Source organism: Cornus florida, unplaced genomic scaffold (genome assembly GCF_030987335.1).
Source record: "Cornus florida cultivar Cherokee Brave unplaced genomic scaffold, ASM3098733v1 CherokeeBrave_3.0.0_Hap2_Chr02, whole genome shotgun sequence".
NCBI lineage: Eukaryota > Viridiplantae > Streptophyta > Magnoliopsida > Cornales > Cornaceae > Cornus > Cornus florida.
Window position 1 is genome coordinate 36,850,371 of NW_026775572.1, and position 64,405 is coordinate 36,914,775.

At 33.7% G+C, this 64,405-nt stretch overlaps 2 protein-coding genes across 7 annotated transcripts; both read left to right on the plus strand.

The window, feature by feature from the left end:
- Positions 1–299: 299 nt before the first annotated feature.
- Positions 300–10,812, plus strand: LOC132294699 (uncharacterized). 6 transcript variants are annotated; one of them, XM_059792650.1, is made up of 8 exons: positions 300–773; positions 2,842–2,967; positions 4,119–4,215; positions 5,438–5,511; positions 5,611–5,714; positions 5,863–5,928; positions 9,073–9,391; positions 10,474–10,812. In XM_059792650.1, the coding sequence occupies exons 3-7, from the start codon at positions 4,154–4,156 to the stop codon at positions 9,340–9,342; spliced, it is 576 nt and encodes a 191-aa protein (XP_059648633.1). In that variant the 5' UTR covers positions 300–773; positions 2,842–2,967; positions 4,119–4,153; the 3' UTR covers positions 9,343–9,391; positions 10,474–10,812. The 6 variants fall into 6 exon arrangements, 2 of the variants coding, with proteins under 2 accessions (XP_059648633.1, XP_059648634.1); XM_059792651.1 differs by having other exon boundaries at positions 10,479–10,812; XR_009478165.1 differs by having other exon boundaries at positions 301–773; positions 9,073–9,395.
- A 6,574-nt stretch (positions 10,813–17,386) lies between these two features.
- On the plus strand, positions 17,387–36,644 carry LOC132294700 (phosphoenolpyruvate carboxylase 4). The gene is made up of 20 exons (XM_059792652.1): positions 17,387–17,771; positions 18,691–18,854; positions 19,392–19,506; positions 19,612–19,689; positions 19,802–19,870; positions 19,961–20,039; positions 20,116–20,192; positions 20,298–20,393; positions 23,032–23,173; positions 25,487–25,618; positions 27,063–27,136; positions 27,294–27,578; positions 28,538–28,663; positions 28,788–28,889; positions 28,971–29,117; positions 32,669–32,767; positions 32,888–32,976; positions 34,717–34,843; positions 34,928–35,134; positions 35,637–36,644. The coding sequence occupies exons 1-20, from the start codon at positions 17,616–17,618 to the stop codon at positions 36,459–36,461; spliced, it is 3,189 nt and encodes a 1,062-aa protein (XP_059648635.1). The 5' UTR covers positions 17,387–17,615; the 3' UTR covers positions 36,462–36,644.
- Positions 36,645–64,405: the final 27,761 nt, after the last annotated feature.

Genomic DNA, 64,405 nt, shown 5'->3' on the forward strand with positions numbered 1-64,405 from the left:
TAATCGAATATTACATAAACATTTTCATTAATTTAATAACAAAGAAGATTTTCGTGTTTGAAAAAATCTTTTATGTAAAACAATGTCTGAGTTTAAGACGAGACTATATACTTAAAAAAAATTGTTAAAAATTAGAATGACATATTGAAAATTAAAGCTTTGTTTGGAATAATTTTTTTTTTGTTTTTGTAAATTGAAAATAGAATTGGAAAATAAATTGAATTATAATTAAAATAAAATTTGAAGGGAATTTGAGATGATATATATATATTTCTTGGGTATATTTTGTCAATAAGCTGTTTGTAGTAGTTGTAAAAGGATGATTTTGATAAATTTAATGGTTAGTTAACAAATCCTTCAAATTCCTTAATCCAAATCCTTTTGAAATCCAATTCCCATCAAATCTGTGATTCCAAACACTGCGTAAAAGCACTCCACTTCTTCAATAAGATGAAACCCTAATCTGATGCCGTCGCTCCCTATCTCTCTTACAACCATCTAGAACGATTACACCTCATGTTCCTCACCCCTTATGCCCCGCACACAGCCAACTCGGGTATTGATAGCAAGCGAGCAGAGTGGCTTCATTGACGACGATCTGGTGGGAGACGGCGGCAATCTCGGTGGAAACAAGATCCATCTGGGCTTTGTCACTTTGCCGATCAGGTTGTTGTTGTTGGTGACCGACTGATTTACAAATTGTGATACAAGTGCAATCTCTAATTTCGTGATTTGTATTTTGGCCTATCATCTTGCCCATTCTCTTTGAAAAGGTGTGTTTTTCAGAGTTCTTGATTAGAAATTTTCCGCCAAGATTTCAATATTTTAATTTTTGTTCCAATTGCTCCAGTTTAAGTATTTCAGTTATTTGGGAAATTTAATTATTTTATTTGTTTGAAAAAGACTCCAGCTTGAAACATTGAATAGCATTGGAAAATTCTAGGAACAAATTTAAACCATGTTAGCTCATTCAGCTCTGTAATGGGGATAAGACTGGTTCCCTTATATTGAAATTCTGTAGTTTGTTTCAATTTGTTGCAATGAAAAAGCTCAGAACCTGAAAGGAACCGAACTGAACCGTTTAAAGTCCGGATATGTTCGGTTCAGTTCCATCGGTTCTGTTCCAATTTTCAAGGAACCATTGAGAACGGTTCAGTTCCAAATTTCTCACTGATCATTAGCATGGGTTTCACTAGGATTCTTCTTCCTTAAGCCCTCGTCCTCTTCAATGTCTAAACTTGCCTGCATATCTTGAAGTGAACTGATTGAGAAGCTGGTGAAGTGCTGTTGTGGCCCCTCAAAGTTAATATTATTAGGGTTTTATTAACATTCCCCATCAAGGCAGGGGACAGGTTGAAAAACATAGAAGAGGCATTAACTGTTCACCTTGTAGTTGGTCCTGACATTTCAAGAGGTGAAAATATGAATCCATTGGGAAATTCTCCATCTGGAATACGAAAAAGAGACTAACAGGGTCTGCTGGAGGGGATACCTAGACCAGAAAAAACAAAAATTAGCACTAGATGCCTGCTGTAAGTAATTATTGGAGCATAACTGTATGGATGATCCGGTTTCAGTTGTGCCAGAGATTTTCTCTGAACTGAATTGAGCAGAGTATGCACTTTGAGTGAATAAATCAGATGTTGTGGCTTCAGGTGGAGATACCCAAAAATGAGATAGAGGTCTCTGTGCCATGGAGTTGGCTTTCTTGAATATTCTACAAATTGCCCATGAATCCTGTGGGGCAAATGAGGAAATAATGAGTTTTTATTGACGATATGGTGTTAGATAAGTCAAAAAAAAAAAAAAAAAAAACCAATAAGCTTACATTTACAGAAAAGCTTTTATCTAAAAGCTTCTTGGGTAGTGCTGAATCAGAGATAGAAGGTAGTCGAAACTCATGCATCACCTAGTCAGTTTTGATCCCTTTGCCAGCTCTGCCCCTGTAGAACACTAGGGATTTCTTCAAACCGATGCAAAATGTTTTAGAAAATACACCTAATAATTAATGGTATCAGGATGCTATTCTCAAAACCTGCAAAAATGATGTAAATAGTTGCCTTTTATTAGCTTTTCATTTAAATTTATTTTATCAAAACCCTTGAATTATATGTTCTTTTTATACTGTCTCTTAATGTATTGTACTAACAAATAAAAAAAAAAGATCAATGTATTTTGTGTTTTAGCAAGAGAGTTACATGGGTCCCACGCTTTTCAGTTAGAAATCATTAAGAAACTACCTTTCCTCTTCAGCAATACTAAGATATTGAAGTTCCCAAGATATTAGATTGCTAATTAATAAAATCCCAGAATCTTAACCAAGAAGAAATTAAAATTGTTTTGTGGTAAGTTATAAGAGATTGAAAAGAAGTTAGAAGGAAGCATAATGCCGTGTGCCACACTTTTAAATGCCATTTGGGTCACATATTGCATAATTTGTAACATGTCTTGTACATGATCTAGCCACACAACGTAATTTCTAATGTGTCACACATACATGATTTATTCAAGAGCGATTATTCTTATATATCAGGACAGCAACACATGTTTCTTATTTGGTAATGCATTCTTCTTCTTCTTCTTCTCTCCAGTAGCCTTTTGATCTTCTGAATGAAACTCAACTTGATCTCCAGTCCTTTCTCATCTAAAAATAGTTAAAACCAGAGAGAACAGAGAACATGGTTGTGTAATTAGTTGAGAATAACTTTAAAAACTAAGAAAGAGAGAAATAAACCCTAACAGTGGTTGCATGTTCATAGATCAGGGCAACATGTGGTTTTTTGAGTAAGTATCCACCCGTTGCCATAATTCTTATCAATCTTCCGTCTATTATGATTTCAGCCCTGCGACTTGCCCTAGCCCCAAATCCTCCTGACACCGAGCCACCACAAGAGATTTCTCACCAAAGGTTGCGATTTCTCACCGGCATGTGTTACCAGCAACTCCACCAGTGAAATTGCCAGTCAGGTACACTACACCTTCTTACATGTTAAACCAATAACTACATGTTAATAAAAAAATCTGAATGAAGAACTTTATATATATAGTCTAGATTTATAGGACTTTTATTGGGTGACAATTGATTTACCTTTGACAGTTTATGGAATCTAACACTAAATATTACATCACAAATTCCAGTGCAAAAAAATCAGTCCAAGCCCAATATATTATAGTATAACCTCTATAAATTAATAATCTCTTTTAAATAATAAATTACGTTGGTCCCGACTTGGGCCAAGGTACTAAATTAATAATTCCGTTAAATTTATAAGATAATACATTTTAAAAATTCCCTTATAGGTTTCTACAGGTCCCACTTATTTCATAAATTAATAATTTGGTAAGAAGTACATATAGGACTAACTATGATGTTTTCTTGAAATACATTGAATCTTAATTTGATTAAATGAGTTCAATGCATTGAATCTTTAAGACTATTGACAAGCTAAATGTTTTGAAAAAATTAATAATGTACACAAAATATCTTGTTAAATTAATAACTTATTTTTTCTGAGATAAATTAATATCTCGCTTAATTAATAGAATTTATGTGGTCCCAACGCTATTAATTTATAAGGTTATACGGTACATATAAATATGTGATAATTATACACTCGTTATTTAGAAGGTCCCAAATTACTTATCAAAAAAAATTTAGAAGGTCCCAAATTACGAACTGAACTGTGTGTACCACTAAAAAGCAGTGGAGTTTGTTTTAGGTAGAAATATAATTAGGAAAAAATACTTCTTGTTGAAGTCTTGAAGAGTTAAGAAATTTTTTCGTTATTATATATTTATTGAAATTAAAAATGTTATAAAAATTAAAAATTTTAATTTTAGAATAGGAAGAGTTTGTGTTAGAGATGGAGTTTGAGAGAAATAGTAAATTGAATTAGAAAAGATTACTTGGCTTTTAAGAGTTAAAGAAACATTATATTTTTATTCATTTATTGAAAAAATTAATATTATAAAAAATAAAAAATGCATAACAAAAATAAAAAAAAAAATGATCGGAAACTTTTGTACTTTTAATAATAGTATATAGATACAGATATAGATAGATAGATTTAATAAATATGTATATATATAATGAATTTCCTTTCATATGCTACAAGCAGGCCCGTGGGTTTGTGAAGCTTTGAACAATAATACAATGGTGGTGACCTCGGGATCATTCAACAAGGAGATGGCCATCCGAAGGAAGATTGCCAGCATGTAACTCTCTCTCTCTCTCTCTCTATTTATATATATATATATATATTGATTACATGTAGGATGAATTTATAAGCCCTTTTGTGTATATATATTGTCTGATTTGTTAAGTTCTTGACTGATGATCATTCCTTTTTACAGCTTCAAGTTTGGTAACATATATATGTACGTGTGCATGTGTGTGTATATGTATGCATGTAGGTTTAGGAATCACAATCCGTAGCAGCAGTATGCAATTGAGCCCTGAAATGGGGATAATATTAGCAATTTTGAGGATCAGATGATTGAGTCTTAATATTAGGGTAAGATGTACGTAATCATTGAATTTATCTAAACTTAGTTAACGTCATTACCAATGAATTGGAACGGTAGAATTGAAAAGCAGGTGCGAGAAAGTGTAGATGAGGAAACTTGATTTTTGTTGTTTGAATATTGTAAATAGGTCTTGGAATCTATTTTCTAATGTAAAAGAAAAGTACCAATGACTCATTGAAATCTTGTGATACTGCGAGAACATATGAGTCCCTTGCATATGTTATTTTCTAACTTTTGTTTACACAAGGACACACATGGGCATGGCTATGCTTGTAGAATATCAATTACTCGACTAATTTATTAACAATTCTTTGTTCAAGCTCGGGGTGTAGTGGCGGTTAAGTTATTCCAAATATTGCTAACGTTCATTTAAAATTTATTGTTACTCAAAAGAGTAAGGATAAAAAATTTCACGATTTGGTGAACCTCTAGGGGTGGGATTCATGTTTCGAGCATGTACTGGATGATGTACTTAAGAGCATAGTCCCTGTTTATTTGGTTTACACACACAATCTTTTCTAAAGCAGAAAGGTGCCAGTCCCACGGATGACTCATGTTTCAGTATCCAAAAGCTTCTTATTTGAGAAAGCAATACTCTAACTATCTGATACATAGGGTCTAGATAATCATTGTAGAATGAAAGTTAATCAGATGACATTAAATTTGAACATCTTACACAACTGTTACTCACTGATATGAGGAGTAGGGTTAAGGGTTCAGTATTTTTTTTTTTTTGATCTTCTTATAGTTTATTCTTTTTTATTAAGCTCACAACTTTGGTTATGTTTTGTTCCTTTGGTCCTAGTCCCAATCAATATGTAATAAGCAGTACAATTAATTCCCATAGATTGGCAAAGTTCAGACATGTGTTTTCTTCTTAACTTGTAGTTTACCATTTACGATTACACAGATTTAATAAAAGAGAGGATGATTTTCCATCGCTGAGAGAATACAATGATTACTTGGAGGAAGTGGAAGACATGAGTGAGTTTGTTGATTATCTTCTTACTCTAAATAAGTTTGTTCATTGTCTTACTCTATATTCAAATAAGAGTCTATTTTGATGAATGCTTCCTTTTGCAGCATTCAACTTGATCGAAGGAATAGATGTTCCTGCTATTGAAGCGAAAATTGAGCAGTACAGGAAAGAAAATGCTGAACAAATAACGAATGCTCTAGCTCGTAAGGTTTGTGCTGAAATTGCAGATCGTTTTGTACCATACATTGACAATATTTCAACTGAAATAAGATATAGTAAAATTTGTTAGTTTTGGATCCTTGCTGCAAATTTTTGTTTTTTTGAGGTTACTTATTCTGGTTATTTTGTTAAGATAGGCTGAAGAATATGCAGCAGCATTGGCAGCAAGCAAGGGACTGCCTGCACATATTGATAGTGATGTGGTGAGAAGATACTATTAATTATCATTTGTGTTTTTCTTATACGCACGGAAAAAAGTGGCAGTTCTAGTTCACACTTATTATTGCATGGCGTTATTCTTTCAATTTTAAGATTATTGGGTTGTTTAGAGTTGGCATATCAACTTTTGGATTTGCTTTAGCATCCTGTTATCTAAAACCTAGATGATCGCATATGAGTTTGTGACTTGAATCAACTCAGCAAAGACTTGTCTTGACTAGTTCAACTTAGCTAAAGAATCCTATGATTGCTCATTAGCTGAACCTTCAATTATCCCTCTTTTATCTTTTGCTTTTGATTCGCATTATAAAATTTCCTCTTTCGTTCTGCATTGATGATGCTAATGTTTTACTGCTTGTACTTCTTCAATTATCCCTTGAAATGAAGTTATCTGAATGTTCAGCTCTAACACTATCTCTCCTTCCTAGAAAGAACTGGATGCTCCTTACGGAGAGTTTTTTATGCTTTGCAAATTATATTCTTGAAAAAATGGAAAAAGAATGGATTTTGTGCTTATATTTCTTTGGAATACTGATTTGCTTCTAAAAACCTAGTTAAATTGAAAGTTATGCTTTGTTCGGTAGGAAGGAAGGAAGAGGGGTGGAGGGAAGATAGGAAGGAAGGAACAAACTTCTTCGTTCGGTAGGTAAGGAGATAAAGGATAATAGGGATGGATGAATCATCCTTCCTCCTTCACAAATGTTCATCCCTCCAAATATGGACGGAAGAGAGGAGGGAAGACTAGTGCAGCTATTGTAAAAGTTTTTAAAAATAATACTGTCCTTCATAAATAAATATTAGATAAACTGCCAAATATAAGTTATTGGTAAAAAAAGCAATTTAAAACTCTCCCTTCTCTTCTCTCCTAACGAACAAAGTAAGTTGCGAGTTTCTTCTCTTCTCTTTCATCCAACCAAATCAAAAGGGGGAAGGACAAAATCTCTTTCCTAGGGATGTCTCATCCATCCCTTCTTCTCTCCCTTCCATTCAATTTTTTTCTGCCCTACCGAATGAAGCATTAGGCATCTCTTTAGCTGCTGAGAGATATTGTCATCAAAATTCTTATCCAGACGAATCATGCTGCTGGTGTGCAACTAAACTGACCTAGAGATGTGACAATCAAAGAAGTTGCTTCCTATTTTATTCTGGCTTAAGGGGGCACTTGACGAAAACATATATATCTTCTTGTAAGTTAAAGACCATGATCAATATTTTCTTAATATTTTTATAAGGTGACTTTGTGTCCAAATACCTTTTCAAAAGTTATTGTTGTAGACTACCCCTGATGAAGTTGAAGCGCTTAGATTACTCCAGAAAATGTAATGAATTCTTGTGGCATTGAAATTTTATAACTGTTTTAAGGTTGTCTTCTATGTGCTGGAGCAGATGTACTTCACCCTTTGCCAACTGAAGGCTTTAGTGCTAATCAGTCATAATTATGCAGATACACCACTTATAAATGTATAAGATGACCCAATAATACTGCAGAGATGTTACTAGTAATAAAAGTTTATATTCACTAATTTAGGGGAAAAGAAAGTGTATATTCACTATTGTTATCCTGGTTCCTGCAACTCTACATGCACTTTCAACTTGTCAGTCAGTCAGTGAAAGTTCGAACTTTAAAAGAAACAACTAGAGAATGAAAAAGGTGTGTGGCTTACCAAAACAAAGAGGTTTTTTTTTTTTTTTTTTTTTTTTTTAATTTTTTTTGGGGGGGGGGGGGGGGGGGGGGGGGGAAGGGGATGGTGATTATTGATCTTCTTGTTGTTTCAACTATCAATTATATGATGAGAAGTGGATTTATGTCCTTGACATATTCTTTATACTGTTGTTTCAATGCATTTTACCTCAGGAGTTTCAAACAGTAATGCATAAGATGACTTAGCTGATCAGTCGGCCATGGAAATTTGCTATCTTTAGATTGAGTATTTTATGCTTTCATCTTTTCTTAACCGTCTGATCCATATGTTCAAACATTCATACTTTGTGTGGAACTTTGACTTGGTACCCGTCTACCCTAAGATCCAATTTAGTTGAAGGAGACCGAATGCTTTTGGTTCAGTTCTGGGTAGTCAGACTCCATAATACTTAAGCATCAGATCTATGTGGGGTAATCAGTTGGTACCCTGCAATTACCCAGTATCATTTAAAATGGTTATCTAGTTTCAAAGTTTTTAGTAAAACAACCAAAAATAAATAAATAAATGAAATAGAAAATTGAATTAGCATTTTCAGGGGAGATCTATATTTCCAATGGCCTTTTAATAACTAAGATTTATATATTATAAAATCTTATCATGCTCTCATAAAAAAAAAAGGAATGAGGAACGGTTGTTTCATTGATCTAATTTAGTAAATTAATGCAATAATAAGCAAGCGAGTCTAATATTATTTTGAGTGAAAATTGTTTACATTTTTGAGTCAGTCAGTCTATCATGAAGCGCTCTCAACGTTCTTGTGTCAGCTGTTGGATGGGGAGGGGCACTCTCATAACACTCACTGCCTCTTGATTCAACGGCTGAGGCATGACCTCAGCTTTTTATTACTCTTTATATGATATGTTCTTATTATGTTTAGGAAATATAAAGCTGATAATGTATATCTTGTTGGCTAAAATTGAGGTAGATATGATTATTAATGAACGCATGATTGATATCAGTTATTGTGGTTGTGGTTCTGGTTCATTTCATTTTAGAACCAGGAAAAATCGGGGAAAAAGAAAAACTGAACTGAAGCTCAGAACAGGGTGCTTTTGGATATAGAAGGGTTGGAAGTGGATGAATGTTGTTTCCGTTATTTTATGTTAATATCTTCCTTGAACCACTATTATTCCACTGGTCAAGAATGTACAAGTATGGAAAATTCTAAAGAGACTCCATTTTAAAAGTCATTAAAGTTTGTATGAGATATTAGAACCAAAAAAGATACATTTAGGAAGGAGCTGTATTGCATAGGTGGTTAACGATAATTAGCGTCATTTTTTTTTGGGGTTTGTTTTGTTTTTTTTTTTGTTTTCACTAGAACTTCCCCCAATCACTGTCCCTGAACACACTATAGTAGTTGGATGGAGGAATTCGCCTTTGGGTTTCACATATTCTCAACTATTTTTGTCTTTATTGTGGCAGAGCACAAGCCAGAGCTCTCAAGGTGGCGTTGGTGCTGGTTTCCAGGGACCTTATGCACCTGCAATTGCTGGAGTTGCACAGCCACGCCCCACAAGCATGGCCTCACAACCTGTCCCGATTGGACCTGGGATTGGCATGCAAGGGCATGCTTTTGATGATGAAGAAATGATGAGACTCCGAGCAGAGAGAGGTGGAAAGGCAGGAGGTTGGAGTCTAGAATTTAGCAAGAAACGGGCCCTTGAAGAAGCCTTCGGAAGCATTTGGATTTGATTTTTAGTATACAGCTTGCTTTGCTGTGCAATTTGCTCATTCATGTGAGGCAGGTAACACCATTCTGTTAGATGCTTTTTCATGAGGAAAGTTTTTGTTATCATAATTGAAATTAACTATATATCATATGTTCTGTACGGTTATTGTTATCCTGTCCTATTTTTCTATGACATACACCTAAAACAGCATTTAGGCCACATCCCATGGATTTTCTGGTATACTATGAACTATATCAATACATTGCAAACTGGTCGACAGATTGGGCAGGAATTGGTTTTCAGCATTAATTTGAACAGGCAGTCTGTGGAACGTATGTGAACGCGGAGTTGTCGCGATCACCATTCCCGTTGAGAACTTGTCTAGACATATGGTGGCACACAACAAATCTACAAGTCCACCACCATATGCATCAAAGCTGCTGTTGATCTTTAATGCAGCTTCAACTTCTTTAAACCCTTTAGGTTCATGGGGAACAATTGGTTCCAAGTCAACTCCTCTCTGTTCTCCTTCATAAAACCTCAGTGTACGTAGAGTATTAGGCTTTGCTTGGAATGACCCTGCGAAAACAATTTTCTGTTTTCATAGTGACAAAAACCAAAAAAAAAAAAAAAAAAATGGGTAAGTAAAAAAATTCATTTTTAAACTGCTTGGATCAGTTTTTGAAAATGAGTTTTTGTAAAACTGAGTTACAGGAGTATGGGATTTAGAGAACTACTTAGAGTTAGAGCTGTTTTGGAAACAATGAACTGAGAATTTAGAAAACATGGAGAACTGAAGGTCACTTAAAAAAAGACGCTAAGGAGTTGTCGTTTAAAATCCTTGCTCTCTCTCAACCGTATGTTCTCTCTCTCTCTCTCTACTGTAAATTTCTGGTGGTTTGCTATAAAGTTCTCCCGATTTGGGTTTAAGGATGATGGCTGCAATTATTTTTACTTCTTCAGTGTTGTGAAGCTGGCCTGACTTGGGTTTTTCATTGGTTATTGCCGGATTCTTCTCTTTTTTTTTTTCTGTTCATGTAATAATATATATATATATGTTGTATATATATGTGTATGTACTTGCCAATATATGTATAACTTAATGTATGTGTTTTTGGTGTGATGAGATGGACTAATTGCTGAAGATGAACAGAACAGGTGCAAACAGAGTAGATGACGTGAGTCGATGTCAGAGGTGGTGATGCGAAGTGTTGCGACGCTACCAAGATGACGCAATGTGAGTTCAGGCAAAGTTCAGTGATTGCCATGAATTCGAAGTAGCCGACGCGATGAATTAGGAGTACAACAGTCAGTCAAAATTGCAGAAATCGTGCAACTGTGATTTGGGGAATTTCAGAAATTGTACGATTGCTATTTAGGGCAAATTTGTTGAATTTTCTTAGGCTGTCTCGTGATCACATCATTTCTTTTTATATATAGAGATTGAGTTATGAACTAAATTATATAGAGAGAGAAATAGCTCTGTTCGGTATATTATTTATTTGTTGGGGAGCCTTGGTCTAGTATTTTTGAAAGCGGAGATTGGTGGTGGTCTGTATATTAGAGATCACGATGGAAATTTTGTTGCTGCAGCTACGCTAAATTTTCCCATATATCTGTGATCCTAATGTTCTAAGGTGGTTCTTCAAAGCTGTAATTTCACTTCGGTTCGGATAGAAATGGATGCTAAATCTGTGGTTCAAATTGTGAATCATAAGCAGCTTTACATAGCTTCTATGCAGGCAACACATACAGTTCCCTCATCTAGATATGTAAAATTAAACTATGTACCATGTATCAAAAAGGACCTGTCTTTTACTTCAATGGATAAACAGTAATTAAATACAATATTCACTCTCTTTTTCAAGAGAAAATTACTGCACTTGACTGGAATAATTTTTTTTTTTTTTGGAGACTGTTTAGGAAGAAAGATTAGGCAGTTTTTCTAGTAGTAGGCCATGCAAAGAAGAGGAATATACTTGTCATTTCTAACCCTTGCTCTTAAGATTCATGCATTCGTCTATCGTTTTACCCGGGGCATACAATAAACCTCAGAAGAGACTACCCTAGTTTAGTCTCACCTCGGAAAGTCTACTCACCAAGCCCAAGCCCAAGGATCTAAGACCCTAATAACTAAATTAATAAAATTAATTATTCATTAGCATTTTCGTTCCTTAAATTTCCGGTCACAACGGGGAAAAAAAAAAAAAAAAAAAAAATTGATTTCCGGTCACAAAATTTATGTGTACACACTCAGTGTACTAGCAGATGATATGGTGAGCCTTTTTGAAGAGAAGTACCATAAAGCAATATATATATATATATATAATTTATTAACAAGGCAAATTGTGTTGTTATGGCCCGAATTTCGTGTCGGGTAGCGTTGTTACCTGACGACTCGTTGAATGAATTTTTTGTGGGTCTAACCAAAGCTTTGGAGGTTCAGGGGCTTGTCTCCGAAGAAAATTTTTTATTCATTTTTTGTTCATAGGTCGTGGACTCTAATTAGTTTCTTGTAGTCTAATATATAAAGGCGTTTACGGTTTGAAGTAGTGGAAGAGAGAGACTTTGAAATTTGTACAGAAACAAAGTAGGGACTGAAAACTTGTAATATTCAATTTTTACACAATATAAAAACTTTCATCAAATTTCAACTGTAAACGTAAGCTATTGTTGAATCACGTATATATCTTTGCCTTCTTTGTTTAACGTAATTACTTTTTTTTTATCGTGATTATTGGTTTGATTTGAATTTGTTGGTCTTTCAAGATACAAATGATAAAAGAATCTGGAATTTAGGATATCCAATAATGATTCCAGGTGGAAGATACATGTAGAAGTATGACTCTCGATATTTTCAAAAAAAAAAAAAAGTATGACTGTGGATGCACTAAAAACAAGAAAAAGAAAAAGAAAAGGTAATGTACTGAGTGGTACTTCTATTTATATTTTATTTTTCTGTTCCAATCTATGCATGTCCATCCAAACCCAGGACAACATTGCTTTCAATACCCAAATAAATTAATGGAAGGAAGGTGGTCGAAAACTGTCGTTTTGGAGTTTTGATTGAGAATGACACCTTACTTTGTCTGGTGGAAAGCCCTCCTTGGGACCATTTTCAAGTTGCTTTCAAGTAGCATATAATTGCAATTATTTGTTGTCAGTGTCTATATCTATCTGTGTATTATTGGATTGTACATGCAATGAAATTGAGTAACATCTCAGTGAATGGAGGAGTTTCTCGAAGGACATGAACCTTTCTCCAAATGAGCATGCTCGTTTTGCTTCCCTTATATATTTTAATTGTTTTATATGTGAGATATAATATTAAAATTAATAAAATTTCGATATCAAAAACAAGTTCGATCAAATTATAATTATAATTTGATTTTTGAGTCTAAAGGTCAAAAACGGAATTGAAGAAGTGGTATAATGTCAACTATTTGATGAGAATGACATATTATTAGATAAGATACGAGTGAAGACATTTTATTTCCATCTTTATTGAGTTTTTAAGCATAGGCACTTGAAAAAATTTTCAAACAACAGTTTTACAAAAGTGCACCACCCTTATGGAACAGTTACCCTAAAACGCAACTCGTTGAAAGTATGACTCACTGCCCACGCAAAACCAGTCGTGCCAAATCGAACCGGTTGTGCTTCCTTGAAGTCAAATTGGAAATTGTTCTCCCACTCCGATTAGATTACCTTTTTTTATCAGATTTTTGAGAGAATTTTATGCCCGAACTAAACTTATTTTCCAAGTATATTTAGATTTTCAAAAAATCTATATAAACACATTTTCTCACTGAGGGTAATCTATGGCTTTTGCATACAATTTTCAACATTCTTAGAGAGCTATAGTGAAATTCATACATACTATATACACCAGAGTGAATTAGGATGGATCAAACACAAAGTTGTTATTAATCTTCATCAAATTTAGATTTGAAGAAAAAGAAAAGATGATCACACTTTGAAAGGGTCAAAACATTCATGGAGTATTGTTGATCTATCAGCGATCTTTTTACAGGAATCAAGGGAGTAAGTGGTTCAAGGGGTGTAAGTTTGAATCAATAGTCAATTGTATTTTGCTTCTACTATAGTGGTTTGTTTTGCTTACGACTTTGAAAGTTCTCGATATTTTTTTCATACGATTGGTTGATTTCACCCATCAAAGTTTCCTTACTAAAATCCCAGTCTCTCAAACTCTACTTTATTTGTATTTATTTTTACTTTGTGCGGTGATTAATTTATTTTTAATTTGATAAATTTAATTTAAGTAAAAATTTAGATAAAGTATTATGTCACGCTTATTGATTCAACAATAGCCACAACCTATTTAACTCACAGTATATAAAAGAGTCATTCGTAAGAATAAGTTTAGTGGAACGATAAATTTATTCTATTATGATTTGAAGGTGACTAATCTAAAATCAAAAATCTTTTTCATAAAGCTGAAATTGGTTTATATTCAACTTTCAATAGACTTTGCAACGACGAAGACTTACATGAAAGCATAATAAATGGTCTCACATACGCTATTTTCATCTCGAGGAGGCGTGCAAGCGATTCAATCAATCCAACAGGTCCATGGATTTTGGCAATGACAATGAGGATTGAAAGAGATTTTGTCTACTCCTTTTGTGCAAAAGGACAAAAGCTTATTGAGATACAAAAATTACATAATTGTACCAAATTTAAAATAATAAGACACAATTATTTTTGTCACACACAGTGTAAAGTTCATTCCCAGTAATAAGGATAAAGTTTTGAGCCTTAAGAGTGGGGTGTAGGTCCCACCTAAAATTGTACAAGTGGTCTCCCACACCTTGAACTTATCAGTATAGTTTTTTTCTGTTTTTTTTTTTTTTTTTTTGAAGTATCAGTATAGAACTCTCTCTGCATATTATGAAGCTAGTTTTTTTTCTTCTTTTACATTAAACTAGTATTGACATAACAAGCCAACTATACCAGAAAAAAAAAAAAACAAAATTAAAAATTATAATAACAAAAAAATTATAAATAAATAAATAATGTTCCATTATTCAACTCTTATAAAAAATGTGATATTCACATTACATGTTTTCTTTTGGACATTTGTGAGTCCAATATCAGATCCACAGTGATTTGTGAACCTAGCTTATATACGGAGTGCACACACACATATATCCACATATACACACAAATGACAAATTTAGGGGCGGCGCCATAAGAGGATAAGGGAGTCATAGACCGTGGCCCAGCAAAATTGGGACAAAAAATTACATGTAGTCCCTGCACATCCATTTCTAGTCTCTAATTATTTATGTTGTATTATATAGGTATATATAGAGTTCTGATCTCTTGTTTTTCATGAAATAAGAAAAATAATTTACACTTTTTATATAGACCGTTACATTAAATCTAACGGCCATTTTACAAACCCACCATGATCTTTCCTTTTAACACAAAACCACTATCACCCTATTTTTTGTTCTATAATTAATTTTACCATTACCATTTACTATAACAATAAAAAGATAGTTATAAAAGGTAAAATAGAAACCTTTGAAAAAATATTAATTCCTATAACTTTACTTTTATTTGTCGTGGAAGAGTTTACTTTAAGACTTGGAGGATTAAATGTTTTTAAATTTTGTTAAGTTTCATCGCTTTACGAAGAGATTAGATTTTTTGTTTTCATTTTATTTAGTTTAAGCTTTAACAATTTTGAATAAAGTCAATGTCATATGATTCCATTATTCAGTTGTATAATATTGTTATTCACACATACACGCACAAATAACTATAACAATAATACTTCTTTTCATGAAAGCTTTGGTTATGAAATAACATGAAACACCTCTAAATCTCGGAATCGTGCATACTGCTTAACATCTCAGCTGCATCTTTTTCAATACATTTTCAGACCTCTCCTTGAAAACCCATATATGCATATTCTCTATATCATGCTGAACCATGAAAACATCAAGTTTTAAGTCTAATTTATCATACCCACCAACCCCATTACTCTCCCAAGTGATCTTACTCTTTGATTTCTCATTCAAAGTTGGTTTAAAATAAAAACTGAAAAAAAAACCAGGCACCCCAACACTATCAAGCCTCTTAGCAATATACGGGTATTATTTTTCTTTCAAAGAAACATTTAAATAAAAACAAATTTATTAGTAAAATATACGGGAATAGATTTTTTTTTCAAAGGTTTCTATTTTTATTTTGATAATTATCTTTTATTGTTACAGTGGGTGGTAATGATAAAATTAATTGTAGAAACTAAAAATAAGGTGAGAGTGGTTTTCCATAGGTGGGTTTGTAAAATAACCGTTAGAAAGTGTGAATTATTTTTCTTACTCCATGGGGAGCAAGAGATCAGGACTCTTTCTCTCTCTATATATATATATATGTATTCACAACCATAATTCATACTGAAAATCATATAATCCTTTTATTTATTTATTTATTTTTTAACAAAACTAAACCGTCACCTTCAAGCAGCTCATATAATTTTATTCTAAGGTCTTTTGACATTATTAGTATTATTATGATAAGCAGTTTAAAACAGCAACTTGATAATGTGATCTGTCAATATGGTTCATATTTAAAATTATATTAATTTTCGTGACAATGGGTCTGATGTGCACCTTGTAACAGACTTGCTCGTTTGTGCTCAAATTGTCTAAAATACCCTTCGATTAACGAAAGCAACAAATGAAATGACCTTTTTTAAGTTATCCAATCATATAAAGAAAGATGATAGTAAGAAGGAAAACAAATATCATAATAATAGAATTTTCTAGTTCCAGAAAATAGTACAGATAAAACACTTCACTAGCTACCTTATCGTTTATTTTTCAAATCCATATCTATTTGAAAGTTTACAGTCCCATCCTCTTCTCAAAATTTAAAATAAACATGAGATAATTACCCAATTCTTACTTTAACTACTTTTCTAACCCTTTCCAAGTTTGAACCTAACTCAATGTTGAACAACATCTATGTATGAGTATTGTGTTCTACACAAAATATGATAAAAATGTATAATTTTTATATAGAAATAAATTAGTAACCAAGACTCACATCTCGCATTTTGGAGGTAAAACTTCTTTAGAGAACATTTTTTCGATAATTGATCGATATATGAGAAATAAAAAGATTGTTTGTATTCGTTAATGAAGTATGAAATTTGACACTAATTTAAGGTTTCGTTTGTTTGAAAGTAAAATATTTTTTAGAATATATATATATATATATATATATATATATATATATATATATATTGGTATTTGGTTGTCATAAAATATTTATGAATAAAAAAAAATTAAAATTTAATAAAATTAACTTATTTATTAATTTTTGACAAGTTATTTTACATGCTCCGCCTGATAGATTCGATTTCAATCGAAGTAGACTTTTACCAAACACTAAAAAAGTAAAAATAAAAAAATATTTTACCAGAAAAAGAAAAATATTTTCGACCTGAAAAAGAAAAATATTTTGGGTCGAAACAAACCAAGCCTAAAAGTCTCTCATTTACTTCCTAAAGTGGATGCTAAGGATTTGACCTCTCGAAATGTCAAAATGGTGTGTGTGTGTATTTGTCAATAATAGAAAATTAAAAAAAATATACTAATCTCAAGTTTAGTCAAATTATATCTGATTTCATCGTCAAAGTTTATTACTTTGACCTCAATGTAACTCTGACCGCTTTTTCGACAAATTTTATAAAATAATAATTTTGTTCTCATCTTGTATAAAATGTTGTATAATACTAATAGGAATACATTACTAATATTTTTAAATAACTTTTTGGCGTTCAGGGAGAAATGAATTTGGGGAGCTTAAAATAATAAACGCTTAATGATGTACCGGTGTATAAATAAATATAGAGTACATTAATAAAGTATTGTGCATTGATTAGTGATTTTCGGAATCACCTGGTCACATCAGTGGGTCGTACCAAAACGGTCCCACCAATTCCGCAGTAAGTGACAAATGTTACCATATTCTTGGTGGTTGATACGGTAAATCTCAGCTCCACATGTGATATTCTTCTTCACCAGTCTCCAACAGAACGACAAATATTACTATTCAGTGTTTCTCTCTCTTCCAACTTCTCCATTAACAGCTCCTCCACACACTCTCTCTCTCTAAACTCTCACTTTTCTCTGCAACTTCTTCTCCTTTCAACTCTCTAATTTGTCTCTCTTTCTATATATATATATATAGATATGTATGTATATTGATATATTTCTTCTGCACTTCATCTTCTAGTACTGCTCTGTTCCGATTACAATGGCTGACATCACCGATGACATAGCAGAGGAGATTTCGTTCCAGAGCTTCGACGATGACTTCAGACTACTCAGTAGCCTTTTCAACGACGTTTTGCACAGAGAAGTCGGTAGCAACTTCATGGAAAAAGTTGAAAGAAATCGAGTTCTTGCTCAGGTTATTGTTTCTTCATTCAACTCACAACTCACAACTCATTCTTCAACCACTCACACTTGTACTTCTTTAATTCGTCTCCATTTCTTTGAATTCTGTACCGATGATTTATACATATTACACAAAACACACACACACACACAGATTTCACCAATCTATATGTACATCTTATACCGTTTCATTATCATGCTCTGGTCTTTGTTTCCTGATTCAACTAACAAAGTCATTCTTCGAGTACTCACACTCGTACTTCTGTAATTCGTCTTCATTTCATTCAATTCTGCACCGATTATTTATACATATTGCACAATACATGTGTATAGATTTTCTATATGTACAATTTTATACAGTTTCATAATCATGCCCTGTTTTTTGCTTCTTATAATAACTTTTTCTTCAATTGTGAATTGTGTATTCAGTTAGAACGATTTCTGTAGGGCATAGTGTTTTTAATCTGGTCCTATGCACATTCATGTACATGTTAGTGTGTGCATCTGTTTTTATATGGAAAAAAAAAAACATACTCGTATATACAAATAATACAAGTCATTCTTCAAGTACTCACACTTGTACTTGTGTAATTCGTCTCCATTTCATTCAATTCTGCAGATGCACTATTCATCGCACTGATGATTTCACAAATCTATATGTACCATTTGATATAGTTTCATTATCATGCCCTGTTTTAAGCTTCTTATAAGAGTTTTTTTCTTCAATCGTAAATTGGGATATAGCTAGAACGAAATCTGGAGGGTCTAGTGTTTTTAATCTGGTTATATGCACATTCATGTACATGTTAGTTCGTGCATCTGTGTGTCTATAAAAAAAAATATATAGGTGTGTGCGTTGTATAAATGTGTGAGTTTATGATGCGCTTTGAAGATACTGAGAAACAATTATATTGGGGGTTTTGTGGGTTCAGAGCGCTTGTAATATGAGGATGGCGGGGATAGAGGACACAGCTGAGCTGCTCGAGAAGCAACTGGCGTCTGAATTATCAAAAATGACACTAGAAGAAGCTTTGAGCTTTGCTCGAGCATTTAGTCATTACCTCAACTTGATGGGTATTGCTGAAACCCACCACAGGTAAACCTTATTGATATTCCAGTAGCCCTATTAGCATTTTGTTTCTGATTTCAGTTGTCATTTAGAACTATAAGAAATACAGGCTTGTTTAGAATTTGAGAACTTTTCAATTTACCTTCGTTGTCATTGTAACAATTAGCTGTGACCCCAATTGGCTCGGACAAGTCTTTTTTGGGTTGAGTTGAGTTTTTGTACCATTGTAAAAACTAGTAATGAATGTTACTTAGTATCCCACAAGTTGAAAAAATTATATTATTGTAGCCTAACAAATTGCATTTGCGAATTATTCTGGGCTGATACTTAGAATTCTGAATTAGTCCTAATGGTCATGGTTAATAAATACCTTTTTGTCCTTACATTCCTTTCTTAATTACAAGCCCCTTCTTTCTAATGGCAATTTCTTATAGCTTTGATGCTGCATATTCTGCAAGAGTAGAAATAATTGTGTTGTATTGAGCAAGTCTTTTGATCTATGTAGTGTCAAAATAATAGGGATCTGCCTAGAACTGTCTTGCAGACTAATTGTTCCTCATGCAGAGTACGCAAGAATCGGACTGTGGCACACTTGTCGAAATCTTGTGATGACATTTTTAATCAGCTGGTGCAAGGTGGAGTTTCCCCAGACGATCTTTACAACACTGTTTGCAAGCAGGTCTTTACTTTCATTTTCTACATTGTATATCACCTTTTTAGCACAGTTATGTTTAGAAGTTTTTTCTTGTATATTGCTTAGTAATGCTGGTTTTCGTTGCTGCAGGAAGTTGAGATTGTGCTGACTGCACATCCTACTCAAATTAACCGGCGTACTTTACAATACAAACATATTAGAATTGCGGTAAAAGTTAAATCTGCAATATGAATATTTGGTTAACATGTGAAAAATCTTAATTTTTTTTGGGGTCATATTACTGCATAATTTTGATTGTGAACTTGGTCACTTTTTGCAGCATCTTTTAGAGTATAATGACCGACCTGATCTTGGCTTTGAAGATCGTGATATGCTGATAGAAGACCTGGTGCTTGTCTTCAAATAAAAATGACGAAAAAGATTATTATTTTACTTTTGAATGTTTTAAATGGTCTATAAATCATTCTGGATTTTGTAGGTGAGAGAGATAACTTCTATATGGCAAACAGATGAGCTTAGGCGCCACAAACCTACACCAGTAGATGAAGCTAGGGCTGGTAAGCTATGTGACCATTTTATTATAAAATAGTTATTGCTTTGTTTATCTAAGAAACACATATATTGTTCTTTCAGGCTTACACATTGTGGAGCAGTCCCTTTGGAAAGCTATACCTCACTATTTACGTCGTGTCAGCAATGCTCTTAAGAAGGTATTTTTTAATCTGTATTTCCCGGATCATTCCTTTTGACGAATATACTGTACTCGGTGCTATCATTGTGTCCTTTTTTTTTTTTGTTTTTGTTCTTCCTCTTAGCATACTGGAAGGCCACTTCCATTGACATGCACACCGATAAAGTTTGGATCTTGGATGGGGGGTGACAGAGATGGAAATCCAAATGTAACAGCAAAGGTGAGGCTTCTTACATCTGCTCAGCTATTCTTCTTCTTCTCCTCTTTTCGTAGGTAAGACCCAAACAAAGACCTAGCCCAACCGACCTGAACATTTTACCCCCTTAACTGAGGCCTTGGTTTTTTTTTTTCTTTCCTCTTTTTATATATGCATATAAATGTGTGTGTGTATATATATATATATACACACACACACACTTTTTCCTTTTGCTAATTATGATTGAAACCTAGACATATCCCTTCCCACTTCACCTATATACCACCTGAGGCAAGGTATAGGCGTTTCTATAAGCAGAGCGGTTCATTTGTAAATCAATTATTCCTACTTGCAAATAAAATCTGCCCTCTTATTTGGGTGAACCCGATTTATTAAAGCAAAAAAATGTCAGAGTTGGGAGATATTTCATGGCTTTGGGTAATAGATTAATTATGTCATACAAGAATGTAGTGTCTTGAGCAGATTAGTTTATAAAATTAATGTCAATTTTTTTTGGCAAATGTCACACATGGACTAGCATAAGCTATTTTAGAAATGCCCTCTTTTCAGTATTCTAGTTGGGATCTCTGTAGTTTGAAACAAGGGGAAAAATTAAACAATCTGATATGTTTGTTTGTGACCATTAACTCAGAGAAATCTTACAAGCAAGCATTAGGGGTCTAACTAACAACTTATAAGAAAGTCTTTATTATATAGTCTACATTTCTCTCAACTCAAAAAGGAAAAAGCAAAAGGAAATTCTTCATTGCATCAGAATATTGCATACTATCCGCACTTTATTGCTGTTGGTGTTGTCCTTGACAACTAAGAAACAAGAATGCTTTTAAGGAAGAGCCGTATCCGTGTTGGGCACATGTTGTACACAAGCATTTCTTGAAGACTTTCAGATGTGTTCGTCACATTTTTAGATGTGACAGTAATTTACAAATAAATTTCTTAAATTTTGAACACGTGCATGGCACTTATAGATACTTTGCTATCATGGACATTATACACTGCATAAGGTTTTAAATAATTATCTGAAAAAAAAAAATTTATTATTGGTTCTCATAGAAATTTCATGAAATTTTTTATCATTTCAAAAAATAAAAGTATTTCCTACAAGTTCTACTAAAAGTTTAAAAGAGTAAGCATGGGACTTAAAGCAAGAGGAGTTATTGTGCATATGGATTCATATACACATCCACATAAATACATAAAAATCCATAGACTTATGTGTTGTATACTTGTTATGGCTTTCTCCAAATAAATAGTAGGGGTGGCAATTTATGTTGCCGTTTTGTATTTGTGTCATGACATGGGTATCCTATTATATGGGTCGACACGAATGCAATACAATTATTATTTGTGTCAAGACACATTTAATTCAAATTTTAGTTAAATGGGTCATTTCTAACACGAACATAACATGTTTAGTAAAACGGGTCTAATTGGGTTATAAACGAGTTGATGGGTCAAACACGAACACATGTTTACTTATCGTGTCAATTCGTGTTGACATGATTACAACCCAAACACGATTAAACCAAACCCAAATTCACTTATCCCATGTCATCGTGTTCGAGTCATATTAATACGTCGTGCCAAGTATTGCCAACCCTAATAGATAGGGTGATTATTATTTAATTATAAATTTTATATATTCATAGAATATCATATTTAGTTTTTATTCTTAAAGAATTTAAATTTTAGAGTTTCTTTCCTATTAGTTTTAAATTGCTTGCATTATTTTCAGTTTTCGGTGCCTAGCATGCTGATTCATTGACTGCTTTAGAAGTTCATTATCTGCATATATTGACGAAAAAACAGTGTTGATTAGTTTTAAATTGCTTGCATTATTTTCAGTTTTTGGTGCCTAGCATGCTGATTCATTGACTGCTTTAGAAATTCATTATCTGCATATATTGACGAAAAAACTGTGTTGATTTTGCATCCTTCAAACAAATTTCAGTGGTGCATTTCTTGTATGTGTATAATTTTGCTTTCTTCTCGAGATAAGGAACTTTACTTTCTGTCGAGATCTTGAATTATCAAATTGTTAAGCATGGCTGCATGGAGACAAACTGCAAGCCCCACAACTTTTGGAATTCCTGTTTTCACAGAAAACTATGAAAAGTTGTTTTTGCTACTAACTATGGTTTCTGTGGTGCCTAACATGTGTGCCTTTTTCTCATAAATTGTCTATTCGCATGGAAAAGACAATACTCAGTATTCTTGATGGGTTAAGCCAGTTTTGTCACTGTCAGACCTGACTATATTGTTAAAAATAGGGCAAGATTTGATTAGACCTATTTTAGTCGGAACCCAACTGCTTGACCTAAAGCTGTTCCGGAGCTACTTATCAAAGGGCAATTGGACTTCCTGCTCCATGGTGACTTCCCTTGCTTGGGTTACCAAATTGATCGGTAGTTACTTTCAGCCAAGAAAAGGGCAGCGGTAGAAAACGTTCGGGAATTACTAAATATGGGACTAAGAGTAGCTGGTCACGGACCCAGGCAGAGAGATTAGACCATACAGTTTTTTTATTTTTTATTATTAGTATAGTGCTCATAATCTGTGTTTAGAATTTGAGTGAATCTAGTTTTATTTTCACAGTGTCCATCAAGTTTATTACATCAAATTATTTTTTCTTGTTGTGCAGGTCACAAGAGATGTCTCTCTTTTATCCAGGTGGATGGCTATTGATCTTTACATCCGGGAGGTTGATAACCTCAGATTTGAACTTTCCATGAATCAGTGCAGTGATCAAATGTTCAGACTGGCTCATGAAATTTTGGAAAAAGGTTTGGCATTTTAAAATTTTTTGAAACTCTCATTAATATTATATTTTAGAAATAGTTTTAGGTTTAAAATGATTATAAAACTGAAATGAACCCAGGTTTTTAATATATTGGAGGTCCTAAGGCAATAATCATGCTAAAAATTAAGTAAAAATTATCATGGTCCTTGTCACTGTAAAACAATAAAATTAACCAATAATTTCATCTCAGACATAACATTACCACTAAAGAAAAATTATTTTTTAATTTGATTACTAAAGTACTTTAACATTTACACCCTAATCTATATTTTTGCAATCCACTTGAAAAGGAACAATTACCTTGTGGAGTGCAATTGTTTTTTGTTTTAATAAATTTGTGGAGTGAGTGTGCTTTCGAAGGATAATTACGCCATTATTTTTTGGGTAAAGTGCAAAAAAGCCCATGCTATATATAGAATGTGCAAGTACACCCCTGATGTTCAAAACTCCCCTTACAATTTTCAAATTGATTAAATAAGGACATTTTCTCAATTTGAAGACTGAAATACCTAAAATTCCCTTAAATAAAAAAAAAAATTTTATTTCAATTTTTTAATTCTAATTTATGTTTTTATCAAGGGTATTTTGGTTTTTTATATAAAAAATATGGTCAAAATTGACAATCAGGGGGAAATTTGCTACAAAATTTCAAATGTTAAGGATTTATATGCACATGCTAAATAGTAGGGGTGTATTTTGCACATTTTTTTTATAGCAGGGTTTTTTTTTTTTTTTTTTTTTTTAAAAATTTTTTTACACTTTATTCATTTTTTTTTAAAGCAACATAATTGAAATGAAAGAGTGCATCAGTGATGTAAATATCATTTCTCAATCGCTAAATTGTAATTTTTCCAGAGGCGAGAAGAAATTTTGAGGTTGCAACTTTATAATTTTTGAAAAACATATATATCAAAATAAAATAAAAAGAAAATTGAGTGGAGACAACTTATTATGACTCTGTGCTTGACTGAGAGAGACAATGGCTATGGGTGGCCTGGACACAAGTATATATAGAGGAACTTTACCAAAAATTAAGTGGGGGCATTATTCAAATTGAACAAGATTCTGAGTATCTAATATATATAAAAAAAAAATTAAGTGGGGGCGGGTGTTCCCCCACTCGCCTTCTGTCCAGCTATAAATTTTAATATACGTGGATGTATTTTTTTAAGTATTGCATGTTTAGTAACTCATCTGGTTTCAAATCTAAACTGCTTCTACCAAGTACCAACCATTTGGGGGTAAACCATATTTGTCATTACTATCTCAGTTCATGCTAATTTCAGTCTCCTTTTCCCCTAGTAGAACCCTTAATGTAGATCATGCCATTCTTTCTTACTAGTGCAGTTATTGGTCTTTGTTATGCACATAAAAGTGTTCTAATCGATTTTTATATTACATAATAAAAATGGAAAATATAATTATGTATCTATATTTGAAATTCAAGAGGAAGGCATCTCCTGCAAGACCAGTATAAGATATACCTAGTGATAAACACTCTCATGAAGATTCTAAGTTATGTACCTATTGAAGATTTGGTGTTACTAGAGGAATCAGTGGAGAAAAATCCTCCTTGTTTCCTGTTTTCTAATTCTTTCCATTCTCTTTATTTCTTCTCCTATATAAAGGAGCCTCCACCATTGTATTGTGTATGAATTGAGAGAGTATTATAAAAGTGATGTAGCCCTTTGGGCTCTTTGTGCCGTGGATGTAGGCCCTATTAGCTGAACCACGTAATATCTGTGTGTTCTACTTGTTTTATTTATCTTTTCGCTTCCATTTTATGCTTTACAACAGTATCTATATTTTATATCATGTGTTGATCACTAGGCATCTTATACCGTGTGGGTCTTGCATGAAGATTTTATTTTTCTACAGTTTTTGATGATTTTTTTTTTAATTTTTATTTCAAAATTTGTTTGGATTATTTCAATTAATTACTTTTGTAGTATTTGAACTCTGGAAATACTACCCAATTTGACTTATTAAAATTCAGGAGGTAGGCATCATATTTTTGTGTTCTCGCTCAGCTTAGTTCTTTGGTTGTGTGAATGAAGTTTATATTGTCTTCACTTTGAATAAGTACATAGAAAAGGATAAACTGACTTATTGCAGTCCTATATTATTCTATAATTCTATTTACTTTTCTAGAATGTGTATTCTCACCTTATTTAAGTGAGAAGAAACATGAAGTTGTATGAAGATTTGTTCTAAAGCATGTATGGACTCTGTTGTATAGTTGATTTGATGATGCTCCAAATATTCCGCTACTGATGGTGGCCATGTTTCTCTCCAGAAACTTCAGACGAGGATCGGCATGAGAGTTGGAACCAGCAATCAAATTGGAGTCAATTGAAGCATCACAGCCAACAAGTTCCTGCGCTTCCTTTGCAACTGCCAGCTGGGGCTCGTCTGCCCTCTTGCACAGGTGAAACTTTGGTTTTGGCAGTTTTCTGTTCATTTGTGATTTTTATATTCACACATTTAATATGCTTGCACTTGAAATTATTTGTTTATTTATTTTCTCATTTCTGTATTTTAGGGTGTAGCACCTGAACAAATCTATGAATATTGCCATAGTGCAGTTGATACTCTAATAATTAATACTAAATAATTTAATGATTCTCATAATCAAATTTTTTTTTTTTTTTTTTTTTTTTTTTTTTTTTTTTTTTTTTTTTTTTAAGGAACCGACTGGTAATACGGTGGATAACTATTATCCCTAATATTTAACAACTGTTAATTTTTTTTTTTTTGATAAAAGGGCTTTTACATTGTTAATTGTGTAAATATATAAATACAATATTGACATAAAAAACACTTCAACAATATTTTCATATGAAACTGTTAACTAGTTAAACGCTAGGAGGGATGGACACCCTTTAGAAGTACTGTAGTGGTGTAGGATACATGTCCAACACGGAAGTGTGGGACACGTCCGTACATGTATCCAACATTGCTCCTGGAATTTGAATAATTTTTATCTTGGTTGGACACGAACACGGCGTGGACACTTTTAAGAGACTTTCAGGACACAGTAGGGTAGTTTTGCAATTATTTTTTAAGAAAAATGGTGTTCTAATGCAATTTTAAAACATATTATCGATAATTAAAAAAATAATATTAAGTTTTAGAATATGATAACACCACCTATCCAGTTATAATCTCTAAATAAGTGATTACATTTATGATTTATGATAATATGGATAAAATGGAAGTATGTATAGTGATATACTATATTATTATTTATTTTGATGTAACCTTGCCGTGTGCGTTCTATTATTATTATTATTATTATTATTTGGAAATTTAACATATCATGGTGTTTATATCATGTCGTACCGGTGTCGCATGCCCATTTCCATGCTTCATAGGTTTAATATATTTGGCCATCTCACCAGTGTTTAAATCCTTTTGCCTTAAGGACTTGGAGTAGTAGACATATTATATATTTATTCATGTTGGACTATTGTTAAAAGACTTCCGTCGTCTGTTTTTTAGAATGGACGAAGTTAATTTTTTTTTTTGGCTAATCATTAATTGAAAACTTTAATTCTTAATAATTTTAACTCTTGATATTAATGAAATCTGTCACTTTTTGATTGAATCTTGGTACTTCCATTCCAAAATTTTGGAATATCTTTACATTGCGACCATGACAAAAATTGATGTCAGATTGATGCCCAATCTGGAACTCATTAGTTTTTCCTTTCTAAAAGTTTAAATTTAAAAGATGCTGCCATTTTGTGCATCACGCCCTTTCGACCTTTTGCATTGTGGCGAAATATGTTTTTGATATAGCATATTATGTAAATGCTAGCCAATATGACATATAATTGATATTTGCTCCATTAATTTATGTCTTTTTGTAGAATGCGAGGATGGAGGATCTCAGTATCCTAGGCTAGAAGTTCCTCGGACAGATAAAATGCCATTAAATCGTCAGGTGAAACTTGTTTTATGAAAGCTGGTATATTTGTGCTACATTTGATTTCCCTGTATGGATGCTGCTTATTTTCACTGTGCCTACACCTTTTCAGCATTTACTTATATGGTTTTTAATTTTTATGATTATTTATTTATTTTATTTTAATCTTTTGTAGGATGGGCAGAATGATTCAAGATTAGGGCCTACATTCCAGGATTCCAATAAAAATTTGAGCAAAAATTTTGGAAATGGAAATGGAAATATAGCTAATTCGAACAATTCTCCAGCCTCGACACCACGTTCTGCTCCTCTCAGCTCAAGTCAGCTCCTAACTCAAAGGAAGCTATTTGCCGAATCTCAAATAGGAAGGACAAGCTTCCAGAAACTTTTAGAGCCAAGCATGCCCCTTCGACCTGGAATTGCTCCCTATAGAATTGTTCTTGGGAATGTAAAAGAAACGGTAATGCTTTTCAATCTGAGTAGCACCTGATTATGATAAATAGGCAATGGTTGGCAGGATGGGGAAGCTATAAATAAAAAAAAAATCCCCTTAGGTTTAAGGAAATCACATGCAGATAGAACTTACAATAGCAGTCGGGACTTCTTTCAGAAACGCCCCCTGCTGCTATCTACCAGTCAAGACCATTAATAAATGTAACGTAATGTCAGACTGAGATACCCTTATCATTTATCAAAGCTTATTAAATTAGAACGGTTCCCATTTTGAAAACTTTTTACTAGGACAAAACACCCTCAACAAATATAATATACAAATATGCCATTATTTATAACTAATATCAAATATTATAACCCCAAGGGGTTGGCTCAAGTGGGCAAGTCACTTGGCCCTGGTGCCTCAATAAGCATCAGGTCTAAGTTTCGACTCCTCTTGGGTGCTAACAATCCCTTGTGGGGTGTGTGTGCGAGTATTAAATAGGAAAAAGAAAAAATATCAAATATTATAGTTACAAATTTGCAACTATAATTTATGAGGGCAAATTTTGAGAACTGATGAAATTCTCAACTTTTGCAAATTGTACAAAATTTCTATAATATAATATATATGTATATGTTTTTTATTTTAATAATATAATATTTAAAATATAGATGCGAAACAATTTTTTTGATGTTGAGATGGATTCTTGAAAGAACAGAGCTAGAATAGAAAATTAAAATTGGAAATACGAGTTGGACCAAAAAGAGGTCACACGTGAGGCGTGTTGGATGGACCAAAAGAAGGTCAAACGTGAGTGGGCGTGTTGAAGGATTTAAATATTAAAGTTACACCCTCTCTAATAGCTTAAGCTTTTGGAGTTGATGGTTGTTAACAAAGAGGAATGAAGAGTCAGCTTGTCATTGTTTCTATTCTACTTGTAAATGCAGTAATAAGTAATTGTTTTTTTTGCCTTGTGAAATCAGCTCATGAAGACACGAAGGCGGCTGGAACTTCTCCTCGAGGATCTTCCTTGTGAAAACGATCCTTGGGATTATTATGAAACATCAGATCAACTTTTGGAACCATTGCTTCTGTGCTATGAGTCTCTGGTATTCAACCTCTCCATGCATATACAAATACAAAAAAGAGAAGAAGAAAGAACACAAACTTCATTTGTTATTGAGGCTTGTTTAGTTGGGTCAAGTTGTTGATGTGAAATTATTGATGTTACAGCAATCATGTGGATCTGGGGTGCTAGCTGATGGTCGGCTAGCTGACCTAATCCGGCGAGTTGCTACCTTTGGAATGGTTCTAATGAAGCTTGACTTGCGTCAGGTGTGTTCTCTTTTGAATTATAGTTGCTGCAACTTATTTAGGTAATTTTTTTTTGACTTAATCTGTTTTGCCATGTATCAGGAATCTGGTAGACATTCTGAGACTTTAGACGCAATTACCAGATACTTGGATATGGGTACATATAGTGAGTGGGATGAAGAAAGAAGACTGGAATTTCTAACGAGAGAATTGAAAGGGAAGCGGCCATTAGTTCCTCCTACTATACAGGTAAGGTCATTTGATTCTCCACCGACCATGAATTGTGAAATATAAAACTTTTAAATCCCATATTCAATTAAAGTACTGTTTTATTGATTGTTCAGAGTGAAAATGATGAAAATGGTTATGGAGTTGTTGGTTTCACTATTAGACTCTCTCTCTCTCTCTCTCACTCACTCACACACACACACACGCGCACACACACACACACACACATTTTAATGTTGTAGGAATTGTATAACTCAATGTTAACTGGGCATGGAATTTGGTTGTGTATCCTTGATGTTTCTCTTTTAGGATGTGGGAAGCAGCATGGGGCGATTATTTTCAAGTGCAAGTGTTAGAAATTATGAAATCCTTATGGGGGGCACTAGTTCACGTCGTTGTGTGAGTAGCACGGTGCCGAAGCTATTAGTTGAGTAAGTTGTGAAACAATACTCTAATGACCTAGGGGGGGTGAATAGGTCAACTTGCCCAATTTTTGTGATCGATTAATTTACCCACAACCATGAAAAAAAAAATTGTAAAGTAAAACAAGTAAAGTAGAGTTTGAGTGATGACACCAGGTTTTTGTTCGTGGAAGCCCTTGTTGGAAGAAATCCGACCAACCAGGATGAAAGCCATGGAGAATTTCGTAGCCTCAAGCGAAACGATCCACTATTTGTTGAAGCAAAGTACAATGGACTCCTGACTCAGGCTCACACTTTTTCACTCTACCAAGAACTAATCGCTGAACGCCTCTGCCTTTGCAACTCCCCCGTTCAACAACACTTGACTTCAGGATGAAAACCAAGGAGAATTTCGCAGCCTTAAGCGAAATGATCCACTATTTGTTGAAGCAAAGTACAATGGATTCTGACTCATGCTCACACTTTTTCACTCTACCAAGAACTAATCGCTGAACGCCTCTGCCTTTGCAACTCCCCCATTCAACAACACTTGACTTCAAGCTTACTTCCTTGATCCTTGTAGAAGGATAGCTGGTAGATCAACAAGCACTTCACGAACACCTTGATCCCTGCGTAGTGCGATTGAATCCCCTTCTTCCTTCAAATCTGAATTTTGTGAAGGTTTGTTGAAAATTTGCTCTCTTAAATCTTTAATCTGAAGATTCCGTGTTGATCAATAGAAGAACATCACTCTAATCACTCGTGTTTAAGTGCGTGCTCTAAAAAATATACAATCAGATTTCACTGAAAATTCTCTCAAAAAGCTTCATGTAAAAGATGAAAATCTTGTTTTTCTAATTGAAGCAACCAATCTCTCTCTTAGGGTTAGAGATAGATGTTATATATATACTAGAGAGTCCATACAATAGGTAAAAAGAGGTTTTAAAATCGTGCAAGGACAGCTCTAGAAGTTTGGGTGAAAATAGGTGACTAAAAAGTTACCAAAATATGATTTTTCGCACATTCAAGCAACCGGTTGGATTTTTACAGAGACTTGTTCTCATGAAGGAAGTTCAACCGGTTGGATTTCAAAGTTCAACCGGTTGGAATTTTCCCAAGGGCATATTTCATACAGGAAGTACAGTCGGTTCAAGAATAAAGTGCATCCGGTTGGACTTTGCTGAGTGTTATTTCCAACCTCAGCTCTCCTACCCAACTTTAAACATACTCACAAGTGCTCCTCGCTCACATACCTATTCTAAATGATGTTCTCAATGGATTCAACAATCAGAGGCACTTACACTTTAGCTCCAAAAGACTGAGGCTCAAGATGAACAAAAATACAGCTCAATCATCAAGTTTTGAATCTGAAATTTGCCAACATTACAGAGTTATATCTCACACGTCGAGCCTTTGACATTGGATTTTGCGGATTCTCTTTCATTAATTCATGGCTAGGAAGCACGGACACTCCAAAATGGGCGAAGAATCTGTGTCCGACACGTGTTGGACACGGACACGCGTCGGAAAAGCCAAAAAACGTGTCTGAATTTTTTTATATTTTTTTTAAAATTTTGGACACGGCACGGACACGGCTCAGACAGCTCGGACACGGCTCGGACACACTTTTCTTCTGGATTTTTTTTTTTTTTTAAAATTTTTTTTTTAATGCTAATATGTTAATATATATATATATATATATATTATTAATTTTAATGCTGATATGTTCTATTTTTTGTTTTGTACTACCCTTTTGGTATTGTAAATGGTAAAAGTCCTAGGTCAAATGATGGATGGGACTAGATGATAGTACATTGACTTGTTTTTGTATCTTTTTTGGGGACTGGCCTTTAAGTTTTTGTAAATATTAAGTGCTAACGGTAAAGTCCTGAATGTTAAACAGTCATGAATGTTAATAGTCCTTTCTGTCTATGCTTTTGTATTTGGAGTAAAGTTGCAATGATGATTAAATGATACTACTTATTATTCTAATGTCTTGTTTTTTATTTGATTTTATAACTATGCAACATTGTTTTTTTATAGTTTATTAGTTATGAGTTATGATTTGTGTTTTTTTTCATTGTGAGGTTGATGAAAAATAATAACACTCAGTAATTTTTAAAGTACTACATCATATATATATATATATATATATATATATATACTATTCGCCGTGTCCGTGTCCTAATTTTTTGGATTTGCCGTGTCGCCGTGTCCGTGTCGTGTCGTATCCATGTCCGTGCTTCTTAGATTCATGGGATGAAGTCATAATTCATGATATAAATAAGCTTATTAATCATGTTGCTTTTTGGTATCTTGATTCTTTTTTCTCAAATATTACCCGTGGCATTTAAATATTGCCCAAGTCGGCTTAAGAAACTAGAAGAGAGGATGGAGGAATCATGTACTAGAATTGAATATGGATCTTTATTTTATTCATAAATACGCAATGTTAAAGAACTAACAAAAAAATTATGGCGAAATGGTTGGAAAGAGGGGTTTTAAAATTGTATATGGTACCCATTTTTTCGACCGTTGTTTATTTCTCTATTTACTTACTTTTGTAGATCTAAACTTAAATGAACCTTGATTTAAAAGGCTATCAAAATTTTCTCCTTGACGCTCACCTAAAATTAGCAAGGTTCATACTTTTACTTGTAGTGCATCATTGCAGTGAGGGATTTCTCACTAGAAGTTTATGAAGCTCACTTGTAAACTAACCAAATATGGCTTTCTTTAGTCTGAGTAATATTTCTCTGAAATAGAGTAGAAAGGTCAATTACATGCTGTACTTCCTTTTTCAAAACTGCCTTTTTGTGATGTAATACATGGATTTTTACCTGCCCATAGAGAAATCCTTCCTTTATAAATCTAATAAAAATATGTGCTCTTGCATTCTAATGCTCATCGTTGTTTTCCATCAAAAGTTCTTACTTTGAACTGGATCTTCTCTTAAAAGCATGGTTAAACTATTTACGAATTTCTTTAAAGAATTTAATGAGTGCACTGTGTAGGTGATCAATATTCATTATTAAATGCAAACTTGGACCATTGTGAGAATTTTTCCCTGAAAATTCTAACTAGATGATATCACAAACTTTTATTGCCGTAATTTATGGATTTGATTTTTTATTTTTTATTTTTCTAATCTTTTTCAATTGGGTTTTTTAGGTTCCTCCTGATGTTAAAGAAGTTTTGGACACCTTCCGTGTCGGTGCTGAGTTGGGAAGCGATTCCCTAGGAGCATATGTTATCTCTATGGCCTCGAATGTATGTTCAATCAGTAGTGATAAGTGTATGATAATATGGTATTAGATATTAATCTTGTCCATTTACTAGTTTGTGATATACGATCAATTATGACGTTGGCCTAAACTTGCTGAATGGCAGGCAAGTGATGTTCTCGCTGTGGAGCTTTTGCAGAAAGATGCCCGTCTTTCCGTTTCCGGGGAACTTGGCAGACAATGTCCAGGTGGAACGTAAGATCACACCCCTTCTCTTTTTTATGTTGATTGTACTCAATCATAAAGGTTTCCTACTGAATTTTAACCAATACTCCTTTGCTTTGGTTTGTGTTTTATTACATTTTTTATGGTGGTATTTGGACAACATATGGTAGTTTTGTTTTACATGGCATTCGGAACGGATAATATGTTCCGTAACATTTTCAAAATGATTTTATATTTCTCAGTTAATGGGATTAGTTTTGGTATTTCAAAAGAAAGACACCACTTCCCATCTTATCATAGGTTTTAGTTATTATTGTTGATGCCAAAAATCTACACGCTCCGGAGTCGTTGGCGATTCCTGCAAAACAAGAGAAGTGATGACCGGCGTGGTGCCGGCCGGGTGCACTCCGACAGTCAAGTTAGTACTTGACGATATAATATCCGATAAGGATTACATATAAAATTTATGGCGTGCCTTTTTAGGTTGACTGATCATTTCTTTTATAGAAGCATTGATGGTAGTAGTTGTTGAAGCGAGATTCTCCCTGATCCAAGATGATATCGTTTCCTTCTTACAGGAATGGTAACTGTTGTTACATATGGTAACCAAATATTTTTTATAATTCCATAGAGATTTTGGGGAGGATAAATCCCTTACCCTTATCTTATTTTGACTTTGAGTTGCCAATTATTTTTATCCTCATCAATTATAATATTATTTTGGCTGTGGTAGTGCTTTTGGATTAGTCCATTAAGGTCATGGTGCTGGTAATGCTTTCGTGTGCTGTGAAAAAGAGTGAAATATATATTATTTTTTTGGGCGAATTGTCCTATTGCCTCCAACTCCAAGGTTAATTATTTCTTTTTCTTTTGGGGTTCATATGATATTATGTTGTGAGTTTTCCTCAGTATCATACAAAGGAACTGTTGGGATGGCATATTGGGAAATACCCCAAAGGGGTTAGTTGAATAATGACAATGTTTTATCTTCTTACTTTGCTGGGAACTTATTGCCATTCTTACTGGAGTTTGATGTATATTGTTGGACCCTAGAATAGCTTAATCTTGTGGAGCAATTGGTGATCTAACACAGTATCAGATCGTTCTTGGAGGTCTTGGGTTCAAGTCTCCATCTCTGTAATTGTTCTCTGGTTTCAAGCTTGCACTTGTTATGATCTTAGTTTGATTAGTTGGTCTCGTCACGTGCTAGACGAGGTTGCATGTGAGGAAGGGTGTTAGAGTTCAATATTCATTGTTGGGCCCATTCTCTATCAGCTTAAGCTTTTGGAGCAATTCTAACATGGTTTCCATCCACATTTCTATTATATTTAGTGAAACAAATATATATGTATTAGTTTTTATTCATTTTTAATGAATAACTGATCACATATTTACTTCAGAACTAATTTATGATGACTTTTCTCTATACTAACGTGTATCCATCCACACTCCTATTCTTATAGAGCATTTAATTTATGATTGGTATCATTAAAATATTATGCTTTGTTGTATGGCAACAATTTATTTTACTTTTTTTATTTTCTTCTTTAGAGTCCTTTCTAATTTTCTCATTTTGAATTTGCATAGCATGTGTACTTCTACACTAAACAAAGAGCTTAGAAACAACAAAATTATAATAGTAGCATGTTTGTCGCAAACATAACAGAAGCTGTTAGGAGTTAAAATTTTTGCATGTTTTTGGTAGGTGTTTATTATGTTCACAATGCAAATGCAATATAATATTCTCATTAAATGCATGTCTTGGAATAGGCTGCGGGTGGTTCCTTTGTTTGAAACTGTAAAGGACTTGAGAGGAGCTGGCTCAGTGATCAGGAAACTATTATCAATTGATTGGTACAGGGAGCACATCATAAAGAACCATAACGGGCACCAGGAGGTATTTATTATGCGCACCGACTCACCAACTTCAATTTGGTAAAAGTGTCCATGAGAATTCTGGATCTCACGAAGTTATGGACAGGTGATGGTTGGATATTCTGATTCTGGCAAAGATGCCGGGCGCTTCACTGCAGCTTGGGAACTTTACAAAGCTCAAGAGGATGTTGTAGCTGCATGCAATGAGTATGGTATTAAAGTTACTCTGTTTCACGGGCGTGGAGGGAGTGTCGGTCGTGGTGGTGGCCCCACTTATCTTGCCATTCAATCCCAACCGCCTGGTTCTGTAATGGTGAGTTGTCTATTAAATTCCACGATTGAAACTCTAATTGCTTATGGGAATAAGTCTGGACATGTTTGCTTCATCATTGTGCCAGGAAATAGATTTTTTCATTTTCCAACGGGGAATGTCGATATATATCCTGCTTCCTTAAATGGCCAATGGTTTGTAGTGCAAAATGCAAGGAACATCTAACTCTAGTTTGAATTCTTATGAACTTCCGTCAACTTCTACAAACTTTTTCTGGTTCCATAATTGCCAATATTGTAACATGAACCCAAGTGAAAAGGTTACTTGCAACTTGAATTGATGTTTTTGTCATTAGATTTATTTTACATTTCAATCAAAATTGGTTTTAAGTTTCATTTCTAGAGTAAAGAAGCTCCAAACTCATTTGAAGTTCACTAATTTCCCTTCTGAAAGTCAATTAGTTGTCGATGTTTTGGATTTATATTTGGAGTGTTCTGTAGCCTATGCCTTTATGCTGGCACTGAATTGTTGTTTAATATGGCAGGGTACCCTCCGGTCTACTGAACAGGGAGAAATGGTGCAGGCCAAGTTTGGGTTACCACAGGTAGCTGTTCGACAGCTAGAAATCTACACGACAGCTGTGCTGCTTGCCACTTTACGCCCACCATTCCCACCTAGAGAAGAAAAATGGCGTGACCTAATGGAGGAAATCTCAAAAACTAGCTGCCAAAACTATCGGAGTACAGTCTATGAAAACCCAGAATTTCTTGCTTACTTCCATGAAGCTACCCCACAGGCTGAGCTTGGCTTCCTTAACATAGGAAGCCGTCCCACAAGAAGAAAGAGTTCGGTAGGAATTGGACATCTTCGTGCAATTCCATGGATATTTGCATGGACCCAAACCAGATTTGTTCTTCCTTCTTGGCTTGGTGTTGGAGCAGGCTTGAAAGGTGTTTGTGAGAAGGGACATACTGAAGATTTACATGCAATGTACAAAGAATGGCCTTTCTTTCAATGTACCATAGACCTCATAGAGATGGTTCTAGCGAAAACTGACATTCCTATAGTCAAGCATTACGATGAAGTTCTTGTGTCTGAGAGCAGGCGACGACTTGGTGCCCAACTGAGGGGGGAGCTTTTGACAACAGAGAAGTATGTATTGGCGGTTAGTGGGCATGAGAAACTCTCAAGTAATAACCGGGTTTTGCGAAGGTTGATTGAGAGCAGGCTTCCCTATCTCAATCCAATAAACTTGTTGCAGGTTGAGATATTGAGGAGATTGAGATGTGATGATGATAACCATAAACTAAGAGATGCATTGCTCATTACTATAAACGGAATTGCTGCTGGGATGAGGAACACGGGTTAAATATCGGAACCCTACTCGAGTGTTTGTGTGTGTATATTGTAGTTGGGTTACCTTCTGATCCTTGAGTTTACATCTATGCAAGTATGTTTGGCATTAGGTTTTGATGGAAAACACATGCAAATGGCATAAACTTGTGGACTTTAAATCACGGCAATGGTGGAAGTGGTGGTTTCATTTTGATCAGATTTCTTCTTGTTTAGTATTGTGAGGGACTGGCAACATCCATAATCTCTTATCATTATATGCATTGTCTACAGCAAGAGGATCTCCCAACCATATGACTTACGGTTTTGTGCGTGAGCACACAGATATTATTCTGCTCTAAACATGCAAATCTTTCAGTAATTTCAGGTTTCGTACAAAAAAAAATAATGATAAGTAGTCCGAAAATTTGATATATGTGAGTAGGGGGTGACATCATTAAAAAGATGATGTTATCATGATGTCACTTCTTAATTACATAAATTTAGGCCGAGCTTTGGTCTTCAATTAGTGAAGGGGTATAACCTGAATAGAGCCTAAAAAAGGTTGGGGGCTTTTGATTTTCGCATTCATAACAAAGAGGATTTATCTTCTCAGCCCATGATATTTATAGGCTTCGTCTGGAATAGATCATGGAGATTTGTGTGCTTGTTTATTGTTGAGAATGGTAACTTTAAGGATTAAACTTAGTTGAACAACTTTTTAGCCGAATTATAAATTGGAATCACAAAGAAATAATCTTATAGCGGCAAAGCTATAATGGTTATAGGCATATTGGTGGAGGTTCCATTAATCTTTCTAAATGTAAATTCTAATTTTAGAAAGGGTACAAACGAAAGAAAGAGTACGAAGTGTAATGTGATATGAGTTTAGATTCTAGTAAGACATGATAGTTTTAACCTAGTGATGACAATTTCAACAGAGAAATTGTTGATGTTGAGGTTTTGGAGCCTAGATCATGAGCCCGGTTAATGTTGCAGCTTCAACTCGAGGCAAAACAATTTTACCAGACTACGTAAATCGTGATTTCTGTGTGGATCAGAATATTACACCCACAACGCACCCTTGCCTCAATGAGAATTTGAATCCTCACTCTTATATGAAGGAGTAGGACATATCAGGAGAGCTAAAGTTCTTGATTTCTTGGTAATATACTCTCAATTTAGTTCATGACGGTGATCAACTACTCATAAACTACTGTTACTTGAATGGGAATTTGAACCCCTCTTTTATGAGAGGAATAGGAGATCTCTAAAATCTTTGATGTTTTTAACCAAACCAAACAGCCCAACTAAAACAATGGATTGGGTTCTGATAGGCCCAAACAAGAATATTACCTAAACTCTCACATGACCCATTGCTACTTGACTTTAGGCACTAGACACTTGTGGTAATCTTCTCTCTCCACCCCTAACTTAATCCATTGTATAAAAGATAAAAAAAGATAACCAAACAACCTCTCACAGCAATAGAAAAATAGTGAAGAACTTTAAATAAATAAATAAATAAGAGAAAAATCAAAGCAGTGTAACGAAGAGTTTGCATCCCTTGGATAGTTAGATGCGTTATGGGGGAATCCAACCATTTCAGACTATTTTTTGATGAGACAGTAAGCTATTAAAAACAAAGACAAAAAATCTTCAACAGAGAGAAATGAAAGAGAGAAATGATCTCCAACACCTTATTTAATAAAAAATCTCAAGCCATTTACACAAGGTTTGGACCAATATTTGGCTTGTGGAATCTTAATCACCGATGTCACTTATTTGTGTGATAATCTCTAAATAAAAGAACATGACTATATACATGCATTAAAAAAAAAAGAAAAAAGAAAAAAAAAAGAAGGTAAATTGCATTAAACACCTCTTTTCTATTTGGGTTTTGCATTATTAATGTATATATTTTTTTTCTATTTTTTTTGTCAAAATATTCCCTTCAATTATTTGACGGGGTGATTTAACTAACTAAAGTTAACTTAAAAGGAGCGATTTTGACATTGAGTTTTCTCATATATTTTTGAGACAAAAATGCCCCTATACCCATTTTAATATACCCTACATATATATCTACATAATTATCAATTTTAGCCGCATATCATCTACCATTGTAACAACACGTACTCCTCTTCTTACTCAGCTTCTTATATTTATCCATCATATATATATATATATATATACCCTACATATATATCTACTCAATTATCAATTTTAGCCGCATATCACCATTGTAGCAACATGTACTCCTCTTCTTGCTCAACTTCTTATATTTACCAATCATATATATATATATATACCATTATAATATTATATAGGGTGAACTACATTAAACCTCCCTATTCTATTTGCGTTCTACATTAAACCCTCATTTTCAAATTTTTTGCCAAAAAATTCCCCTTAACTATCCAAGGTGGTGACTTACGGACTTTAGCTAAAAGGGAACTGAAATATAAATTGACTTAAATACCCATTAAGTCTATTTAAAAATCTACTTTATGAATGCGTTTTGAATATTTTTTTGTATTAAATAATCTGAATGACATCATTCATAGTTATAAACTAACACTTTTTATTTATTTATTTATTTTTTTAATATGTTAACTGTCAAGTTCACATTAGTCACATGAAAGGAATAATTTTTTTTATAAAACAAAAACTATTTTGAAATATAAAAAATTAAAAAAGAAGAAGAAAAACATGTAGGCATAAATAATATAAAAAAAGGAAAAAAACTTAGGCATTATTTCTTGTAGTGTTCCTTTAAGAAATCTGTATAAAATGAAAATCAATAACAACCAAAGAGATGAATGCACAGTATAATTCTCAAATATATATATATATATATAAATTTCAAGGAAAAATTCAGATTTATATAGGTTTGAAGGCTGAATTGAAATGCAAATATAGTATAAATAATATTTAATGGTATATATATACCATTATATTATGATACACATTATATATAATATTATAATGGTATATATATATATATATATATATATATATATATATATATATGATGGGTAAATAAAAGAAGTTGAGCAAGAAGAAGAGTACGTGCTACTGCAATGGTGGACCGTGGAGGATATGCGGCTAAATAACAAACTTGGAATAACTTTGATTGAAACTTGGAACTTATAACTCTGATCTTTGAATTCAACACTATGGTCTGAGCTGAGCTCCTTGGATAAAGTAAAACTAAAACTTAAATATTACAATTTGAACTGAGAATTTTGAAATGAAATTGAGAACTGAACTTTGTTCTAGCCTACCTTCAATGTCTTGAGGAGCTGCTATTTATAGGGTCTCGATGGAGATTTGGGGAGCCTTGGATTCCTTGGGGATAAGGATGCTGCTGGAGGCCATGTGCAAAGGCTGAAAGGCTGAATTGAGGTGATTGAAAGATGACTACAGACACTGCTGACATCTATGTGCTATGATAATAGAGTTGTAGCTTGCCATGCATGGTTAAAGTGGCCTTGGATTCCTTTATTGAAATAATTTCTGAAACTCTTGTCTGCCATGAACGTCAAAAGGTGCTAGAAGGCTGAAAATGGATAACTATTGAATAACCTTTTTAATTGTGGATTTTGCCCTTTTTTTTTTTTTTTTTTTTTTTTTTTTTTTTTTGTGGGTATGCAGCGGCATTAAATGACCGATGTCTGAAACTTTTTTGAAGGGCAATGAAGATTCTTTGAAAATTTTGTCATTGGAGCTGTTGGGTGAAAATACCAAACCAGTCATCTTCATTGGCCTGGGCCTCGTCATTGGTTTGGGCCAGATTTGTTTGGGAGCCATGGAATGAACATGAACCTTCACTTCTGTTGGAGCCTATTCTTGAGAAGGTTATGGGATTGACTTAGGCTAAAGCTTCCATAAAGAAGGCTTCATACTCATCTTTGGATTTTGCTGAAGAAAGCCTTGCTTGGGTCTGGCTTCTGGACAGGAGGAAAGCTGAGGATTCTCTTAAGCCAGAACATGAGATTGCAGGATGCTTTGAAAACCATTCTGAAATTGCTTCTGGAGTAACATCTTTGATCGAGAATTGGTCCCACCATTTAACTTTGAAAATTCTTCCTAGAAGAGGAAGATTGGAAGGAGAATTAAGAATTTGGAATTGTCATAGAACTATCCATGACAATGCGAAATTTGTAAAAAATAAGAATGATTTGGGAAATTCCGAAAGCTCAGGAGGAGCTTGGAATTTTTCTTGGAAGATTGAAAATCCCTTGGACACAGAATTAGGGATAATTTCTTTACAGAGACCAAACATATGCCACCAGTCAATAAACCATCTGGGGACTTTCAGATTGAAATTCTTTTGGAAAAGGATAAGCCAAGAATGGCTGTAATTCTGATTTTGGAAATAAAAGGTATTGTACAAGGCATCTTGATAGTTCCAGTAATTGAAAATTTGAGGATTGCGAGACTGAGAAAATTGCCTCGGAGTATTGATGTTTTTACCCCAGGCTGCTGGAGTAAGGACTTTTTGAATTGTACAAGTGGTGTGAAAAATGAAAGACTTATCACCTAATTTTGAATGAGTTCGAATTTAGATGGAATCAATGTCCACTAAAATAAACTCATAAAATTTTTGTATTTTTCGAAAATCTGATGTCGGATATTGAAAACCTTTGACAAAATGATTTTGAGAAAGTAAAATTGGGTTTTGGTTAAAAAGTTTTTTTTCAACCACACAAATGGTTGAAGAATTTGGTTTTTGAAAATAACGAGATTTTTTGGGAGTGGGATTACTAACCACCACTTGTTGCTTAACAGTTCTTGAGTAAATTTGTTTGTTTGATGCTGAAGAAATTTTAGCATAAGATTTTTGCAAAGGAGGGAAAACTGGTTGTTGGGATTATAAGAATGTTTGGATGGGGTCGTATTGTATTAGGGACATGTCTACGACATGTTGGGGAATTTTGGTTAGGGCTGAAAATTGGTTTGTAATCAATGGAGATTGACTAACACATATTGCTGCTTCATCTTCCTTGACTTTATCATACCAGCTTAATTTGAGAGGGGTTTGGGAAGAGGATGATTGTGCATAGGCATCTTTTGTTTTGTGGGGTTTTGTTCTTGCAACTAAGGCTCCTCTACCTGTCTTGGGAGGCATGGTGACCTCCCTTAAGCTCCTAATTTTCCCTGCAAAAACTCTCTGGTGAGAAAGTCAGGAAGAGAATTGTTTTCTCCTTTTTTATATTCAATATTAAAGTCAAATACAGAAAGAATAGCTTTCCATCGGGCAAAAATTTGTTTTGAAGTTATGTTATGAACATCTTTCTTTAAAACAGTTTTTGCAGATTGACAATCAACACGAACCAAAAATTTTTGATTTAGTAAATCACTTTGAAATTTTGAAATGCATAAAATTATAGATAAAATTTCCTTTTTAACTGTAGAGTAATTGTGTTGTGCTTGGTTCCATGTGCCAGAGACGATCTGGACTAGTTGTTCCTTGTCACTTGTCTTTTGTTTAAGGATACCTCCATATCCTAATTCAGAGGCATCAGTTTCCACAATTTTGAAGGCTTCTGGACCAACAATAGATAGGCAAGGGAGGTTTTTTGCTTTGCTTTTAAGGATTTTAACTATTCTTGTATGCTCACCGGACCATGGTGGAGGAGACTTTTTTAGTCTTTGGCGTAATGGAGCACAAAGAAGGGAAAGATCCTTAAAGAACTCGGAAAGATAATTTAGGCACCCTAAAAATCTTTGAAGCTGGGTTTTGTCTTTAATTTCATTAGGGAATTTGTCAGCAAATTGGATGGAACTGTTGATTGGAATGATGGTTCCCTGGTGGATCTGAAAACCTAGGAACCTGATCCTGGTCTGGAATAAGGTTAGCTTTGATAAAGAAAGGACTAATCCATTATGCTTGATGGTTTGAGCAAATATATTGAGATGTTTCCAATGTGCATCTATGGAAGAAGAAAAGATTAGTATGTCATCAATATAAACAATTGAAAATTTTGTAAGATGAATAAAAATATCATTCATAATTTTTTAAAATTCTGAAGGGGCATTTTTCAACCTGAAAGGCATCACATTCCATTCGTAATGGCCAAAAGGAACCGTGAAGGCTGTTTTGTATCTATCCTTTTCAGCAATTTGGATTTGCCAGAATCCTAACTTCAGATCAAATTTTGAGAAAACCGTTGCATGAACGAGTTGTTGGATTAGGTCCTTTTTATTGGGCAGGGGATATCTGATCCATTGAGGGGCTTGTAATTGATGACTAATCTGAGAACACCTCTTTTTATTTCAGTATTCTTTTGGACATAGAAAGCAGCATAGCTCCATGGGGAACGACTTTTTCGGATGAGAGATTTGCTCAATAATTCCTGGACTTCCTTCATACAGTAATCAAGAAGTTCTTGATTCATTTGGCTAGGACAAAATTTGGTCGGGATATTCTTTTTATTGAAAGATTTTTCATAAGGTAATTCAACAATGTGCTGTCATCTGTGCCAGAAAGCGTTTGGGATATCGGAGCAAACCTGACCCTCTAGTTTCGTTCTAAACCTTTGAATAGAGTCTTGGAGACTTTTGTGATCGAGTCTTTTATCAATCTGTTTGAAGGTCAGTTCTTGTTTGAGAAAATCTAAATGCTTTGTTTTACTCTCAATCCTATTGATAGTTGGGATCTGAGTAACATAAGAATCCTTGATGGTATTGAGATCCTTGGTGTCTATAGGATAGGCAAAAGGAAAGCAAATTTTTTGTCCGACTAGAGTTGTTGAAATGCCCTGACTATGAACTTTGAATGGGTAAAGAAGAGAAATAAATGGAGTTCCTAAAATAACAGAGGTATTGAGGTCTTTAATAAAGATAAAAGGTGTCTTAATAAATAGACCCTGATTACAAACATGGGCTTTGTTTAGCATCTTGAAGTCGTTCTTAGGTTTTCTCAAAGTATTTCGTAGGGACAAGTCCTTCATTAATACAATTGAGATCAACACCAGAGTCAATAAGGGCTACTGTATGAATGGTAAAGGCTTTGTTGATGACAATTTTTAGGTTAACATGTCATTTCTAGAATGTTATTTGGGTAAGAAGGTTGATGTAGGTCTCATTGTCCTTGGTAAGATTTTCAGAAACTTGCTGTTCAAGCTTTGAGGAGGACTTAGGTATTAGGGCATCTATCTGGGATTGTTGAAAAAGGATTTGGCTTCTGAGGGTAAGAATGTCATGAGTAGTGGAATTTTTCAAAGCTTTACCCTCTTGCTTTAGGATCGAAATCTCTTGCTTGGTTTGTTTGATTTCTTTATGGAGGTTTTGAATCGTAATTGACATCTGGCGCTGTATACCAAATATTTCAAAGATATTAATAAAGTTGTAAGTGTTTGGTATAACAGCTGGAGACTTGTCATTCCTTTGGCCGATGCTGTTGGTGAATTTGATCAGGCATTCTTTGCGCTGATCAAGATCCTCAATTTTATCAATAAGCTCCAACATGAATTTTTGATCCTTGGTAATCATACAAATGCATTTGGTTTTGATAGGTTGGTCATCCAAAGATGGGTTGGAAGAATCGGAATCATAATCTGTATCAGCATGATAATCATCCTCTTGAATACCATTGATATCATGTTCAGATTCTTCATCTGAAGAGTTTAAAAGAATTTGCATCAATTGGCTTTTGACTGTTTCAGGGAGATCCAGCTCGTTGATTTTCTGTTTGGTTTTGCAATCACGTTTATAATGACCCAACTTTCCACACTTGAAGCATTTTATTGTTGCTTTTGAAGTGGAAGGCTTTTTTTGAAAATGTTTTGGAGGAAGGACATGTCTCTATTTGGATTTCTCTGAAGAAAGGTATTTATCAGCAAATGAGGGCTTGTTCTTGTTGTACTGTGATCTGTTGTCGTACCTTTTGGAGAAAGACTTGTTGTAGCAATTATGGCTTTTTCGTTTAGAATGAGGGGTTAGGTTCTTAAGCCGAATTGTTCGCAAAAAGATCCTAATTCTTTTCTGCTAGTGGCATTCTCATGCTTGATTTGCTGTTGAAGTTTGAAATCTGTACAGAGAGCTATTCTTTCAGTTGTGATGGTACTGATGATATCACTGTAAGTAAGGGAATCATAAGGAATATGACCATTGTGTTTTGATCTGAAATGCTTACGAATTCTTTCAGTTAAGAGGTTGGGGAGTCCATAAATGAACTTTTCTTTTTAAAAGGCTTGGTTACAGTCAGTCCTGGTGAGAACCTTTAAGAGGAAACATCTTTATACCATCGAAAATCCTGGAGTTTGCGACATCTAAGGTTGGCTAAGATTTTTGAGGTCTTGTCTCTAACAATTGAGAGGTCACCAAGGAATTTTTTAGCGATAGAGAAAATGAGTGTAGTAACTGCATCTTCTATATCTGCACCTTCTTCTGTTTTGATCGTGGTTCCTTCGGGAGTTGTTTTAACAGAGTGAAGAATGGCATGGCGTTTATCCGGAGTAAGGATGTTATCCTACCATCCTTTGAGTTGGCCTGTGAATCTTCCTACTAAGAGTTGTGCTATAACATGATCATATGAGTCATTCTTGGTCTTGTAAGTAATGTCGACCATTGTCATTTCTTGAAGTGTATTAAGAATGTGATACTCAGTTTTGCCATCTATGTTCCATTCATAAATGGTGCCACCATGATAAGCAGCTTGGGAGAACTGGTCTCGTTCTTCGATCTGGAGGTCAGGGAAAATAGGCCTAGGATAGTAGTTTAGAGAAGAAGTAGGTTCTAAGGCATTGACATGCTGGTTCTGGAAGATCTTGGTAATTTCATCAATTTCAGTGTCAGTACCAATTTCTTGATCAAGAGTATTAATGTTTTTGGTAGGTCGTTTGGGTGTATCAAGAATCGTAGCCGTGGAAGCCATAAGGGATTCGATTCGCTTAATCCTATCCTGCGCTTCTTCAATAGCACTGCGCTTTGATAATTGTTTAGATAAATGTAGGGAGATTTCACGGGGTAAGAAATGGGGAGCATTATCAGACTGAATGGGGATGATTTATTCTTTCTGAAGCAAGGTTTCTACTTGAGAAAGTTGAGCGCCAAGTGTCTGGAGGTGCTGGTTCGTGTAGTTATTTTGTTCTATGATTCTTCGGACATCATGGGTTGTGGATGGAGTATTATCGGCAGCTACAACCTTTGTTTTAAAAGGGGAAGCAGTAAGCGTGACAGTTCCTGTTGCCTTCGTCTTGAATTCGATTGCCATAGCTGGGGGGTGGATGGCTTCAATGGCTTTACCTTGGGACGTTTGCCATGTGGTTATGGATTTGGATGTGACGTTTAAGAATTTGATTGTTGAGAAAGGAAAATCAATATCATTGTCAAGACAGTATTTTTCAAACCATGTAAAGAAAGGAGCCGAAAATTTGTGTTTTATACAAAAAGTATACCACTCTTCCCTTATCTAAATGGTTTTTTGAGAAGAAAAAGTTTTGAAATACCATTGTCTCTTGGTATCATTGGTGTCGGAATAGAAGTCTTTGCGTAAAAACTCTTTATCAATTTCATAAATCTTTTCGATCAAATAGAGTTGATAAATCTGTCAGTCTGGATCTTCAAACTGGGAATGGCTTGGGGATAGAGGAGAGTCTTGAGGCTCTTGGTTTTGAGGAGTAGTTTTAGTAGGTAAAGGATTGCGTCGAAGAGGAGGGATGACTTCTTTTTCAGTTTGTTTGCTTACATCGTCCTGGTAAACTGGTGTAATACCCCTAATTTTAAAAAGGATACTCCTGGTATTTAATGGTATTTAATTTATTATTTAAGTGCATTTTATTTGATTATGTGTCATTATTTTTTTATTAGGTACTTAATTGTTTTCTTTTGTGGTGATTTAATTTATTTAAATGATATTTATTTTTAGTTATTTGATTGGAATTACTTGTTAGTGTTTTAATTATTTAATTGGCATTAATGGTTTAAGTGTAATTGGTTTAGTTATTTGATTGGAATTACTTGTTAGTGTTTTAATTATTTAATTGGCATTAATGGTTTAAGTGTAATTGGTTTAATTATTCTATGTGTGTCTTATTTTATGTGTGTATTATTTGGTTTAATTGGGTTTACTAATTATTATTTTGTTCAATTAGATTATTTATTAAGTATTTAATGGTGAATAGGGTAATTAGGTAAATACATCTAACTAGGGTTTTAATTACAGTATAAATTAGGGTTTTATATTATAGCCGTCGTAGGTTTCTACGTTAATTGGATGGGCCGGTTAGGATTGTGAGTTGGACTTAAATGAATCTAGGGTTTAGGAAAACTCTATAAGTATAAGGTAGACGTCTGTGTAGGGTTTTTTTAAACAAAGCACACGTTTTGTGGAAGTGGAGAAGGAAAAACGCAGTTTTTCACATTCTGCCCAGATTTCATCAAACATCCGATCCCGCTTCATCCGTGGTCCGATCGAGCTGAATTTTGGAGGAGAGGTTCACGACTCAGTGACGCACAATTTGAACGGTGAAGATCAGAGTTTGACCTCGGGAACTGTGATTCGTACTCGTGAACAGTAACTGGGTCGCACAGGTTTTTTCCATTCTGCCCAGATTTCATCAAACATCCGATCCCGCTTCGTTCGTGGTCCGATCGAGTTGAATTTTGGACGAAAGGTTCATGACTTAGTGATGCACAATCTGAACGATGGAGATCACAGTGATTCGTACTCGTGAACAGTAACTGGGTAGCACAGGTTTTTTTTTCCATTCTGCCCAGATTTCATCAAACATCTGATTCTGCTTCGTCCGTGGTCCGATCGAGCTGAAATTTGGAGGATAGGTTCATGACTCAGTGTCACACAATCTGAACGGTGGAGATCAGATTTTGAGTTCAGGAATAGTGTTTCGTACCCATAAACAGTAACCGGGTTTTGGAACTCGCCGGGATTTTTTAAGAAGACGACGTTGAAACTTTGAACAAAAGTTTCTGAGGCAAGATTCTATCCTTACTCTTTCCCTTAGGCTTCATACTCTTTGCACTCTTAAATGATTCCAGGATTAATGAAGATTAAACCAAATTAAAATGATATCTGTTTTGCTATGAAACTGGTAGTTACAGTAGTGTTGTATGCTTGTTCAACCTAGACTAAGCATGTTTGTGGATGCATTGTGGTTCTGTGGTTCACGTTTTTCCTTACCACTGCTAGTATAAATTATTGGAAGGATGGGTCTAGATGATAGCTATCTTAAGTTCTGTAATAGCAACTGTTGGAACTTAAATACTAGGAGGATTTGAGTTTAACACTAGATCGGTTTTGTGGAACACTATAACTTGAGCATGTCTACATACATACTGTGAATATTGTTTTGATGCTTACATTATCACAGTTAGTATCAACTATGGATGTTAGGATTTTGTGATACATACCCTACATATCTGTATGTCATTTGTAAGGTGTTAAATGGAAGTTTTATTTAATTATGTCTTTATATCAGACTAAAGGGAACAACTTAAATTGGGCATGTATATGTTGTTGTTGTGACCCTGTTTATCAATACTTATTTTATCACTACTAACATTGAATGTTGGATGTTGGAATTTAGTTGATATATACTTGATTTATTGGTATTATTGACTACTGGAGGATTGGAAAGTAGGCACTGGTATGGGACGGTGGCATACCAAGGATGGGTTTGGTTTTTAAATCAATACCATTACCCACCTACTTGGAATAAGAATGGGATTAACTAAAAGTTAAGTCCCGTGGATTTGTATTGTCATGGCAACTACTTGTTGAGCGGCAATACCAGGGATTTTGGATGGATTTTATATATGTACTGTTATGGTGCCTCGGTATGAGCTTGAGCCTCAGGACCGATGGCTAGGGAGCGTATATGCATCGGGATGTGTAGCTGGCTACGATGGTTGGAGGTGTACCCTGTTTAGGTATAGGTACATATGCCCACTTCGTGTGCGTTTTAGCATGTTACCTCTATTTAGGTTGAGACCGGCCTGTAGTCCAGTGAGAGTCCTTTAGTGTGACTATATATATATTTACGGACTATTAGCTATTGTTGAATTGTTTAGGATGTACATGCGTATCGGGCCTCTGTTTGGATTGTAGTAGTATAGAACTTGCGCGTGGGCCTGACCCACTTCTATTTTTCAGGTACACGACAGTTCCAGGCTTAGACGTGTTCGTGCTGAGCAGAGGTCTCTATTCACTCTTCCGACGATGTAGGGCTCTCTCTATAGTTTTATTTCTGGACGTTTATTACATTTGTTCTATCTTCCTTTTGGATGTTTAATAGGGGTCCACTAGAGATGGATTCCCAAGTTGTAAACTGATGGAGTTTTGGAGTTTGGGTTTGATGGATTTTAATAATTATAATATTTTGCGGATTCTAAAGTTCCTTCCAGCTTTAATTTCATTTCTTAATTTATTTTGTATTCCGTGTTCATTATAAAATATTAATTGTTTGATATTCCCTCGGGTTTGGGCTTGGGCCTGTTCAACCCGTGTCTCAGATCCGAGGGGTATCACAACTGGCTTAGCAACTTCTTTGTTTTTACCTCCAATGAGGTTTGGATGTCTTGTAGGTGTTCTTGAAAATGATTTTCTGGAAGGGACTTTTGAATAGTTTGTGTGAGGGAAAAAAGCTTGAGAAAAAGATGATCTGGGTCTTTCTATTTCTTGGATAGAAAGTGTATTGGGCCTGTTAGAATTAAATCTAACCTTTACCGTTCCATCAGAAAATTGAGATATTTGTTCCAACCTTTTATTCTCAATCTTTGAAGGAGGAGCTGCATGCTCGAGAGTCCATTCTTCCAGGAAGGTTACTTCATTCCAAGTGATGATTCTTCAAACATAAGTGTGTGAATTTTCGTCACTAGCTTGGAGAATAAGGGTTTCTCCTTTGGGAGACTCACGAAGAGCATGGAGGTTGACCTGAGTAGTATAGACTTTGTAATGGACTCTATAAACAACATTGAAAGGTATGGCTCCATCCATCATTTCATAACCACTACTTGAGACATTGAGGGTTAAAGTATGGAGGATTGTTGGGTCATCAAAAGCTATTGAGTAATTTGGAAAACAATTGAAATATTGTGGCCATCGAAAAGGTTAGTTTGACAAACTCCTAACAAAGAGGTTTCAAAATTGAGATGCCTCCAATCTCTGAGAGTAAGCATGATAGCAGTGTTAAGTCCTCTTGAGGTAAGAGGTTTGACTGCAATTTGGACAAGCCCTATATGTAGGAAATTATACTTCTTCTTGTGTTCGACTATGACTCTTTTTTGGAATAGTTGGATGACTTCAAAAGGGTTTTTGAGAGAAATGGTTTGTTCTACAGTTTTGATGGAGTATCTTATTTTGAGGTTGAAAGTTGATGATTTGTAAATATCCCTAATGGGAACCTTGGGTATATTCCAAGTATCCTATTGATTATTTTGACCACTATTAATATGTTGTTCTTCTTGGTTAACTATCACTCTTCCTCCTAAAGGAGCTAACGATGTCGAAGACATGCTTCTGTTGAAAAAACTCATTGAACCTTACCTAAATGACTGTCTGTCTGACCAACCCTAAGCGGCACACCTAGCCTAAATGGGATCCAGGTCCAGAAACAGAAAAGTAGAAAGGTTAAATGGGTTTAATCCCCACACATGGCTCTGATATATATATATATATATATGGGGTATATTAAAATAGGTATAAGAGCTTTTTTGTCTCAAAAATATATGAGAAAATTCAATGTCTAAATAGCTTTATTTCAGTTAACTTCAATCAGTTAAATCACCCTCCTCAGATAGTTGAGGGGAGTTTTTTAGCAAAAAAATAGAAAAGGTAGGTTTAGTACAAAACGCAGAAAAAAAAAAAGGGTTTAATGCAGTTCACCCTAAAAAAAAAATGATGTTCTAGTAATATTTAGAGCAATTACTTTGTATAAAATAATATAAAAACAGATAAGTATTTTTGCAGTCTTTTCTATGACATACACCGATTGAATAATTAGTGGCCTTTATAGAGAATAAAATGTTACATTATATATATTACTCAATTTTATGAATTACTCTAAAATTGTTTATGAAAAAAATATATTAATTTCTTAATTTCCCACCAAAAAATGGAATCCGATGTCCAAAATCTGCAAGCTTTTGTACTACATTTATCTTTTTCCCTTCTGTCATTTCTGTTTTAAATATTAGATGCCATATGCTCATTAAAGGAGATACTATCCCTGCAAAATGGGGAGTGAGGTTCAATCAACATGTCCAAATAATGACACACATAAAATATAGTTGAGACTTCCTCGACCAATCCCACAGACCCTTCATTGGTTTGTGCCTTGTGGTGGTGTCCAGCTGATTTTGAATCAAAATCCAATTTCTATGAGTATAGATCAATTATAATGGTGGATTTCATTTATATAGCATGTACTATTGTCTAGACCTTGTTGATGTTCTTTTGAGTGGGAAGTCACTGCATTTCCTTTCTTGGATTCTGACATCCATTCACTACATCTCAAATTAATGAACATTCAGCTGAATTGCACTGATTGAACTTAATATTCATTGGGGTAGTGCCACCCTGCCTAACTTAATACTAAAACAATGTTTCAGTATATATATATATATAAATAAAGAGTAATGCTACAACTATTGATTTTATGTACCATTCCAATAAGAAATGTCGGACAAAATACAAGACTCTTGTGACTTTGTCCGTATTAGATAAAGTAAAGTTTTCTCTTCTCTTAAGTGTTTATCTCAACGATTGTCACATTAGTCACAAATCGAGCTTTTATCATTTTTCATAAAAAAATGTAGGATGAAAACTATGAGGAATTTGTTCTTTTCAACGACATTATTTCCTTCATGGGGACTTTCAATGATCCTCCAATAGTTCTACATTGAATACCAAACAAGGAAAGGGTGTTTTAGGACCGTTTGATTAATTAATTTTATGATTTCTTCTATAGGAAAATGCGCTGAAAACATCAAGCAAAACGTACAAGAATATGCTCAAGTAAGCATTAAGACATGTAAAGGGTTTGATTCTAAAGTTTGTGTTAGAAAGATGTCCCTAAGCTGCATCAAGAATTTTAAGCACAATAGAGGATCTCTAACTTCATATGATAGATTTTAGGGATAATTACACTTGCCTCCCCTAAAGAATTACTAAACAACAAAAGTTTCCTCTATTATTACAAAAATAACACTGAACTTCCCTGTCATTGTTGACTTTGACACAAGGTGATTTTTTATTTTTATTTTTTACAAGGCAAGAAGGGTTAAAAGTTAAATTAATAGATGCAGAGAGTCAAAACTTGGCACTCCAAAGTTCACCGAAGACACTAACTCACTAGACTATCAAGACATCTGCATACAAGGTGATGTTAAATGACCCGACAACTATATTCATGTACTTCTATTATTATTTATCATTACAAGATTTCTATAAAAATGCATTTTCAAGCAAGAGAGTCATATTTTATAAGAGCAAAGGTTAGTGTTATTCATACCTGAATCAGAGTAGAGATCCTTGTTATTTAGACATTCAATAAAGAAGGTAAATATAATTATCTCTAGATTTTAACATAATTGCATGCATGTATTCTGATAATTGTCCCTAAGTTCCAATAATATATGGTCAAGTAAGAATAGTGTAGAGGGTTTGATTGTAAAGTTCAAGTTAGAAAGATTTCTAACTACAAACTGCACCAAGACTACTCAAACTGCACCAATAATTTGAAGCACAATATTGGTTAAGTACTTCATGTTATGGTAACAAAAATTATTGGCCGCATATGTAAAAAGTGAAATGACTTTAATGGAATTAAATCAATTAAATACCAGTTCTATATTGAGTGGAGGATGGCATTGCATTGCATGGTAATACGATCGTCCGGACAATCCTTAGATAGATTTTGAGGGGGCCTTTTGATTTATACGCATTTTCAAACACACGTTGTAGACTAATTGATGTACCATCATCCTCTTCAATGGTTCATTATTAAATTATCCTTTACTTGTGGTTCAGACTAATATGGACATAATGTGCCATGGTGGAATTCATTATTTGTGCTCTATGTAACTCTTACAACTTGCATATATATATATATATATATATGTATATGTATACATATATGCTCCCCTTTTCCTAGACGCATAATAATGCATGGTTTTATTTGTTTTGGGTAAAGGAAAAATGTATGTTCTGTTGGGTTACTAGCATGTTCAATCAATTCCCTAACCAACATGAGAAACGAAATAAAATGACAAACCAATGTCTCATAATTCGAAAAGGTCAGGCTGAAATTTTTGGTAAATAATACTTAGATTTTCACTAGTGAGAATGTATTCCATTTTGATCGCTAATAGATTAATAATAAATCGACACGTCTTATTTTAATTAATAAATCAGAGATGATTGTTAACCCACAATTTTTTGATTTGATAAGTGGGTATGTGTCCCACCATGTCTGATTAGGTAACTAAAATAAGATGTATACATTTTATTATTGTTACACATCAAAATGGTATAGGTTCTCACCAGTAAAGACCTAATTGTCATTGTTATACATCAACTGAATAGTATAAGTTCTCATTACTAAAGACCTAAGTAGTGTCCTTATGATAATGTAGCATCAGAAACGGACATTTTTTTCTTCAGATTTTTTAAAATCATTTAAAAAGGGACGGTGTATGGTGAGACACCTAGTGTCATTTTGACAACCCTAGGTATGTCTGTCGAAAAATTAAAAAAAACACACATGCAGAGTGTTTCTAGCTATTGACATTTGGTCTTTCTAGAGGTGAAGAAAATTGTGGGAAGCACTGAAAGTGCTTTCTCAGTGGACTTTTTTTCGCTTTCATTTTCAAAAAATGCTAGGACTTTGAAACTAAGTTAATGAACTAATTAAATGGCTATTACCAAGCACAAAAGGCCCAATTTGAAAATCTCTTGATACTACTAATTCAACATAAAATTGAACTTGGATTAGACGTTGAAGTGCCACTTTGAATATTGGTAAAGTGGTTTCCACTGGTCCGCCATTAGAGGTCTATGTGCAAGCATATTATTGATATTGAACTCAATATATATTGTACCTAAAATTGATCCCACAACTTTAGTTATATGCTCTTCAATTAACCAAGACATATTAATTAACACCCCATGTTAGTGAACTTGTGCATGTCATACTCGTACACAGGAATATATATTATACATACATGTATTTACACACACATATATATAGAGATAGACATTATATATTTTCTCATCTTAGGTAAAAACCGTACAGAGGTGTGGAAATATTAGCTTTTGGGTAATGGGTATGGATTAATGTCAAACTTTGTTGGTGGAATGGTTAAAGGTGGGGTCTAAAGCTAAGGGATTACTACTGCTACTAATCACGTGTATGAATGACAATGACCACAACCTTACCAACACCGTTAAAGTAGGGGACCCAGAAAGTCAAAATCTATGTGGCCCCTTTAACGATAAGCATTGCCATCTCTCTGTGAACACGATCCATTTAAATTGAGATCAAGCTTGATCAAAGTGCCCAAGATTAAAAAATAAAATAAATCACCGCAAAGGTCAAATAATTAATATCATATTTTAATCAATCAATCACTCCAATCGGACGACATATCGATTAGTTCGTAACTTTTTTTGAATAGTTCGATACGATTACATACTTTCATGAACTGATTGATTCGGTTGGCGTAACATGGTATAATCTTTTATGCTACTCCTAAAATGATGATGATGTGTTATATGTCGCATTACATGTAGATTCTTAGTCAAGTACATTAATATATATCATATGTTGTTATTATTATTATTATTATTATTATTATTTAGTTGGTATTCACACACATGTCTATATTGAGACTTGGACCTCGATTTAAGCTCCCTTTGGTAAGTAACAGTCTGATACCACTAAACCATTGATTCGTTATTGAATTTACAAGAATTACGACGGTAGTTTATCAGTATTTTCTTACAATTCAAAGTAAAAGGTTGGAGTTCAAGTTTTCAAACATTTATGTGAGTTTTTTTTTTTTTTATGATAAGAAAAGGAATTAAAAGAAAAATATATTACATATAGGCATACAGAAATGGTATGTAAACATGTGGATAACTATGTTGAGTTCTGGTTCGAATTCTTTATGGAGTGTTATTGCTCGAATTATAATCCTGTCTTGTTTTACCTAGTGGGTTTTGGTTTGGGTTTCAGTTTCTATTGTAACCCGGTATATAAGGGTGCTAAAATTTGGTTTGTTCAGTTAAAAAACTAAGGTTAAGGCTTGAGAGACTTGTATAGTCTTCTTTCTTTAAGTAAAAGCTCTTCGTCGATCTTCATAATGAACATAGGTTATGAGCGGAGCCTTGTTAAATCTCTAAACATGGGTTATGAGCGGAGCCATCTAGTTAGGGTTTATTATACTAATTATTCCTATATTTTTTATAATTAAAGTTATCTCCCTTATAATTACATATATCTAACAAATCAACCGTTACTCTCAGTTTCACAAACGATAAAGGATGGTCAACATTAATGTGATAATTTTTTTTTTAATATCTTCATACAACAAATATGCCTTTCAAATTACTGTGAAAATACTTTTATCCAATAGTTGTACGAAAAGACAATTAAGTTAATTTACTAAAATATTTGCCACCTCAACTATAATTATCTAAAATACAGGAAAGATAAGTGTAATTTACCCTTCTTGTCATTATTTGATATATATTTTGATTTTTTATTTTTGTTTTTCGTTGTCTTGCATATTAACTCCCAACAATGGACTTGGGTAGATACTCTAGCCCTCTATTTTTCGCTCCGACAGAAGAAGAGATAGCAGAGACTAATTGAGATTTAATCCCCTTCAAAATTAAAAATAAGTAAATAAATAAATCATTGATATCAAGACTTTAATGCTAGTATTATGCACATTTTAAGTACAATCATCCAATGGGGCAAATATTGGTGTGTGTTTGGGGTGCTTGGGTGCATGTGTCTTAAATTCTTAATCAAGATGCTTTCATTTAAAAAAATACAACTGTCGCAATTTTGTTTTATAGATTTTTTTTTTTTCTTTCTTTTCTTCACAATAAAAGCTTATTTAATTAGTTGCCTAACACCAAGACGTGTAATTTAGTAGTTTGACCTCTCGCCTACAAGCGTAAAATTTTATTTGTTGGGAATAAAATTTTATTTTATTTAGTTAGTTAAACACACACACTTATAAATATTGACAGCCGAGTTCGTAAAAAAAAGTTATATCAACTAGACTAATGATTAGGGATGACAAAATTTGACATGACCCGCCAATATGACTTGAACACGATACGGGATAAACGAATTTGAATTTATTTTAAATGAGTTTGAATTATAAACGAGTTAACACGATTAACCCGTTTAATTAATAGTGTAGTGTTACGGTTTGAAGGGTTCCACACGTTTAAACCTGTTTAACTAAAAGTTTAATAATCGTATTAATATCACTCACGTAACTCACTACATGTTTAGACCCCATTACTATAAATAATTAGGTCATTTCAACATAAATCCTATAAAAAATTTACATCAGTTCTTTAACTAATGCATAATTTTTTTTATAGTATTTATTGTTTGATTGATTATTATAAATAATTTAAATAATATAATGTTTGGTTTTGGTAAATAGATTACTAACAAACAAGGAATAAAGTTTGCCTACATCTATATATAAACGCTGGTTTATCAAGAATACGCAAGAAAAGCACTTCGAATTGTCGATTAATCGCCAGAGATGGCTTAGAACCAATAGTTCATTATCTAATGGATCTTTCCGTTCTAATACTCTATCCGAGAGTTATCAGTATTTATCAAATTGTTCAAATTGACTCTTTAGTAATACGATCAGCTAAGCCTTATTTGGCTACCCCAGGAGCAACTGTTCATGGCCATTATGGTGAAACCCTTTACGAAGGAGATACACTAGTTACATTTATATATGAAAAATCGAGATCCGAAAAAAGGGAAGGAGAAGGATCTTCTTCGGTGGATTCCTCTTGTTCCTGTTTAGTCCCCTTCGTTTCGGAAGCTGTTTCTATTTCTACATCTGTTTCTTCCGCACTTTCCCTCCTTTCTTCCGTTTTTGAGGTTTCTTTCAGTTTCTTAGTAAGAATGGGTGACGGTATTCTGCCCAAATAGTAGACACAGGTAATAAATAAAAGAATACTAAAGATCCGAGCCATAGAATTTCTCAATTCTGACACAAGGTACTTATTCGATCTAATAAGTACATTCGATCTAATAGAATGATTTTGCCGTATCCAGACTAATACCAATCCAACCCATTTCATGAATAAAATGTGACCAATTAACCAACCAACAAAACTACTTGTTACAAATAACATCTTGTTGTTGCAATAATTTAAAACGTCTAACCCGTTTAATAAACAAGTCAGATTAGTGTTGAGGTCTCTGGCACAATTATTAAATGGTCAGGCTAGTGTTGAGGTCTCCAATACAATTATTAAATAGGTCGTATTTGGATTGACATTTTTGTATAATACCCTTATATTGATAAAACACAATTATAACATGTAATAAAAAATTAAAAAAATTGGGTGAAGAAAAAATTTGTTGACAAAGGTATCAATGTCGATCGGTTTCTTTTCTTTCTAAAAGATTTGGGTGAGGAAGATTGAAGCTAATCTTATAATCTACTTTTACAAAAGAACATTTTTATCTTTTGGAAGAAATAAAAGATCATTAATATTATCTACATCTTTTATTAGCACGTGGAGGAACATTGTTACATCAACTTGAAACATTACCTGATACAGTTTATGGTGGAAAGTAAATTTTCTAATTTATTCTTGAGAGGGATTTTTTTTTTATTAATTTTTTTTTTCTTTGGGTTTGACTGTTTGAGGAAGCAAGGATACTAGGTTTTTTGCCAAATATATATATATATCTTTGCAAATGAAAGTTGACTCATTGTTATTGTTTCTTTCTTAAGATTGGGGATATGGTTTCTTTTGATAGAGCCCTTAGCACACTATTCAAATAATCTAAAAATACAAATTATATTTTTATAGTCTTGTCCACACTATATATATATATATATATATTGTTAAAAGGGTAAGCTTGTCCACACTATATTTACTTATATTTAAAAATTTTATATTTTTGGTTGTGGACTATAGTTGACTATATTTTTGGTTGTGGACTGTAGCACACTAATCAAATAATCTGAAAATAAAATCCAAAGTATATTTGTGTCCTAATTTATTTAATAAAGAATTTGATATGTTGACTATAGTTGAGTATAGTTAGCCATCCAATTTAGTTTCTTATATTTGTTTCTTTATAACAAAATTTTCTTTACTTTAGTTAAGCGATTGACATGTCCACTTTCACAATTCACAAATACTTACACTTTATTTTTGTTTTGAAAAATAAAATAAAATAAAGCGAGAAAGCTTTTTTATTACAATCACACACATATATATATATATATATATATGTATGTATGTATTTATAATTAAGTTAGAATAAGAAAGGCTAAGCATTTTGGAAAGTTAGAAATGGAGTAGAGAATTTAATGGGAAAAGGAGGACCTCTTAAGCACTAAACTGGAGAGTGGCAGACCATACTGATGTTTAATGCACCACAACACCGACCACCTGATCAAAGATCCATGTTTGTATTATGTTGTGCAATTATGTGTACAACCAAAATCTTCCTTCCTTTTTTTTTTTTTTTTTTTTTTTTTTGTGTGTTTTTTTACACACATACATTCACTTTTATTTTATTTTTTTTTTTTTGTGTTTTTTTACACACATACATTCACTTTTACTTATCCGAGAACTTGAACTATTAAATTTTTATACTTTAAAAGGTGAGAAAGTAGCTGGTGTTTTGCGCCGATTGATCTTAATTATAATAATAGTCCCCGTAAGACATGGTCATTTCACTGTGAGTATAATATTGGACAACAGTAAGCGTTGCAGTTGGGCTACAAAAGAATTCACTATAAATGAATAAATAAACACACACACACATATATATATAACTAATTAAACATATACAATTTTTTTCAAGGAATGCACAAATGGAATCGAATTCAAACTTTAATCTAATGTTGTGTTTGGTTTGCACAAATGGAATCAAATGTAGGTTGGAATAAAATGTGAATGAAAATAGAATGGAATGATCAATCACGTTCTATTGTTTGGTTGTAAATATGAAATTATATAGAAATAGAATGATAATAATCATTCTAGTATATGATTGGACTGATTACGTAGAATGAAATGAATTTCAAATTGAAAATTTCAAAATAACCCTTTTAGTAATGATAAATAAAATTAACGAAATAACAATTTTCTATTATCTTTTTAAAAGAAATGACAGTGGTTTTGGAAGGCGGCGATGGTGGAAGGAAGTGGTCGTGGCAGTGGTGTGATGGTGGTGGAAGGCAGCAGTGGTGTAGGTAGTGGCAAAAGGCAGTAGAGATGGCGATGACAATGGTGTAGGTGGAAAACAACGGTAGTGGTGGTGGAAGGTGGTGCTTATGGTGGTGGAATACGGTAGTAGTGTAGGTGGTAGAAACGGTGGTGGTGGTGAAAGGTGGTGCTTGTGGTGGTGGAATACGGTAGTAGTGTAGGTGGTGGTGGTGGTCGATAGAAGTAGCGGTGGCAGCGGCAGTGATGCAATGGTGGTGGAAGGCAGTGGTGGAAAATAGTAGAGGTGACGGTGGTGGTGATGTCGATGATATTGGTGGTGGTAACGATGACAGTGGTGGTGGTAATGACGGTGGTGAAAGACAATGGTGATGGAAGACAGCGGCGGTATATAGGGTTTCAATTGAACCAAGCCAAGCTGAGCTTTGGCTTGTTCGAGCTCAGTTCGCCAAGGTCAAAAGCGTGCTCGAGTTCAGCTACGCTTAGACTAAAGCTATTTGAGGTCGGCTCAGTTATGTTCAAAGCGAGCCCGAGCCAAGCTCGAACTCATTTGTATATCAAGCATGAGACCTTAAAATTATTATCTTAAATTCTATTCATTGAAATCTAAATCTAGGCTCTATTTGGTTAGATAGAAATAATAAGAAAAGAAAAGAATTTATTTTTATTTTTATTTTTATTTTTATTTTTGAACAATTTAGGAGTTTGGTTAGCAAAAAAAAAAAAAAAAAAAAAAAAAATCGAGTAAAATTTTTTGATAAAAAATTACTTTCCATAACCACCGAACTTTTTTTATAAAATTTTAATTTCTCGAGAAAGTTTTATGAACATACAATAATACCCTTTCTATTATGATAAATTTCATTAAAAACATAAAATGGTAATTTTTTCATATTTTTCTTGAAAAAATTTGTTAGACAAATATATGATAGAACGGTTCAATTTCTATCTAAGAACCCTGTCTCATTATTTCAGCTAGTAAATTACAACCGAATGACACATACAACCTAAGTCACACAATTCTTCTCAATGAGTGCTCATATCAGACTCCGAACGTGTTCTCGCTCTCACACTCTCCATGAGTTTTCACTCCCAATCCCACATTGTGTGAATTATATTTTATCACTTTTACGTTCTCGCTCTTGAATTCACTCCCGCTTCCATTCCCGGTAACTTAGCCTACAACCATATGGTACGTTTTATATTGTAAACAAACCTTTTATCTTTATGTGAACTTGTTTGTTTTTTGTTTTCCTAGTCAAGTAACACACGCTTACAACTGTGTCTTGTGAAACCCGAGCCCTCAATTTATTCACTAATGAATTTGATTAAGCAAGCATAGCAGAAGATAACGCCAATGTACCCAAATGGCATGTTAAGTATTACAATAATGCACAACTCTTAAGTTGGTGGGCAAAGCTATGTTTTTTTCCCTAACAAAGGTAAAAGAGTCCGACTAAAAATTCTGAACAATGAGAACAATCTTTATGGACCGTCAAAATAACATCAAAAGTGAGATGGTTCAAGTTTTTCTATTTTTTATTTTTTTTTAAGAACAAGTGAGTGTCGGTATTTGAATCGAATATATAAACATACTATTTGACATGTATGAACAAATTGACTGCTCATATCTCAAATTTGGTAAATTTGGCTGTCCCAACTTTTACTGTTGTGAAAAAAAAAACTTTTACTGTTGTGCCGTGAAATAAGACCTAGTATTAAATTCACAAAAAAAAAAAAAAAAAAAAAAAAAAAAAAATCTTAAAAAAATGGTTGGTAATGGTGAATTGACTCCACTGCACTAGAATGAAGGCAATTTGTCAAGAATGCAGTTAGTGGCTGGACTTTGTGGGTTGCTAAGGTACCACCACATCAACAAAAAATGCATCATCAAATCAATACTCATGAAAATTAGACACCAATTTCCCCACGTCTCCTTATTGCTGTTGGACCTGACTCTTTACGCCATTACTTTGGACGGAAAGAAAGAACAAAAATAGTGTCCAACAGACAAAAGTTTTTTTTTTGTCAGTGCTGGCCGGGTTGGGTTGGTGTTAAAATTTTAGTTGTCGGCATAGACAAAAGTGAGCGAGAATTATCTGAATGCTATGATTTTTAGTAAAAAAAATCCATTCGATGTTCGAGCAACTTCGATTGATTTATGTTAGTAAAAATTAATGTAATTATGATATTATTAATATTTTCATTAAATTAATTTATACTTACATAAAATTAGTCGAATTCTCTATTATTACTCATTTCTCAATGAACTAGATCCACAATGAACAATTTTGTGTGTGTGTGTGAGGGATTAAAAAATGGAATCATAGTATATAGTGTAGGAGGGAATTTTCATGTTTAAACATCTCATACATATATATGTGTGTGTAGTATTTTCGGCAAGAGTTTATGATACTTGATATAATTAACTTACACGTCTTGAATACGATATGCAATAAGTGTTTTTGGATTTGACTGTATAATGTTTCGGTCGTACATAATTGTGTCGATTCAAATTATCACATTAATTAAATAGTTGTGTTCGTGTTTCACTTACTGATCCATTCATAATCAAATCAGACTTGTTTAACTTAACGCATCGTGCCATGTTAAAAATTACCCATTTACCTAAATGTTTCGAATAGATATATAACATATCAATTTTAAATAAATGTATCTTCTCGTAGTCATGTCAGGTATAATTTGACACAATTACTTGTGTTTTGTGTTGATGAATATAACAACGCATACAAAGACACTACACGAATAATAGTATGACTAGTACACCACCCCTCCTTGCGTGGGCATGTTGTAGATTGGGCTTCTGGGTTTGTGTGATCAAAACCTTGGTGTTGCAAGAAATGGAACGTAAAGCTAAACTGCACTAAGATATGGTGAATCCTATGCCAGTAACATGAAATTAGTGGATAGTACTTCTCTTCAGCACAAGAACGACATATAATTTTGGTCAATTGTTTTACTTCTTTTGTCTGGATAACATTTATATAATGGAGCATATATATCTAAGATGGTAGTGTACTACGAACAATCGTACATAGATACCCACTGCCTCTTTTATCCATCTGTCTTGACATCGCTTACAAAACATTATATCATTAATATATATTTAGAGAATTAGAAAGTGGAGCTAGTCTCTCTCTCTCTCTCTCACACGCGCACGCGCGCACAAAGTATACAGTAATTTTTACAAGAAAAATCTCCCCCAACTAGTGATCGAAAATTTTGGTTCTTAACTACAGTCAATGTAAGTTTCAGTAATTGTAATGAAAGTAGATACATAGTCTTTCACTCTGCACACGTCCTAACTCACAACAATACACACAGCACTCTCCCTGTCCTAAACAGCCTTGATTGATCCCTGTAAGCTATTACAGCCCACCAAATACATAAATAAAAATGTATTACAACAAGTACTAAAGTGGGCTTTTCTTGTGAAATGATTAAAATATAATTAGACTTTAATTGTGTAATGTATCCAATCTATATATATATATATATATATATATATATTGTCATGCCACCAAATAAATGTAGTGTAATATTTAAGCAAATTATAAATATATAAAATCAAAACTATTTAATTGAATGGATATTGGCTCTTTCTTGGTTGAGTTCATAAGCTCATTTTAGAGGGACACGACCCACTCTTAGTTTCATAATCCTATTTTGTGGTTAATGTAATAGATTTTATGTTGTTATCGGGGTACTTGACAAAGACAAACAGATCTCCTGATGTCAGCATCAGAAAATGAATAGAAGATCAGTTTTACCCTTCTGATATCTGAAATGATATCAAACATTCATGAGCAAACGGTAAAATAACATACTATCGTTACTGAGCTGGACGTCCGTCACTGACAAGAGAGATAAGTAAGACTATGAAACTGAGAGGGGATCTATGGGGAGAGGGGAAGTTCCCTTGTTAAATGTCTAAATAATAGGACCTCCCTATGGTTTCAAAAGTAACTCTGACTTCCCCCGGTATTGTCGATTTATCAAATACATGAAATGGCAATTTACTTTTATTGTTTTTTGAATGTAAATTTTTTTTCTTTTTAAGCTTTTTAGGGGTAAAATTAGGTTTTATTTTGAAACAGCATTCCTATAAATATTACTTCTTGTTCATAAAGCTTATGTTAACATAATTAGAGAGACATTATTTACCAAAAAAAAATAAAAGAAACCTACACTCAAAGTGAGTGTATGGCTATAAATGTTTGTGTCAGTATGTAACATAGACATGAACACTCCCATTATCGACGAAATTACAGGTCCCAGAAACGATATCTATGCATGCATCCAAATGGCCACTGAAAATTTACCCAAAAAACAAAAAATGTGATTGAGATCTAGAAAGGCTGAGACAAAATGAGTGTTATAATACTAGTGGGAGTACCTTTTCTTTTTTTTTTCTTTTTTTTTTTTTTTTTTTTTAAGCATCAGGAACTCACTTAGGCAGAGTCATTTCAGGACCCACCCTAGGGAGGTGCAGAGCCTCACCTCAAGGATATACCGGGCTTGATAAGAGTCGAACACTGGCCGATTGGAAGCCAATCCCGAGCCCCTATCAGCACTGCCAAGCATTTTTATTCATTTTTTTTCATGCCTTTCTCTGATGTTCCCCACATGTTTCCTTATTTTTTTCGATAAAAAACCTTATATCTTGGAAGCATCCCATTTCATTCATAACTACACGTGCTCGCTTTAACTTGGAAGAGTACCACACGTAAAATTTTTTGAACGAGTTTGAGTAGTTTTATTTTACGAGTACAAACAAAGTAGATAGAGTCACGAGATTAGAATATATATATTGAGTTCAAATCTTAGAATTCAAACTTAGTAGTTTTATTTCAAGCTAAATGATTATAGTTTTAGTATGTAATGTGTGTGTGTACATATATACATATACTTTTATTTAGTAGGTTTATAAATTTTTAACTACCCAAAAAACCAATAAAGTATAGCTCGGGTTGAGTTACAGTGAATTATAACCATATGCGTAATTGGTTGACATTTCAAGCCTACAAGTCACTCTTTCTTGAATACACAAATTAATGTTATCGTCCTATATATGTTCATATCATGATATATATGTAACATTTAAAATTAATTAATTAATTTTTTTTATTTATATAAAGTCAGTGTATGGATCTCACAATACACTCACCATTCAAGTTAGGAGTACGATTCGAAAACGAGACCTCAAGAATTTACCTTTCGAATTCCTGTTAACGCCCTGGAATTAAAAATTGAATCCTTATTATATGTGGTACATTTTATTAATATTGGATTCTATTTATATGGAATAAAGGCAAAATTAATAATAATGATGATTAACATGTAATTATATATACTCCAGTCCAGTATTAATTTTCTATATGTCACAAGTGATGATTAGATAATCTTTGTAAAAGCAGTTTATTCTCTTCATTACACCAAAAAAAGAAGAAGCTTTTATATAATTTTAAATGATCAATGATTTGACTTCTTCATTTTTAAAATAAATTAATCACCGTTTTCAATTACCATTACTA

Bases quoted from the DNA above. Each gene is read 5' to 3' on its own strand.
- LOC132294699 (XM_059792650.1), top strand. From the start codon at position 4,154: ATGGTGGTGACCTCGGGATCATTCAACAAGGAGATGGCCATCCGAAGG. The intron at 5,512-5,610 runs GTGAGTTTGTTG...TTCCTTTTGCAG, and splicing joins GGAGGAAGTGGAAGACATGA to CATTCAACTTGATCGAAGGA. The intron at 5,715-5,862 runs GTTTGTGCTGAA...TTGTTAAGATAG, and splicing joins CGAATGCTCTAGCTCGTAAG to GCTGAAGAATATGCAGCAGC.
- LOC132294700 (XM_059792652.1), top strand. From the start codon at position 17,616: ATGGCTGACATCACCGATGACATAGCAGAGGAGATTTCGTTCCAGAGC. The intron at 20,040-20,115 runs GTAAGCTATGTG...TTGTTCTTTCAG, and splicing joins AGTAGATGAAGCTAGGGCTG to GCTTACACATTGTGGAGCAG. The intron at 27,579-28,537 runs GTAATGCTTTTC...TTGTGAAATCAG, and splicing joins TTGGGAATGTAAAAGAAACG to CTCATGAAGACACGAAGGCG.